At 45.6% G+C, this 68,645-nt stretch overlaps 3 protein-coding genes across 4 annotated transcripts; 1 reads left to right on the top strand and 2 right to left on the bottom strand.

The window, feature by feature from the left end:
• Positions 1-12,499: 12,499 nt before the first annotated feature.
• On the bottom strand, positions 12,500-13,345 carry tmem74 (transmembrane protein 74; the record flags this gene model as incomplete). The annotated part of the gene is made up of 1 exon (XM_084444512.1): positions 12,500-13,345. The coding sequence occupies one exon, from the start codon at positions 13,343-13,345 to the stop codon at positions 12,500-12,502; it is 846 nt and encodes a 281-aa protein (XP_084300638.1).
• Positions 13,346-25,346: 12,001 nt separating this feature from the next.
• LOC311314448 (uncharacterized protein) lies at positions 25,347-30,525 on the bottom strand. Of its 2 annotated transcripts, XM_084444802.1 has the most exons (13): positions 30,412-30,525; positions 30,254-30,286; positions 30,091-30,156; positions 29,941-30,000; positions 29,457-29,594; positions 29,239-29,380; positions 28,845-29,005; positions 28,416-28,670; positions 28,224-28,274; positions 27,803-27,984; positions 27,614-27,678; positions 26,582-26,679; positions 25,348-26,320 (listed from the first exon to the last, which is right to left on the bottom strand). In XM_084444802.1, exons 6-13 carry the CDS (start codon positions 29,349-29,351, stop codon positions 26,202-26,204), a joined length of 1,044 nt encoding a protein of 347 aa, XP_084300928.1. In that variant the 5' UTR covers positions 29,352-29,380; positions 29,457-29,594; positions 29,941-30,000; positions 30,091-30,156; positions 30,254-30,286; positions 30,412-30,525; the 3' UTR covers positions 25,348-26,201. The 2 variants fall into 2 exon arrangements, with proteins under 2 accessions (XP_084300929.1, XP_084300928.1); XM_084444803.1 differs by having other exon boundaries at positions 25,347-26,320; positions 28,224-28,271; positions 29,239-29,594.
• A 3,856-nt stretch (positions 30,526-34,381) lies between these two features.
• On the top strand, positions 34,382-38,541 carry trhra (thyrotropin-releasing hormone receptor a; the record flags this gene model as incomplete). Its single annotated transcript, XM_084445001.1, has 2 exons — positions 34,382-35,161; positions 38,104-38,541. The coding sequence occupies 2 exons, from the start codon at positions 34,382-34,384 to the stop codon at positions 38,539-38,541; spliced, it is 1,218 nt and encodes a 405-aa protein (XP_084301127.1).
• Between the last annotated feature and the right edge of the window lie 30,104 nt (positions 38,542-68,645).

Raw genomic sequence — 68,645 nt, 5'->3', positions numbered from 1 at the left:
CACATTGAGAATGCAAGCATACACAATGAGAGAGAGAGAGAGAGAGAGAGAGAGAGAGAGAGAGAGAGAGAGAGAGAGAGAGAGGGAGGTAGAAAGAAAGATAAATAATTCTAGAAAGACTTTATTAACCAGTCAAAACTGCAAATACAAGCCATTTAAAATACATTACAGCGCATACATTTATTCAGTCTATCACATTCATTCATGTCACTGACACAGAAATGCATCTGTCAGCATGTGCAGTGACATTAGGGTACCGCTACTTAGAGGTGTCCAAAACATACTGGCGCTGTATCAGCTGGGGTTGGCCGAACGGCTACTCTTTAGCTCTGTTCTCTGATGTATCTCAGCTAACTAGCTAGCTGAGATATGACAGGACTGACAGCAGTGCAGCAATCTAGCTACTGTAGCTATGAGTATAACTAGCTAATTCAAAGCATCACGCTAACACTTCTTTTGTGTGTGTCCGTAATGGTGGTGCTCAAGCAGAGAGGGAGAGACAACATTGGGTTTTGTATCTGTCTACCTCCCCATGTTGACCATATGAGCCTGGTCTCACGGCTTCTATATCACCCATACAGGCCAGAATAGTGTCCACACTCCAAAGCATCACTTGTATTAATCAAAATAAATAAAATAGGAAGCTCCCATATAGCATGTCCTCCATGTAGGCACGCACGTGTGAGAGAGAGAGAGAGAGAGAGAGAGAGATGCTGGAGAAAAGGTGCCACCGTATAACTTCCAACATTCTGTTGAACCAAATCGATCAGTTCTGGGTGGATTCACACGGCGCGTGCCATTGTTCCCCAACCAGCCATCATAGTGTGGAGACCAGTGATAAAGAGGACATGGGACATAGACACGCCCACCCAGACGACCTTGCAGCCGCAGTCAACCTCTGGTGGCCAGACTCTGGTGTCACACACTGTTATCACCATGTTCATCAACCTTTGAGTGACATTTTTGTAGTGAGCATCCTTAACTCACATCGGGGCTCTCCTCCTCCCTCCTCCTCTCTCTTCCCCCCTCCTCTCCACCTCCTCTCCTCCTCCGCTCTCCCCTCCCATCCCTCACCCCGCCTTACTCCTCTCCTCTCCATGCCCCCCCCCCCTCCTCTCGCCTTCCCCTTTCAGCCCCTGAAGAGGTTTACATTCCAGCTCAACACAAATCTCCAGCAGGCCCCCGGGCCACACAAATGCTTCTAATTTCGCCCGCTAACCTCCCTGCGTCTCTGTTCCGGGGCGGCTGCCAGGGCTGGGGGAAGGAAGGCCCTGACGGCTGCCAGCAACCTTGGCTGGTTGGGGAACAATGGCACGCGCTGTGTGATTCAGACCCAGACCGCCTCCCAGCACTAAGCCCCTGAACCCCCTTTGTTACTCACATCCCCGCACCAGCCTTTGATTGGTTGGGTCAGCTCTGGCCCAGGCTGGGAGAAACGCGGTTGGTTCCCCCGTCGAAGGGAAGGGAGAGTTGAGGAGGGTGTGATGGAGGGATGAGGAGGGTGTGATGGAAGGATGAGGAGGGTGTGATGGAAGGATGAAGAGGGTTTGGTGGAGGGATGAGGAGGGTTTGATGGAAGGATAAGGAGGGATGAGGAGGGATGAGGAGGGTGTGTTGGAAGGTTGAGGAGGGTGTGATGGAAGGATGAGGAGGGATGAGGAGGGTGTGATGGAGGACTGAGGAGGAATGAGGAGGGTTTGGTGGAAAGATAAGGAGGGATGAGGAGGGTGTGATGGAGGGATGAGGAGAATTGAGGAAGGTGAGCTGGAGGGATGAGGAGGGTGTGATGGAAGGATAAGGAGGGATGAGAACGTGTGATGGAGGGATGAGGAGGATGTGATGGAGGGATGAGGAGGATGAGATGGAGGGATGAGGAGAGAGTGAAGGAGGGATGAGAAGGGATGAGGAGGGATGGTAAGGGATGAGGATGGTGTGATGGAGGGATGAGGTCAGGATAGGCCAGGCGTAAGAGGCAGTAGGAGAGGAGAGAGCAGAGCGCACAGACATGACCCCAAGTGCGTCAGCTCTCCAGGACGTGTTTCCATGACTCCAGACAGACATACCTCCAGACGACGAGTTCCCGCTCTCACAGGTGAGGAGCAGAGCACTCCTGGGTCACGCTGACCTTTTTACACGAGATCCGAGGATCCACTTTTCCCAGCGTTGCGATGCTAGATGAATTATGGATAAGGCAGGGGCCCGGATCAGTCTGGGAGAGAGGATCGGAGCGGAGCAGGGAGGAATGTGGAGGAGGCCACTGGCTGCAGGCTACACAGCTCACTGGTAAAGTGATTACTGTCATGGTTTTGTCCCTCGTTCAAACGTCTGCTGCACTTTTATTCACTGTTCAATATTGGCAGTATACGTTTGAATAAAACACAACATTCTGTCATAAAACACATTCTGCTTCCTGCAGTCAGCACGACAGAGCAGGGGACATTTTTACGCACTACGAGTTTATTGGATGGGATGAGTTGAGGAGCCGGAGGGAGGAAGATGAATAGCTTCTTCTTTATCTTGGCAGATCAAATCCCAATAAAGCCCAGAAAGAAATTAAAAGCTGGCCGGCGCGAGCGCTAAACGGAGTTCTTGATTGATGCGGGAAGGTAGACCGGGTCTACAGCTCTGCGTGCGACTGTTTCACAGGCTGATATCTGATGCTGGCTGGAGTCTTTATGGACAGGCCGAGTATTGACTCAGGACGGCTGGTTTCCTCAAGCAGAGGCTCCCTACCTGGAGCTGTCGGCCTGGCCGGAGGATTTATGGTGCGCTGCTCTGATAGGGTTTCAGCGTATTAACTACAGGACATTTAACTTCAACACTCCACTCAGCAATAAAACAGCAAGACCTTTCGAGAGAGAGAAAAAAAGGGTTCAGATAAACCATGAGACCCATATCCCAGGTACCTTCACTTGGTGGCTGATCAGGGTTGGAGATGAGAGGTGGAGCAGCCAGAGACAGAGACAGACGGGTAAGAGAGACAGAGAGAGGGGCTGGAGCTTGGGCATTGGAGGGGAGGCCTGAGAGATGGGAGGCCCGAGACCAGAGACCAGACTAGACCTGGGTAAGAGGGTAGGGTTGGTTACAGGCCTTCAGAGATGGACCTGGGTCAGGGTAGGGTTGGTCAGAGGCCTTCAGAGATGGACCTGGGTCAGGGTAGGGTTGGTCAGAGGCCTTCAGAGATGGACCTGGGTCAGGGTAGGGTTGGTCAGAGGCCTTCAGAGATGGACCTGGGTCAGGGTAGGGTTGGTCAGAGGCCTTCAGAGATGGACCTGGGTCAGGGTAGGGTTGGTCAGAGGCCTTCAGAGATGGACCTGGGTCAGGGTTGGGGACAGGCCTACAGAGGTGGAGCTGGACCTAGGTCAGGGTTGGGGACAGGCCTACAGAGGTGGAGCTGGACCTAGGTCAGGGTTGGGGACAGGCCTACAGAGGTGGAGCTGGACCTAGGTCAGGGTTGGGGATAGGCCTACAGAGGTGGAGCTGGATCTAGGTCAGGGTTGGGGACAGGCCTACAGAGGTGGAGCTGGACCTAGGTCAGGGTTGGGGACAGGCCTACAGAGGTGGAGCTGGGTCCCCTTCCACACCCACCTGACCACAGACAGAAGAGAAACCTCTGGAGAAGTAACACTACCTGGTGCACAGGTATGGATATGAGAGACCGTATGTGATTAAGAAATTCTGATCAACCCACACGTGTGTGTGTGTCTGGTGTGTGTGTAAGTGTGTGTGTGTATGTCTATCTGTGTGTGTGTGTCTATTTGTGTGTGTGTGTGTATGTGTGTGTGGGGGGGGGTCGATCTATGTGTGTGTGTGTGTGTGTGTGTCTATCTATGTGTGTGTGTGTGTGTCCATATGTGTGTGTGTGTGTGTGTGTGTGTGGGGGGGGGGGTCTATCTATGTGTGTGTGTGTGTGTGTGTGTGTGTGTGGGTGCCCGTCAGGCAGACATCAGGCAAAGGCAGCACATCCCCAGGAGGGAGGGTATCACCGTTGCCTGGTTGGCTGACAGCTTCAGGCCCTTATTGAAAAATCAATGTCCATTTGTGGGTGCAGCTCACCGGGCTGCCTGCCAGGTCAGCTGAAGTCACCTCAAGCAGCCCGGCTGGGTTACCTGATGCCCGCTGCTCCGTGCACTCAAAGTCACTTTGCCGCTCCGGACCTCACTCACGCTGGAACCCGAGGCGCTAAGGAGACCGTGTGCCCTGTTGTTGTTGTTGTTGTTGTTGTCCGCGGCAACGGCCTCTTGACATGATCTGTTTGCGGTGATCGCACATATGTACACGCGCACGCACGTGTCACACGTATGTACAGACACACGCACAAAGATACACACACACACACAGAAACACACACAAGACCCCACACACTTGTTCTCACCTCATTCCTCTCACCCCTTCAATCATCATCAGTAGATTACTGACAGATGCACAGACAGACAGACCAACAGACAGACAGACAGACAGACAGACAGACAGACAGACAGACAGACAGACAGGTCAACAGACAGGTAGGGAGACAGGTAGACAGGCTGTGATCCTTCAACCACAGTATCGCAGCCTGATCCAAAGTGGAAGAGACGCGGCCCAGCAGTAAACCCTCCAATCAGAGCGCTGACGGACAGGCCGCCCACAGCGGTGATTACCCTGGTGCAGCCAGCCAATCCTAGAGCTGGACGCTGTGTACTCTAAGCACAGAGAATAAAGGAAGATTTAGATGAAGTGTTTGGAAGAGCATCCGTGATGTACCTTTCCCTGATGAATGATGTCATTGGGTGGAGGCGGGAGGATGGGGTGGGGCGGGGGGGGGGGATGGAGTGAGGAGGCGAGGAGGGGAGGGAGAGAAGAGGAGAGGAGAGGAGAGGAGAGGAGAGGAGAGGAGAGGAGAGGAGAGGAGAGGAGAGGAGAGGAGAGGAGAGGAGAGGAGAGGAGAGGAGAGGAGAGGGAGGGAGGAGAGGAGTGTGTGCTCTGCCTTTAAAGCGTTGATTCACTGGACTTGTCTTGGCATCCGCTAGTGGGATGACTCGGTACCTCAGCCTGTCTGGACACCTTGTCTGCCCACAGACCCAAGGAGAGAGAGGAAGAGAGAGAGGGAGGGAGGAAGGGAGGGAGGAAGGAAGGAAGGAAGGAAGGAAGGAAGGAAGGAAGGAAGGAAGGAAGGAAGGAAGGAAGGAAGGAAGGAAGGAGGGTGGGTGGGCTAGCCTTTACATTCTCAAGTGACCTAATGTTTTGTAAACCTCTCCCCTCTCCTCCCCTCTCCTCCCCTACCTTCCTCCTCCTCCCCCCTGCTGTCTGGCCGCCCCCCTCCTCCCCCCTGCTGTCCTGCCTCCCCCCTCCTCCCCCCTGCTGTCCTGCCTCCCCCTCACAGTCGTGGTGGTGTGTAATGCTATTTGGTTGATTAAAAGAAAACATTAAAGCTCCACCTTATTGAGTTTGACGGCACGTACGTATCCGGACCTCACTGGCCACTCTCTTTTATTGGCCTGGATAAAGGAGATCACGTCATCCCTCCACCCCCACCAGCCCCAGACAAACCTTGGCAGGAGGACGTCCTGGCAGGACACAGATTTGTTTAGACCCCCTCGTACAACCCCCCCCCCACACACACACACACACACACATCTCCTGTCACCCCCCTCGACCGCCAAGCGACAGGTAACCTTGGGCACTGTAGACAAGTAGAGAGGGATGGAGGACTGAGAGAGCGAGTGATGGGTGATGGGAGAGGAAGAGAGAGAGAGAGAGAGAGATGGGGAGGAGAGAGACAGAGAGAAAAAGAAATGGGAGAAAAATAGTGAGGATGAGACAGATAGAGATAGAGAGAGAGAGAGAGAGAGAGACAGAGAGAGAGAGACAGAGAGAGATAGACAGAGAGAGAAATAATGAATGCAGGTTCTTCTTATATCTATAAACAGACCAATTAGTCATTAATCTGATGAGGCAGGGTTAGAGGTCGTCGCCTCCGTGTCCCGCCTCTCCCCCATGATTCCGATCAGAAAGGACAGACAGAGACGGCGGGAGTGGCCTGGAACATCAAACACCTGCCAATCACCTGGCTGGCTCCCAGTCAGGGGGGAAGCTCACGTTTGTGGAAGCAACGTATCAGAATCTGGACCAGGCAAAGCCTCAGACAGATTGCTGCAGCCATACTGTAGAACAGAGCCTCTCAAGCCGACGTCATCCAGAACCTGATAAGCAGAGAGAGGAACAGGAATATGATGTCTCTGAATTGGACCTTTAATTGACTGTTATAGTATTACAATATGCTGAGCCTCTGCGCTGACTATTGGTTATTGATTAGAAGCAGAGCTGATCAATAGTGAGGTCTTAATAGCATTACAGTAAAGTGTTTCACTTCTTCTCTCTGTGGTCTGGTCTGCTCCATCTGGTACAATCTGGTCTGTTCTACGTAGTCTGTTCTAGGTGGTTGAAACTGGTCTGGTCTGTTCTACCTAAGTGGTCTGTTCTACCTGGTCTGTACCTGGTCTGTTCTACCTGGTCTGTACCTGGTCTGTTCTACCTGGTCTGTACCTGGTCTGTTCTACCTGGTCTGCACCTGGTCTGTTCTACCTGGTCTGTACCTGGTCTGTACCTGGTCTGTTCTACCTGGTCTGTACCTGGTCTGTTCTACCTGGTCTGCACCTGGTCTGTTCTACTTGATCTGTTCAGACGGGTCAGTTTTGGTCTGTTCTACCTTGTCTGTTCTGGTTTGTTACCTTTAACAATGAAAAAGAGTAAATGTGCGCACATCCGATCCTGTTTTTAGGCCAGGTGCTGGATCAATATGTGGAATAACTTGAAGGTTGAAAAGATCTGCACACTGGATTAATGCTCCCAGTATTCTTTTATTGGCTACAAACAACGTTTCAACCGCTCATGTCTTCATCAGGCAACTTTACAAATTAAAATAGGCTGACAGGTATTTATATACTCAGTTGATTGGCTAAGAGCCAGTGACATCAAAACTGACATCATAGCCTGGCAGAACTGGTTCTTGTAGTTTTTCCTTTTGTAGGCAACTCATCTCTGGGCCTACAACAAGGAGGCAGACAATAATATATATTCAAGACAATACTACAAATACAGTCTTTGCAGAGACAGCTGCTACCTTGTTACCTTTAACAGACAGTCAAAAACACTATTTTTGTCCTCCATTTCAGACAGACAAAAGTGATACTGTACACAGCTGCAACTACTGTACATGGCATGCTTGCATGCATTTGTGTGTGTGTGTGTGTGTGTGTGTACACACTAGAGTACAGTATCTTTATCTTTATTTGTATCATGGAGAAGCCCATTCCCAGCTTCCCTGGGAGCATATCCATGATGTCAGGCCTTAGACATGCTGGATCGCCCTGGGCAGAACACATCTGTACCCCTCTAAGATCCCCCATGTTGACTCCTCTCACAGCTTAGGTCTCTCCCTCTCTCCATCTCTCCCTCGCTCTCTCTCTCTCCTCCTCCCTCTCTCTCTCTTGAGATTGAGGGAGAGAGGGAGCGAAGGAGGAGAGAGAGTGAGGGAGAGAGATGAAAAGAAGAAGGGGGATCAAGAGAGGGATAGAGGTAGATCTGGATGAAGGTTAGAACGATGAGAGCGCCATGTCTCGGCGTAACCCGAGCTGGCACCATCGCCGGGCCGCGTCTCGGTGTAACCGGAGCCCGGGCCAGAGACGAGTGCGTGCTAGTGTTTCCCGCAAGCAGCCGTAGAGCTGGAGGAGGGGCGGAGAGAGGGGAGGGTGTATTATTGTGTTATAAGACATCAGATCGGCCCAGGCTGATCCGCAGCACAGGTATATCAGTTGCACAACACTCCGTCCAGCACAGGGAGGTGAAGAGAACGGCCAGGGAGAGATGGGGGGGAGGGAGGGAGGGAGGGATCGAGAAACGGAGGTGCCTGAGTGTTTTATAGTCTTGTCATCTTCCAGACCTCTCCACTCTATGGACCTCTGGCCATACTGGATGAATTATTCAGGTTTTGGTAGGCCTCCTGAGAGGAAAGGGGGAGGGTGAGGGGAGAGAACAGAAGAGGGGAGAGGAGGAGGGGGGGGTAGATCAGGGGAGAGGAGATGAGGGGAGAGGTGAGGAGGGGAAGGGAAGAGGTGAGGAGGGGAGGAGAGGGGAGGAGGGGAGGAGAGAGGTGAGGAGAGGGGAGGAGAGGGGAGAGGAGAGAGGAGGAGGGGAGGAGAGGGGAGAGGTGAGCAGAGGAGGAGAGGAGAGCTATGACGGTAAATGCTCCGTGGGACAAACAAGAGGTCTTTAAAAAGGCACTTAACTCACACTGTCATCCGTTTGACCTCAGCTACGATCAATACTGAGATGGACCCAGATGTGGAACATTGTTATGCGCTAGAGGGATGGGTGGAAGGAAGGATGGATGTAGGGAGGGATGGATGTAGGGAAAGAGGGATGTAGGGATGGATGGATGAAGGGAGGAAGGGTGGGATGGGGGATTGGGTTGGACAGCAAAGCTCAAGGGGTCTATGTATTTATATGTACTTATGGCTGAATGGAGAGACTCTATTAAAGACCTAACTGTTAAAAAGTAAGCCGGACACACCAACATATAGTTTGTTATTTTGAGAGAAGAATGTTGAGGATGTCTAACTTCCATACAGAGGGCTTTGGAGTGGGATTCTTGCAGTCCAATGCTGCCATCTAGGGGCCGTCTGCAGAACTGTCAGTGTGGAGGCGTGGGACTCCATCCGCACAGCTGACGGGGTCTCCATGATTAGGTTACGTTTAGGCATGAAAATCGAATGGTTAGGGTAAGGATTCGTGATACGGATAGAAGTGTTAAACGGAAAAAGTCACAGAAGAGTAAAAACGGAACAAGTCACGTTGGGTGTTGGAATAAAACAGTCACCTTGTGCTTTCACTGGGAGGACGTTGTAGCCTAAGTTGTGAAGTGAAAGTGAGAAATATGGAAGTCGCAACGACTACTCCCGCTGTTGTGGCGAACATGGGTTGCCACCTCTAAAAGTGAGCTGTAATGAGCTGTAGCTCTATTAAAATAGTTGGATTTACCCCCATGCGATCGGGCTGCGAGTAGGACAAGGACAACGTGGTAGGCTTACGTGACTGCGAGGAGGTCGGGTGTGGGTCGGGTCTAGATCTGTCTGGTTGTGAGTCTGGGTCTGGAATCATCGATCTCCCCCAGTTCTCCTCTCCACTGCTTTGCTTTCCTTTCCTCTCCTCCAGTCCAGCCCCCCGCCCCCTCCTCCAGTCCTCCTCACCTCCTCTTCTCCTCTCCCTAGCCCACATCAGCACCAGCCAAGCAGAACGGACCAGAACCGTAAATCCATTTGACGTGGATGCATGCTGCATGTGCACTTCTGTTTCTGTAGAAGATAGCTTTCTTTGTAACGATGTACTAATTCACACAGCATAATAAATAGCAGAAGAGAATATAATATTCTCTAGAACAGGTGAAGGAGAGGGGGGAGAAGGGAGGGGAGGGGGACAGATAGAGGAGGGAGGAGCAGGGGCGATGCGCACATTTTACATGAGCTTAAGAATTAATGTCACATCAATTAGAATTAATGTCACATCAATTAGAATTAATGTCACATCAAAATGAAACCATGCAGATCTCTCGAGGGTTTTACAGTGGAGACCTGTGTTCCTCAGACAGGTTTATGACAGTCTCTGACACACACACACGCACACACAAACACACACACACACACACACACACACACACACACACACACACTGGGACACAGACACACACAATCATAATTGACAGCATATTAGTGGGTGATATGCTTGGGAGATGGACACTGACGGCAGCCCAGACCCTCTCCTGACCTCCCTGGCGGCGTGTCTTCTCAGAGTGGAGATACGGCATCAATCAGCTGCACCCTGCACCAGGATAAAGAGCTCAGGCATGGGGCCTGCACGGGAGAACATACTGGGGCTGGTTATGCAAACAGCTGCATAACCCAGATCACACCCCAGAAATATACACTCAGCCGGCAGAGAGAGAGAGAGAGAGGGAGGGGGCTGGAGGAGAGAGGGGGGATGGAGGGAGATGCTTGGCTCTGTATCGAGAGGAGAGAGAGAGAGAGAGAGAGAGAGGAGGAGAGGATGAGGACAGAGTAGAGAGAAGTAGGAGGGGAGGGAATGGGTGCCATGCTGAATCAGAGTCTATTTGAAGTGCACAAAGTTATAATTGCCTCTCTTTGACATGTACTGTATGGTGTATGTGTGTGTGTGTGTGTGAGAGAGAGATGAGGGAGAGAGGGGTAAAGAGGAAAGAAAGAGAGAGAGAAAGGTGAGGGGGGGGGTTATGGTGGTGGTACTGTTCCCGGGGTGCTTAATTAGTTCTCTTGCCCATTCCCATGCTCCCTTGCTGTATCCTGGCCTCTGACATCACCAGCAGCGCAGAAGAGGCACAAGGCGAAACGGAAGGAACACGAGAAAGTGGTTACTTAGCCCCACAGCCAAGTCATACTGCAATTTTTAAGTGCCCAATTTACACAAAATAGACTACTCATTTCTGACAGTAGTTCAGTAGTGCCATAACTTCCTTCCAGCTGTCAAACTTCCTTCCTGCTAACTTCTGTCCTGCTTGTCAGTACCCGATCTGTCCCGGCTGACCAGTCTGCTCTGCACATGCATGCCAGGTTATATGTTAAAGAAATTGCTAGACAGCTAGCTAGATAGTTTCCTGGCGTGCTAGCTAGCACAGTTGATGATTGTCAGTATGTGATCAGTACGGGCTGGGGGCTGCCTTCAATCAATCTTCATCAGTAACTTTGCCAATAAAAAAGACAGACCAAGCCAATTGTATATTATTGTATATTTATTGTATTGTATATTATTTGCCATGTCTATATTATACTACAATATACTACATTATGCCTGGCCTTCTTCCACAATGTTTTCACAAGTAATAGAGGTCCAGAAATTATGTGGAGAATGGATCAGGCAGCGGTAGAGATATCTGGCACGGCTGTCTTGTTTCCTTCCTTCCTACTTTCTAACTTCCTGCCATCTAGCTTCCTTCCTGTCTTCCTTCTTTTCTGCTGTCTTCCTTCCTTCCAGCTGTCTAACTTCCTTAGTTCGGAGAGTCTAGCAGTTTCCAGAATGATAAATGGGCTGCACTTATATAGCACTTTTATCCAAAGCGCTTTACAATGGCCTCTCATTCACCCACTCACACATACATTCACACACCAATGATGGCAGCTACCGTGCAAGGTGCCAGCGGGGGCAATTTGGGGAGCAATTTGGGGCTCAGTGTCTTGCCCAAGGACACTTCGACATGTAAGGCAGAGCTGGGAATCGAACTGCCGACCCAACGATCATTGTCCAGGCCGCTCTACCTCCTGAGTCACAGCCGCCCTCGAAGTAGGGCAACTCTTTCAGGAGGGATGAGGTGAGCTGGAGCCCCAACAGGCGAGAGAGCAGGGGAGGTGGCAGGAGGGACAGCGACCCACAGACAGGCAGCAGGGAGAGACCAGCCCCTCTGGGTGGAGGCTGGAAACATGGCAGTGGATGGAGAGGGCCTCTATTTCTTTAAAACCTCTCAAGTGTAACGTTCACATTGTATTGTTTTTATTATTGTTTTGTTATTCATGTTTATTTTTCACTTGCTATAGTAATGGAAACATGTTTCCCATGCCCATAAAGCCCCATTGAATTGAATTGAAAGAGAGAGAGAGAGAGAGAGAGAGAGAGAGAAGGAGAGATAGAAACAGAGAGGTGCAAGGAGCAAACATGGGATGAATGGAGCAGAGGAGGAGGGCTTGTGCCTGTCACACCTGTCACCAGATCCAGCAGCACTTCCACCAGCTCTAATCAAGATACTCAACATCTCTCTGGTTGACCTCAGCACTGCTGCATCCAGGCGCTCTCTGGTTGTTAGGGTTAGGGTCTCTCCACACCAGGTCCAATACTGGCTTCTATCTCTCACCTCTGCTCCCCTGCATAGCTCCTCTGACACTCTGGGATGTCTGACACTCTCTGGAATGTGTGAGTGCAGCACATTGCTGTAGGACACTGCTTATTAAATATGAATGTGCAGCAGGATGAAAGAGATATATCTCTCACAGATATCATCAAGCCCTCAGTAAGCAGTCACACAACGTTCAACACGTTCATTTTGATATCGGATGTATTCGCTGCCATGCTTATTCACGCTGCAACATTTGAATTGGTTTATTTGCCTGCACTAAGACCTTGTTGAGGAATTGGTTTGTGGGGTAAATACCATGACAGAACAGAACATTGTTTCATGAAATAGGTGTTACTGGGTGTAGAACAGGCGCTCAGTTTCGATGTAACCATTGTATAGGTTTGAGAGGAGGATAGTCTACAGTATGGAGCATGATATTGCTACTGGAACAGGTTTGTTTCCAGGGGGTTGGTCTCAGTTAAAGTCCAGGGTGAGTTAGAGAGGCAGGGGGTCTACTTTCAGTTATTAAAGTCCAGGGTGGGGTAGAGTTAGGGGGTCTGACGTCAGTTAAAGTCCAGGGCGGGTTCGAGTTAGGAGGTCCGACGGTCAGTTCACGGTCTCCTCCTCCAGCTCCTCCAGGGAGAGGTGGGCGGGGGAGTGGCTGGGACTGGACCGGGTCCTCAGGTGGGTGGAGCCGTACAGCTTGGCGGAGCGTTTGGAGCAGGCGAAGGCCCTCCTCCTGTACATCTCCCCCTTCCACAGGGAGACCATGAGCAGTGAGGAGAGCACCACGCCCCCCAGCGTCAGCAGGCACAGGCCGGCAATTACGCAGCGGTCCAGGTGGGCGCCCACGCGCGCGCTCGCCGCCTCTAGGCGCTCCATCTCCCTGGCCGACACGCCGTCCGGGTCGGCGGGCACCTGACGCGGCACCGCGTAGGAGACGATCACCAGGGAGATCCCCGTCACAAGGAAGGTGACGGCGCCGATGAAGCCGTAGTCGACGGAGGCCCCCGGACCCTCCGAGAAGAGGTCCTCGTCGGACAGGAGGGAGAGTTCCGGCAGTGCTTCAGACGGGACGCTGCCGACGGAGCCGTTGCACGGGGGTTTGTGAACGTGGGCGCCCTTCCAACTGCCGGCGGGGCTGACCAGGCGCAGGTTGACGTTCTCGTCCACGTACGCGAACGAGGTCTCCAGCTCCTCGTCGCAGCACACCCTGACATGCTCCTCCGCCGCCGCTGTCGCCGCTGCGTGGCTTCCTTGTCCGACCGGGGCTGCACCCCTTCCGGGAGCCGTCCGTGGCGCCGAACCGATCGGCTGCTCACAGCCGCACCCCCGTTCCCTCGGGAGCGCTCCCCCAGGCGGGCAGCCATGCAGCGGTGGGCTGACGTCCCCGTCAGGAGCATCCGGGGGACAGGGCTGTCTTCCTTCCTTATCTATGTGGAGCAGCTCCATCTGGTTCTGTCCACTGCCTCACCTTAACTCTGTTCTCATGGTGACTCCAGTCCACAGCGTCCCTGAAAAACATCAATCATAAGGTTAGAAGTCACCACACCACAAAGATAAAAAATATCATTACATTATGAATGTATGACAGTGTACATCTGGGTTATTTGGATCTGCACAGGTAGTTGTGAATATAGTCTGTGATGCGCACCCCAGTGTGAAGTAGCCTATCGGCAAAGTTAATCAGTTTGCGAGAAATCATATAGCTGCGCGGATGAAAGGCGATTAAAGTGGCCGTGATTATAGCATTTACATCCCATTAGGAAATCAATCCGCGTAAACCCCCAGATTATAGCCATAATTCTTCTCTAAACATGGTCAGATGCATCAGAGACCTTAGACAATGTAGTCCTCCTCATGACAACGATTTAACATTCACCTACGGCACACATTGCCCCATTTAAGAGCGGCAGTGCTCATCATACCCTATCTACCATTCTGTCTAAAATTAACACCATTACGCACAAGTCGCCTAGGTGCTACCGCTGTTGAATTAGCTAAATAAACGCATTTATATTATTTACATGTAGTATCGCCTGTAGTGATTAGGTTGGAAGCACCGGTATCATCAATTTAATATGCTTAGCTATTAACTATTATATTCCAACGAATAGTTTAAGAACACTTACTTCTTGCACATCCATTATTTCAAATTGTCTTCATAGTCAGGAGCACTTTTATTCAGAAATAATAGTATAGCGTTGTCGAGTGTCATTAAAACGCCTTTTCTGCAAATATACACGTTAGCATCCTCGACTGCCGCTTCGGCTGCGTGAATAAGAGCTTTCTGCTAGTCCCTCCCACGCGCTTTGCTGCCTCGCTATGGTGCTGAAAATGAGGTCCCGGTAACCGTGAACGGATTCCGCTCACACCAGCGTGCAGTCACATCAGCAAGAGGAGAGGGGGATTTAAAATCCAATAGGACTCGGGGATTGGAAATCCATGTCGATGTAAACGCTCCAAATGCATTTCTGCCCTGAAGATATTCAACAGATTACGTTTTGGGACACGGTTTAACCAAATATTCATTGTAATATTGTGGATCTATATGCATGATGTGTATTCTGGCTAAAATGCTATGATGTTTGTGTATATTTCCATCTGTTGGGGATCAAATCACTGTAAATCCAAACATGCAGGAATCCAATATCTCCCCCCAGCTGTTCTCCATGCCTGGGAAGATTACTGTTCACTATGTCAGACGGGCTTGAATTAATCCACGTTTATCTGTTGCGAAACCTCGTGGCCCACGAGGTTCATAGTGCCCCCACGAGTCGTGGTGGGTCATCAGATCTGACCTGCTCTAAATCTTAGGAGATTGTCTCCCATTCACATAGCCTACTTACCGTCAGGAATCCATCCATAGTCCACTCTATAACCAGCTATCCAGGAGAATCGTGGTTCCCCTGGGGTTGCATCTCATGGTGATGTTATCTTAAATTCTGTAATATTCACTTAAATAGTCTATTAGTATTTTCCCTGAAAACAGTGAGCAAGCAGATCTAGACATCAGCCATTGTTGCAGAGTCACCCACTTCCAGTCAGGGGGAAGGCTTTGGCTGCAGGCCCAATGAGATCCCATTTAACAGATTTGCCTGAGGGAGGAGTGAGAGCAGAGGATGGAGAGAGAGAGAGGAGTGTAGAGGAGAGGAAATTGAGGGGAAAAGGGAGAGTGGAGAGGAGGGGAAGGGAGAGATGAGAGGGAGAAAACAAGAAAAGAGAAAAGAAGGAAAGAGCAGGGGAGGGGCAGGAAGAGAATAATCTACCCAGCATAACCTGCTGGAAGAAAACTGCAGTCCTGGGCTAAAATACAAAAATGACCTTTATGAGAATTGCTAGGCTGCAGTCTTGTCTATAGGCCTACAGTAGAGCTGACGCATGACTGGATAGCCTGGCTGTCTGCGCCTACAGTAGCAGTCTGTCAGCCAGCCTCTGTCCTATAGGTCAGCCCTCTCTCCATGCTGGCCCAGACAGCAGCCCCACAGAACCAGAGCCAAGCAGGGCTGGAGGGTTGGGATCCTGGCTGGGTAATGGCTGCCATGGGCGTCTCCCCAGAGAGTAGAGGCACTGCATGACATCAGGACCATGGAGATGACAGGGTGCCCTCGCTCCAAGGACAGCATGCGTTGGGTGGGGAAGAGAGAGACAGGGAGTAAGGAGAGTACAGAGAGGGAAAGGCACAGAGAGAGAGAGGGTATAAAAGAGATAACGAGATGAAGAGAGATGGAGAGATGTACTTGAATCTTTTAACATTTAGGTGACTACTGTTTATATAACATCACTGCAATGCTAGTAGTAGTAGTAGTAGTAGTAGTAGTAGTAGTAGTAGTAGTAGTAGTAGAAGAAGTAGTTAGCAGTTGTAGCATTAGTAATATGAATGAGTAAACAGTAGTATTAGTAGTAGTAGTACTGTGTTATTAACAACTAACCAGCAGAAGCCAGAAGCCAGAGGGCATATGACAGGATGCCTGGCCAGTGCTGTACATTATTTATGAACGAAAGCTGACTGGCTCTGCTAATACTAGTCTGATAGACATGCAGGCAAGCCAACCAACGCTGACACACAGGCAAGAGGGAGGAGAGGAGGAGAGGGAGGAGGAGCAGACATGCCTAGGAGGACGAAGAGGGAGTAGCGGAGGGGTAAGGATCATAGTAAGAGGGAGAATGGGAGAAAGTGATGGGGAGAATGGGAGAAGACTCAGACAGCAGACTGAGCGGTTGAGAAAGGTTTGGGGAGAGGGTGTGTATATGTGTGTGTGTGTGTGTGTGTGATATGTGTTTGTTGTGGGGGGGGGGGGTTATGAAATATTAAACACTCTGGCCTGAAGGGCGATTGATGACAGTCTCCCTAGCTACAACAGTGTCTCAATGTGTCCCCCTTAAGACTCCAATATCTATCAGGTTGCTTTAATCTTTCTGAGGTCTTTTTGATGTGTGTGTGTGTGTGTGTGTGTGAGAGAGAGAGAGAGAGAGAGAGAGAGAGATTTTTCCCCCCAGTTTCCAGAGGATCAGTTAGATCGTTTGGTGCAGTAATAAGAACTGATAAGAACTTTTTAGCCTCCATCATTAACTACTAACATTTCGATTAAACTTCTTACCAGAGATAATTAACACATTTGTCCATCAGTAATCCTTGTGATGGCGGCGGGAGATAGCATCAAATGATATCCCAGACTATGGTTGGCTTTGCATACTAATGCCTCTCCCATCTCTCTGTTGAATCAGAGGATTTCGGTGCTTTGAATAGTGGCTCTATCAACTTTGAAATGTTCTTGAACTACACAACCACACACACTTCAAACTCAGAAGTTGGTGGATGCTTCAAATATAATAATAATATATATATAATAAAATATAATTTAAGCAGCTGATTGCCTGCTAGGGGTTCACATCCTGGCTGCTGGCCTGAGGCTCTTCAGAGGGGACAGTGTTAATGAAGGCATCAGGCTCTACCACATGCCCGGGCTGCCTCTCTCCGTGGAGGACATACACACCACAGACGGGCTGGGAGCTGGTCATTAGTCAAATGAGAGCCCTTTGACTCCCCGCGAAATATGTTATTCATTATCAGAGCCCGGACCTGTCACACAGCTTGAGTGGTCTGCTGGCATCGTAACCATGGTGAAAGTAAGACCAGCTCTGAGCTCTCAGTAGGAAAGTTTAGCTTGAAATTTCAATTAGGGAAAAGGAATGTTCTCAAAGAGGGGTCAGGGTAGTAATTCAAAATATTACCATAAAATACAATGACTTCCCTGTCGGGTCTTTTGTTAAGGCTTTTCAGCCTTATGTATTCATAAACGCATAGCTTCTCACCTCAGCTCCCCTCTCACTACACCTGCTGTTGTCAGACGCGCACCACTTTCACATGTCAGCTCCAGACGAGCCATGATACATCACAGCCCGTACGTTTTGTAACCCCAGCAAGACTGCTCGCTCAGCAAAACACACCCAGGAGAATGAACCCACAGAAATTCTCCAGAGTGGGGAACACATTCAGCTACTGAAATGATACTACTGCTGATGCTATGGCAGTAAGACAGGTGGAAGAAAACCTTTCTTCAGAAGCCGTCTGGAATATGAAGGGAATAGGAAGCCAACTCCACTTCTACCATTTCAGAACTCTTCTGCTGTCTGGGTGACGCAGATGGGCCAGCCTGATATGGGCCAGCCTGATATCAAACAGAACGTCAACTTGAACGTTCCAACCGTTGAGATCTTCAGTCAACTTCTGTGGAGAGGGTGGATTTGAATGTCTGGCTAGCAGCTGGCTAGAATCCTGTACAGCCTGGGACTGCAGGAGCATAGCAATGATGCTGCTGACGAGGCCGGGGGATCCGGGAGACTGGCTGTGTGATGGGGTACCGGCTGGCTGTGTGATGGGGTACCGACTGGCTGTGTGATGGGGTACCGGCTGGCTGTGTGATGGGGTACCGACTCTGTATAAACATGCCGGTGGAAATCCAGCATGATAATTCTCTCTGGAACCAGCTCTGTTCTGAACTCTCTTATGGAATGTTTACACAATGTTTAACATCCATAGAGGCAGAGGAATGGTGAATATGATTCTAGTTTTACGCCCCAACAACTCATAATGTGGTAGGGGCCACCCTCCTGTGTTTCTGTTTCCTCTGTCTTCCGTCCCCACAGTTGAGGTCAGTATGCCATTTTGTCCACAAGGTGGCAGTAAAGATTAATTCTCAAATAGAACTCCTGCTTCCTATCCACAGGCTCACGCTGACTTCTACCACACTTAATTACATCTGCTGAATCTGTCCTATCCTCTCCAGGGGCCACTTTCCACTAACCATGTTCAAGGTGGTTTAGGCCCTGCACTGGACGCCCCTCTCTCCATTCTGTCCTGAACACTAACCTTGCTTGATCGTCTCGTTGAGAGAGGACAGAAAATAACTTTTACACCTCACTTTTTCAGCCCTTGGGTGAACTGTTTCTTTTGTTTCCATCTGGAAAATGTAGAGGTAGGATCTTTGTCCATCCACCATTGTTCTCTGTAAAGCGCATTGTGTTGCCTCTGTGTATGAAGTGCACTATACAAATAAAGTTTGATTTGAACCCAGGCCCTTCTCCATGCACCTCTCACTGTCCTGCCCGGACGTGGGGGTAAGGAGGGGGTCGATGCAGCTGCATGACAATCCCGTAACTGATGAAACCCTGGAGCAGAATTTCACAGCTGTCACACCGTGGTAATGCATAAGGAGGCTGTGAAATGTAATATCGGGTTGAGCACGCTGGCATCAGCCACCTTTAATTAACCTTTGGAAATGTAATCATGGCTGTGGAGAAAGCCCCCCCTCCTCCGACAGACAGGTAACAGTGACTGGACACAGTCTTTTCCTCAAAGGGCAGGACCGTGTTATTGATGCTGCTCGTGGAACCACTATGGGATGGGGAACTCAATGGAAATAATGTCTGTGGCATACTGTATTCAATTAATCAATCAACAATTCTAATTGCTTTCATTGTTGATTGATTAATTGTGGGTTAGTGAGGTCCCATAGTGGTACCCCTAGCAGCATCAATAACATGGCTATGTCTCCTCACACCAATCCTATCTCACCCCCACAGACTGGCACACAATCCAGGAACATTATTTCCTCACAGTAGCCTGTGGATACACTACATTCTCCTCCCAACCACTCTTCTGTTCCTGCCTAAGCTCTGGGAACAGCTAACAACAGCTTGGTGAAACAACAGCCGCATCAGGCAGGGAAAGTACATACACACCTAAACAGCAGACACAGAACCAGGACTGAAACAAGTGTCCACGCGTCCGACACCAATTCAGTTGGTTGATGGAGATAAATCATCTGGATGACAGCAGATTCTCACCATCCTCTCAGGGAGCACAGACAGTGCTCAGAGTCTGGAGTCTCCTCTCCTCTTGGGCCGACTGGAGCCCCATCCAGCTGTCTGCTCATCTGAACCCTGCTGACAGAACCCTGCTGCTCACAGAACACTGTGCCCATGGAACCCTGCTCAAAAACATCTCGTATCAATGGGACTTCCTCGATAGATAAAGGTTAAATATATATATATATATATATATATATATATATATATTAAAAAGACAGAACCCAGCTCATCAGATACTTGCTCAGAACCAGAGGAGAAAGGACAACAGTTCAGCAACAACAGGAGAAAATGTGCAGAGTAAACATGTTGTCCCCCACCCATGATGCATGTTCCTTTGTGGTAACAGGTGCACACTAGACGGTGGATTTTCACTCCCGTACCAGGCCATTCACACCAAAAAAATCCCGTCCCGTCCCATGACAGAGTAAAAAAATGAATTCTGTCTCGTCCCGATCCCGGGAAAATGACAGGAATGTACGGAAGAGCATTAGGGCCAACAACTGAGTTTATTATTTTTTTAAGCTTCTGAGTTTAAAGTCAGAATTTCTGACTTTAAAGTCAGAATTTCTGAGAAAAAAGTCTGAAATAACTTCTGAGATTAAAGTCAGAATTTCTGAGATTAAAGTCAGAATTTCTGAGAAAAAAAGTCAGAATTTCTGACTTTAAAGTCAGAATTTCTAAGAAAAAAAGTCAGAAATAACTTCTGAGATTAAAGTCAGAATTTCTGAGAAAAAAGTCAGAATTTCTGACTTTAAACTCAGAAGCTTTAAAAAAAAAAAAAAAAAAAAACTCAGCTGTTGGCCCTAATGCTCTTCCGTAGGAATGACTCCCACTCCCATCCCGTTTTTTTTCCCTCTTTTTGTGCGTTGGCTTTAAGCCAGCGCACCTAGAAGAGCCAATGTCGGGTTGTAAGTATGTCCTGGCGTTGTTGACCTGCAGTTCTGTCGCTACCCAGAACATCAAAACAAAAGACTATGACACCATTGGTTATCAAGAGCTCTGGTGGCCTAGTGGTTAAGGAGCTAGTCTGCCTTGCTAAAACTGCGAGTTCAAGACCCACAAAAACTCATGGGTTCAAAACTAGTGTTGTGGGCAGTTTTTTGTCACTGGATGTTATAGAAGCTATGTAAAAATGTGTTACCTGTTGGTTGTTTGTCAATTATTGAATTTATGTGCAGTAATTGAACATTTGAAATACTCCTGTTTTGAAATTATACCTACAATATGTGTCTCACTAATTACCCATTATATATAGACCCTTTTACTGTTGGTAAACAATTAAGTGTGCGCATTTTGGCAACAAAAGAATGAACTACGGATGCCACCAGGTCCAGATCAATCAAATACATCTATTGACCGGTGTCATTATAGTGATGCGTGCGCAATATCGAAACAGGATGATGACGTTGCACAGATTATGTTATAGACAGTCTGCGCATTTTGCCAACAAAAGAATGAACTACGGATACCACCAGGTCCATCAGTCAAATGCATTCATTCTATTGACCTGGTGGTGCTATGTCAGTTATTGAATTCATGTGGTAGAGCCATCGCCCATAAATAAACGAGTATGGGTCATATTTGTTTAGACCCTTTTACAGCCTACGTCAGCCCAAATATGTGCACGTAATCGTGAAAGGGCTCTGGTGGCCTAGTGGTTAAGGAGCTAGTCTGCCATGCTGAAACTGTGAGTTTAAGACCCACAAAACATGTGGGTTCAACAACTGGTGTTGAGATCAACTCCAGCTGCTAAGATCAACCTGTACTAACACATTCTGAGAATACAATAAGAGTAAGGGCAGGGTGGATATTGTTGCAGTATGTCTCATGAACAAGCTTACTCAGCATGCCCACAGTGATTGGCTGATAGGCAATGAGTCATTTCAACACAGAAATAATACGGTAGCCTAGACCTGTCATATTCAAATAAGATTCTAAAATAAAAAAAATAAAATAAAAATGAAAATAGGCTATGTGTCACTGATTAAAAATGAAACCAAGAAGAATATAGTCAGTTCAGCTGATTGCCGCCTCTAATTGTACATGTCTGCATCTCGTAAAATTAGTGGATATGCAAACATATAAGCAGCCTTTCAATGGATTAAAGTTATAATAGCCTATGGCTGATAATGACTGTGACTATACCGGAACAAAATCCAAACTGGATGCAAGAATAGCTATTTGCCCAATTAGTGAATGAACATTTAGAACATTTAGAGTTGGGATAACTTCCATGACCAAACAAAGCATGGGAATATGCATGCAAATAAATGATGTACGCAACACCAATGGCTGTGGGAAACACTGGAATTATTTGCAATGGGCATGATTGCAGAATTCAAGCAACAAAGCAGTTGCCACAGGTAGACATTCATTTCGGACTGTTCCCCATGGATTTACCGTCTAGCAAAAGAGCAACTGTTGTGAAGATCTCCAGACATTCCAGAGGCAGGGTTGGGAAGGTTACTTTTAAAAAGTAATCCCTTACAGTTACAAGTTACTTGTGAAAAATTGTAGTCAGTAACGTAATCCGATTACCACAATTTAGAAGTAAAGTAAGGGATTACTTTCAGTTACTTTTGGATTACTTTAAATAAAATGTACTGTGTATTTCACCAGATATAAAATGTACTGTGTATTTCACCAGAAATCCTACATTATTTATTCTTTTTCTGTGTTCTAGAGCTGACAACAACGTGTCTTGCCTTGGGTAGTTAATTGCAGTCTGCAAAACACGACACTCGTTGCTAATGTAGCTAACGTTAGGTGTAAACGTCGGAGCCAGCTCTAAACTTCAGCTCTAATGCATTCTAAGCAGCTGTGATTGGCGCTATTCAGCTATACAGCTTGCTAGTGGACACACAGCCTTATATAGTATGGATAAAGCACCCACTGACCAGTTTTCCGAAGCAGTTAGTTATAGCTCTTGAATAATGGTGCGTTCGTTTATAACTGGGATGGCAAATTGCGACTTGTTACTAGGAATGATTCAATAAAACGCTGCATGAACTCGCACTTCCTCGTCGCAAATTCGGATGTTTCTCAGCCTCCAGTTGCCGGCTGATGTCAATATCATATCATATCATCATCGTATCATTCGCTATAGCTCGAATGCAAACAGGTCGGAGGTAGGTATTTGCCACTTGCGACTTGCCACCTCCGACCACAACAGCTATTTTGTAAAACTGATGAGGAGGCGAGGGTGATTGTAATCACGCCTGTTCCCGTTACTATGCAAATGTAACTGTAATCTGGATTACATATTTTAAATTGTACTGTAACGGATTACAGTTACTGTTTTTTTGTAATCTGATTACGTAACATGTAATCCGTTACTCCCCAACCCTGTCCAGAGGACATCGCAGATACCTCCTTCCGCCAACTACAGCACTGCTGGACAGCACTACAGCGCAAGAGCACATCCATCATCATCAGCCTGTCATCACCCGGTCATCACCCCACATTCAAACTCACCCTACAATCGACCAACAAACTAGTACCATTAGTTAGTATATAGATTTAGGATTGTGTTGTGTTTATTTTGTTTTATTATTAAATTGTTTATTATTGTTTCCCTTGCCCCTCTAGATATTCTTGTCCAAGTTAATTGATAAGGCCATAATAGGGCCACTAGGTGATGTTGGCCAGCCTGTTTAGTTTAGTTAAGTAGTTAAAGTATTCGTTTAGATATAATATAGGATTACAGTCCCCTTATTTTGTGGCCTTTTGCCCACTGAAATGTCAGTGGAGTGAATGTAGGTGAAATGTAGGTGAATGTAGGTGAAATTCACTTCCTAATCCGAAGCCCCCCCAAAAAAGTGGATAGTCACTGTTGCACTCTCTAAGTAGGCCTACATTTTGTTATTTACATAAAAAAAACTATGCTTGGTGTCTCAGTAAAAGTATTTGCAGATGTTCCAGGATGTTGCCGCTGGGGTGGGGGACAAGGAGTGGAAGCATTATATTTTCTTCATGAATATGAAAATATGAAAGGTCTTAAGAGTTTTTCATTTCATGTGGATTCAACTCCCAGAGCTCTAAGCTCTGTGTGATAAGTAGAAGGAGCCCAGAGCATTTTCTTTCAATTAAATCCAGAAGACCGCACAAATGACGAGTGCAAATGGCTACTGCACCTGACCTCAGCTAGTCTCACACACACACACACACACACACACACACACACACACACACACACACACACACACACACACACACACACACACACACACACACACACACACATTAGCCATTGCTACTGCACCTGACCTCGGCTAGTCTGGCTCCACAGCATGGACAGACATATTTTCTCACTCCAGTTAAAGTCATTTCTTTTGTCTCCAGTCATCAAGGTTCACACGCACGCACACACATTCTCTCTCTCTCGTTCACCCTCTCTCTCTCACGCACCCGCATGATTTCCTTCATCTCTCTCTCTCTCTCTCTCTCTCACACACACACACACACACACACACACACACACACACACACACACACACACACACACACACACACACACACACACACACACACTCGTCGAGCAGCCCCTCTGCCTGCCGCTGTGCAGACTCAGTCATTACCATAAAGAAAGTTCATTTTTCCAGTAGATTTAACACCGTGAGTCTATCATAGCCATGGAGGCACAATGCAGATAGAGGTAATTATTCTGCCATGCTGATATAATAATGTATATGTAAATGTACAGCTGTGGAAATGGTTGTTTCAATCAGAGATGCCCTGGGATGACTCCTGTATTGGGGTCAAATGTTCTAATATTCATAAAACACGTTTGTGTTATCAACAGAGGGAGGATAAAGCTCCACACTGAAATTAGAGATCTTCTTAAACTAGTTCAGCGACTCTCTCACAGAACGATCAAACTCTTACTATTTACAGCAAATATAGGCTACTGCAGGCTATGTATATACCAAAATGATGAGTACAGTTAAATGAAACCATCGCTCTTAAGTCAAGTGCGAGCATTCATAACGCATATTTAATTTGCCTGATCTTTGTGCGATAGCTCTGTTCCTATAGTCGCATAGTACTCAAGGATAGCCTGCTCAGTGGCGAGAGCTTGTTCAGTCCTCATTTAGCCTACGCACTGCGAGCTCAGTGATAACGGAGTTGCGCTCGGCGGTGCAACACCTCTCCTCCTCTCCTCCCTCGGACTTCAACCAAAGCAAAACGGAGTGGAAACCATCAACGGGAGAAACTTTTTAAACATTTTACCTCCGACTCAAATAAAATTTTAGCTGATTTTTTTCTTCATTTTTATTATTGAAATGCCACTGACTAAAGGAAACACCCCAGCAAACATGCGGACGTTGAAACAACGTTAATATGACGTAATTTTTCGACGCCGAAAAACGGTCCCTGGACGGTGCAGAACGTAGGTTGAAATGACGTCATTTCCAGGACGTCATCTCGACGTCGGAACTTCGACGTCCAATTCTAGTCCAAATGTGGTCGTTCCTACGTCAAGGTGACGTCAAAATGACCTCTGCTTCTAGTCCAAATGTGGTCGTTTCTACGTCAAGGTGACGTCAAAATGACCTCTGCTTCTAGTCCAAATGTGGTCATTTGTACGTCTATTCTACATCCAGGTGACATCATGACCTCTGCTTCTAGTCCAAATGTGGTCGTTTCTACGTCTATTCTACGTCAAGGTGACGTCAACATGACCTCTGCTTGTAGTCCAAATATCGTCATTTGTACGTCTTTTCTACGTCCTTTAAAAAACTTAAGACGTCAATTAACATTGCAATGTAAAATGATCAGTAAAAGGAGCCACTGTCTGAAAACAAGTAGTTTTGCACAGAGCTCTGTGCAAAATTCTACTTGTTTTCAGACAGTGGCTCCTTTTACTGATTATTTAACATTGCAATGTTAATTAATTGTAAACACATTTGAATGCTACTAAGCAAAATGAACTAACATACACCTCTGAAGAACTGGGATTACAGTTATGCACATTAACAAATACAATTACATCCACACATTAAAGCACCAGTTTCTTAACTTATATTTATTTACCAAAAATATTAGCAACCAGAACTGTACAGAACATTTAGAATAGTAAAAAAAAATATTTTCCTTTCTAATATAAAGTGCACCACAAATAAACGTGCTCCTGCTCAATCATATAAATGAGAAAAGAGAAGCTTTTTCAAGAGAACACAGATGCTCCTAAATAAATAAAAAATGTAGGAGCACTGAAAATGTATCGATTCAACAAAAAAAGCCAGATTGAAAGGAAAACGGAGCGAGTGTGCATGTGAGAGTGTGAGTGCATGAGTGTGTGCATGCGAACACAGAGTGCGAACACAGAGAGAGAGTGCGAACACACACACACACACACACACACAGAGAGAGAGTGCGAACACACACACGAGAGAGAGAGAGAGAGAGCGAACACACACACACGAGAGAGAGAGAGAGAACACAGAGAGAGAGTGCGAACACACACACGAGAGAGAGAGAGAGCGCGAACACACACACACACGAGAGAGAGAGAGAGAGAGAGAGAGAGCGAACACAAGTGCGAACACACACACACACAGAGAGAGAGCGAACACACACACACGAGAGAGAGAGAGCGAACACAGAGTGCGAACACACACACACACACACACAGAGTGCGAACACACACACACACGAGAGAGAGAGAGAGAGAGAATGTGATAGTACGAACACACACACACACGAGAGAGAGAGAGAGAGAGAGAGAGAGCGAACACAAGTGCGAACACACACACACACAGAGAGAGAGCGAACACACACACACGAGAGAGAGAGAGCGAACACAGAGTGCGAACACACACACACACACACACAGAGTGCGAACACACACACACACGAGAGAGAGAGAGAGAGAGAATGTGATAGTATGAGTGTGCATGTGAACATGGAAAGATGATCAAGAGGGTGTCATGGTTCAGTCCTCAGTGCCTGGTCCTTGGCCCCCCTTCCTTTGTTTAGCGTGTTTGAGGTGTTCCCCAACATACTGCTTTATCTCCTCCTCTTTGGCTGTTGGCTGTGCCTGCAGGACTGCGTCTGCATATAGAATAAGAAATCAAATGTGAAAAGGCATGATGCATTGTACATCCACAGCTAGTACCTCCACAACTAGTAGTAATGTAATTTCTACACCTAACCAGCACAATATTTAAAATGTTATCTCCAACTACAGGTAGACAGTTGGCATTATTTTGTCGTCAACAGGGGAGTAAATGTTTTGCCAATGGAACAGGTTAGGGGTGCTAGTTCTCTTATTCTAATTTGCTCCTACTATACATGAAATATGAGCCGGCTTACCTTTTGTTGCTCGAAACAGTGCAGTGTCGATAAAGGGCCGCTTCTTCCCCCCCGACCCTCTTAAGTTGAATTTCGTCATCAGCCAGTTGCTCATGAGCCTGAAGAAAAACAAAATTACATACATTAAAGATTAGGATGTATGATTTTTTGTAAACATGGCATGGAATTATCAGTACACGCTTTCATCTCATCTAGGTTAGACTACTGTACTTCACTATTCCCCTGTCTCACTAAATCATCCATAGACCAACTTCAACGTGTCCAAAATGCTGCTGCAAGACTAATCACCAGGTCAAAAAAAATCACTCTTATCACTATATTGGCTCCCCATATCCGCCAGGATCCAGTTCAAGGTCCTGGTGGTCACATTTAGAGCCCTCCACCACCAAGCCCCGCCCTACATCACCGAACTGCTGCGCCCCTACACTCCCTCCAGATCTCTTAGGTCCTCTAACCAGGAGCTTCTGGGGGTCCCCGGGACCAAGCTCAAGACAAAAGGGGACAGAGCTTTTGGGGCCTCGGCCCCCAAACTCTGGAACGCTCTCCCTCAACACGAGAGACCTGCAGTCCGAGGCCCAGTTTAAAAAACATCTAAAAACCCACCTGTTCACTCAGGTCGGGCCCTAGTAAATCCATGTGATCATTGGTGTCTACGCTGCTATTTGTCAGACTGTCCCTGTTTTTTGCACTTGAATGTATTTATTCTTTGTGTTTGTAAGTTGAATGTTGCTCCCATACTGTATGTTTTTTGTCTTTTTCTACACTGTATTTTGCACTTTACTGCACTGTATTTTGCATGTGTTTTTTCTGCTCATGTACACTGTTACTATGTCTTTTTGTATTTGTAAGATTATTTTATCCGTTGCTCTGAAATACTGTACAGCACTCTGCATTCGCGCTGGGAGGGCGCTTTATAAATAAACTTTACTTACTTACTATCTTTTATACACGTCCTCCAGGCTAACACTTTAGCTCAAAACAAATATCAAACGTCACACACAGGCTATTTCTTATTATATGTTGAAACATTACCTGTTCAGAACTTTGTGGACGCATTCCTTCGTGTCCTTCCCCCCAATGCGAACGAGTCGCAGCACCTGTTGGAATAATTAAGTCCATGTAAACTTCAATATACTGCAGAAGACCATAAAAACCGTGTGCAGGTGCATATTATACTGCTTTATATGTGGTTAATTACTCTCTTGTAAAGGCTCTACCTACCAGGGTTTTGAAGGCTTCTTCATCACCAAGGCGTAGCTCCTCTCTGTCGAACTCCTCCAGGCTGTCCATCGTGTGAACATGATGGGTGGAAGTCTGATGGGTGGAAGTCTCAGGTTCTGCTCTCGCAATTCTGCGCACCTCCTGCCGGATTTCTGCCAATATCGCTAAGGACTTCTGGTATACTGAAAAAAATGACAAACATGTATATTAACACAAATAAATATTCACATTAATAGATATAACCCTACAATGATACAAAGCACTGCTGTTTGAAGTGCAGTTTGTGTCCTGATAGGAGATGGGACAACAACTGAGGGAATATTTAAGGAGAGAAAAGGCAGGTGAGAGGCTTCCAAATTATAAGTGTCCCCCAGTGTTCTTGGCCAGTGACCTGTCCCCCTTGAAATAGCTCAGAACTTACCTCCTGTTGGCATAGGGAACCGGCCCCTCTGTGACTCCCCAGTCTCCACTGCTGGTATAAGAAGAAAGGTATTTTGTATTCAAACTACCCAAGACACAGATGACCATGCATTAGCTGAGAAATACAAAGTCTGGCATAACTGTAACCAATACTATTTGTCTAATTATAAAGGCATTGATTACTTGAACTCACCATGCCTGACTGTATCCCTGGATTTTTCACGTCTGGACGTCTGGCTGTGGGACGTTTGGCTGTGGGACGTCTGGCTGTGGGACGTCTGGCTGTGGGACGTCTGGCTGTGGGACGTCTGGCTGTGGGACGTCTGGCTGTGGGACGTCTGGCTGTGGGACCTGCTGGGAACTCTGGACCGAACACTAGAGTGCGTGGAGTCACTGGAGTCTTGGCTGGGACTGTAGCCAGCCCTTTGCGACTTACAATACTCCAATGCTGTTATAAGAAGAAAGGCATGCTTTATAAATTATAATTTATATTTTGTATTACAATTTCCACAAGAAACAGATGACCATGCGTTTGATGATAAATACCAGTGTGGCAAATTCTAACAAAATTGCACCAATTCTACTTTGTCTAATTATAAAGGCATTGATTACTTGAACTCACCACGGCTGGCTGTGTCCCTGCAGTCACTTCTGGACCTCAGACTGTGGGAGCTGTGATCGCGTCTGGACCGACTGTCGGACCCAGGATCCATGGTTCGGACAGAGTGTCTGGAGCTGGAGGATTGGCTGACACTGTGCCTGGACCTGTTGCTGGATCTAGACCTAGATGATTAGGGTTCAATATTTATTGGACATAATATATAACACAATGTCACACTGAGAAAAGAGCAACCCTTTTGGTTGGTTTTGGATGTTGACAATCACAACCAGTAACAAATATAGTTCAATGCCCCAGCTGTGGCTTAGGCCAAGCTCAAAGCTGTAGGAAATCACTATGCCAGTGTTGGCTGGAGAACAGCTAGAAGTCAGTACTGATGCTGTGCCCAACACTGTACCTGGAGCGATGAACGTCTTGCCTGGCCGATTTGGAAGGTTCTCTGCTGTAGCGTGGTCGGTGTGAGACTGGTGTGCCTCTGCAGTGCTTCCGAGGTGTGGGGGGTGTCGACATTGATCTATAATGTACTGCCTTCTTTTAGCCTGAGAAATACAAAAACACATTTTAGATTCAAAACATATGCCTTTGAAAACACAAGTGTGTTGCATATATACTCACCTGAACCTTCACTGCGCTGTGATCCTATTTCCAGGTCCGAGCGGGCAGACCTTGCAGCTCGATCAGACTCCATGTAATTGTCAACCATGCCATCCGGCTGGAATTCTTGTTCCTGGTAATCCGGCAGGACTGGGGAGTCTAAACAGAACATGAACACGATTAATACGTTTCAAAGTGTATAAATCTGTTGTGTGTGTGGGATGTCACCTCAGGGATAACCGTCTCTTAATGTACTGTGCCTGTATAATGCATTTTGTATTGTCTATATGACTGTGTTTTGAATTGTTATTTATTGGGGACTACGGATGGAATTTAGCAGCAAGCTAACTCCGGTATATTTACATGTTGAAGTACTTGTACACCTGTCCATGAATGTACACTGTCCCGTCACAATAAACTGAATTGAAACTGTTCCAAAATAATTCACAGGCATTATGACAGACACCATGATTTCAACTTTGTGCAACGGGAGATGTTTACTCACGTGGAGGACTGCTCTGAGAACTCTCTGCAGGCTCCACTGGGGGAGACGTGGCTGGTTTTTCTGAGTAAGAAACATAAGATCAGCTTGTTAATGTTTTCATGTTGCGTGTACCCAATACATTAATGTATCTTTTATAACAGCAATACTCACTAGCTGGAGGTTTTTGGCTGGACTGAATCTTCGATGGTGGGGCAGGGAATGGAGGCAGGTTCTTAACTATATAGATGCAACAAAGTAAAACATATCAAATACAAAGAAAATAGTTTGTAATTTCTTTTTCATATAGGACTTTAAATTGAATATATGAAGTTACCCTTCTTCCCCATGAAGTCCTCCTCATCAGATTCTGTTACAAAACAAGATATAAAACATGAATGGTCAACATGTGAGGCCCGTCTGTTAACACATTTCATCCTACTATAAATGCAGGTTCCCAACACAGGTCTCATTAACAAATTATGAGAAACATACCGAATGTCGCTACAAAATCATCCTGTTTTTTCTTTGTAGTTTTCCTCTTTCGTCTTCCTCCCTCTACCTCCTCATCCGGTTCTGCGTTGGTGGTGTAGTTGTACTCTCGACACTCAAGTATGTTATCTAAAAGTTATGGGTCAAAGGCAGATAAGAATGGTCCGTTACCCAGGAGGGACATTAAATTCAAATATGATCCAAGAATCCAAATAAGCTTAATATTTTAAGCTTAGAAATGTTACTATAATCCTTCCTGTGTAACGGACCATTCTTATCCGTCTTTGACCCTTATACAATTCAACTGTAAACATTGATTCTAAAATGCTGACTTGATTCTTGACAAAATTATAAAAAAAATAATGAATAAAACTTGCCTGAAGTTTTCTTTATCTTTTTCAACTTGTACTTCTGCCAGTCCTCCTCGGGTATCATTCGTGCCTTAATGGCCTTATCAAGGTGACCCTTCTTCATCTTCTTTGGCCATCTAACGACGTTGTTTGCTTCGTCTATCCAACAATGAGGAATTGTCTCCTCATACTCCTCTCCATTCTCCTCCACCCACACAGCCTTGCAATACATGACCTGAAAAGACGGCACACAAAAAATTATATTAACCATATATATCACCAAGCGTCCTGTTAGTAAAGGGCTAAGATAAGAATTACATATTTGTACGCCTCGGGTAGTGTGTTGGTTCAAATTACATGAGGCATTAAAGGGCCAGACCACCCTTAATACAAGTATATTTTTTTAAAATTCAAAATTTTCTGAGTTTGAAAAAACACAAAGTATGTCTCTAGCCCATTCCTGTGATTTATGATGATTTAAAAACACTCCCAAGAGACTTTTTTGCTTGGAAAATGCAGGTGATCGATGCTCTAGGAAGGCGCAGCTGAAAGAATAGATTCTAACCTTTAATATTCCAAACCATGTCGTTCAATACCATGGCGAAGTGGTAGGAGGACATAACCGTCTTCCTGCGGGAGGCAAGCCACCTTGCGGATCAGATCCTTTTCACGCAGTAGTTGTTTTTCCATCCTGCCCTGCCCATTCGTGCACACGATGTTTAGGAGATCTGAGCGACATGGTTTGTCAAATAATAGTGACGTGTGGCGCTGGTCCAAAATCTCACAGGCTAAAGTCCCATCTGCATTCTTCTGTCTAACAAAAGCAAATCTATTGTCCTTCAAAAGAAAACAACTGTCCTTCTCTTTAACAGAAACAATTGCTTTAGGATGCTTTTTGATAGTGTTCAATTGTGATTGTTCAATTTCGGCCAAACGCCTGGTGACTTGTTCGAGAGGACTTCTCCCACTCCTCACGTGTTTCTTGATTTGCTGCAGGTAGTTTTCAAAAGGAAAACTGGAGATGTCATTTAACGAACAGTGGAAGTGGCTGACATCTTCATGGAGATGTATTAGTCCATGCACATTGTATACAGAAAAGCTGTCGCCATAAAGGGCAGGACAGCACTCGACAAAGTGTTTAATTAGCTGTTGAGCATATTCTAGGAAACCATTCCTAGTCTCCTCCTCTGCCTCTAGCATTATCGACATGGCTATCGTCAAGGACAAGAAATGGTGGTATGTTTCCTTGGACAACACCTTTTTTAGTACCACTGGTCCTGTGTATAGCAAAAATTAGGAACCTTTTAGCTTAGGAAAGGCGTAATCCCCTTTTCCAACCCGTAGTAACTGTACTGCCCCCCACATTTGTCTATAGTGGAATTTTGGTTTGGTGTTTTACGAAGTGTTCTAAAATCTTTAGGCAATAGGTGACCTTGCTTTCTCAATATGGACATTAATTCATTCCCTGCTCTATTTGTCACTTTGTTTTTTGAGGCCCACTCAAGGTTTTTGAGGCCCACTTTCTCAAGTCATCTTCAAAGCTGATAGCTACTTCAACATCATCAACATCATCTACTTCCATTTCTGAGTCACTAGACAATTCCTTTTCCGAGTCACTATATTCTATGACTGTGTCAGAACTATCCAGGGTCCCAGGTTTACTGTTTGGAGTCACAGGGACATTGTCAATATGAGTCCCAGGCATATCGTCACTATCAGAATGATTTTCATGTAGAAACTCATCCAAGTCTCGCTGGCGTTTTCGCCAGACTCTCATGTATGCAGCCATCTGAAAACACAGACGGGAGTCTACATAAGTTTAGTTTAACAGTATATTTGAAAGGACAGGAAAATCTGATGTGCTAAGTCTTGTACCTTGTTTGGTTGGCTTCAGTCTTCACAGACGGCGGCGGCCCTTCAGCTGGCGCTGCGGCGGTCCTTCACAGACGGCGGCTATATATCTAAGCTGAGAGAGAGAGAGAGAGAGAGTTGCTGATATCCATGAGGTTGTGCTCCATTCTTTGAAATCTCTGGAAGAACCTCAACTGTCAGAATATTCTCCCAATAAACGAGTGACCACAGCACGGCATGCCTAAAATTTGACTTGACAGTCTGAACAACGGCGCTAAACACGCACTAGATATTTGAATACACCCTGAAATTAAGGAAAATCAAAGACAAAACTGAGCACAATCTAAATGGACATGTCTCGTATAATATAACAATTGATGGCTTATCCATCAACCAAGATTAGCTAGCCATCACAAAAGCTGTATTAGCAGGATAGAAGCACAATATAGCTAGACAATCCAAGGTCAATCTTTGCCATCCTACATAAATATCAAACGCTCGTATGTTCGGTTTAGGCTGTCTGATAGCTCAATGCTAGCTTGCTAAGTCTCCCGCGCTAGCCCGCCCGCGCTAGCCCGCGCTAGCCCGCGCTAGCCCGCGCTAGCCCGCGCTAGCCCGCACTAGCCCGCACTAGCCCGCGCCCTAATCTAGCTAGAGCCTAACAGTGTATTGTGTCTCACCTCACTCAATATAAACTCAATATTTGCCATCCAACATACTGTTTCCACCCAGCTCGCTAGCGCTAGCTAAAGCTGGAGCTCGTGCTAGTTAGCTGTTGAACTAGCTAGCTAGTAGAAACAGCTCGAGCGAGCCTCGTGCTCTCCTCAGACATCTCACAAAAGCTCAAGAAGTTTAGACAACGGAAATAAATCCAAGTAGCCAAGCCAACATTACAATTTACGACAAAACGCGAAAGTTAACCAACCATCATGGCGACAGAGTAATTTACAAAAGCACTCTTGAACAAACACTTACTGGAGGCTGTCCTGAGGGAAAACACAGATGCGTGGACTTTCCGTGGTTTTAGCTCAAATCAACCGGAAAAGGATCACGTTACTCCTTCTTCTTCTTCTTCTGCACAGCTTGAATGTGAATTCAATACCGCCACCTACTGTAGGTCGACCAATTCTAACCTGTCAGTAGCCTAAATACAGTGTAATCTTTGTTTTATGTTCATTACTCACAGGTTGGAAAATTAGGGCTTTATTTGTAGGCATATTTTAATCATTATTTTTATTAGGCTTAGACTGTAAATCTTAATACAGAGAAAGAATGTGCCTACATATAATTATCAATGAACAGCCCTCCATCTTCCGTTTCACAGTGTATCATCATTATGATTATTATTATGATTAGTAGTAGCCTAATAGTAGTAAGAAGTGTTTTTGTGTTATGTTTTTCATAACAAGAAATATATACGTCCATATAACGTCACCAGAAATGACCAAGCCAGACGTCAAAATATTGAACGGGATTTCAACGTCAATAGGACGTCGGTCTATGACGTCGTTTTTTTCGTCAGGTTGAAAACAGGTTGAATTCAGGTCACTGACGGACGGACGGGAAAACAACCCTATTTCAACCGGAAATCGACGTCGAATGTTTAGTGGGACGGGGCTGTTATTTTGGGTAAAGTAGGCTAAGTTTTTAGAAAAACGAGCATTTCGTTTTGGAACGGATTCCTGACTTTTGTGAGACTTGACTTGGAATGCTTGTCAAGGTCTCACAACAATAACTTCCTCAGTGAAGTGGACATAGCCTATCTCTCAGCCATGGAAAATGTTACGTCAACTCAAGATAACCAGACCCTTGACGTGTGGACTGATTACAGTATGGAATACAAAGTGGCCAGCATAGTGCTGGTGACCCTTATATGTGGGATCGGGATAGTCGGCAACGTTATGGTGATACTGGTGGTCCTTACCACCAAACACATGCGGACGCCCACCAACTGTTATCTGGTCAGCCTGGCCGTCGCTGACCTAATGGTCCTAACGGCGGCGGGACTACCGAATATCACGGAGAGTCTCTACAGTGAATGGGTGTACGGCTATGTCGGCTGTCTCGGTATAACTTACTTTCAGTACCTAGGCATTAACGCGTCCTCGTGCTCCATCACCGCCTTCACCATAGAGCGCTACATCGCCATATGCCACCCGATAAAAGCACAGTTTCTGTGCACGCTCTCCAGGGCGAAGAGAATCATCATGGTGGTTTGGACCTTCACATCTCTCTACAGCGTCATGTGGTTTTACCTGTCCGACATTCAAGAGCACATTTATGACAACAACGTTACCCTGCACACGTGCGGCTACAAAGTGTCCAGGAATCTCTACCTGCCTATTTATTTTACAGACTTCACCGTGTTCTACGTGCTGCCTCTCATACTGGCCACTGTTCTTTACGGACTGATCGCCAGGATCTTGTTTCTGAACCCGCTGCCGGCGGACCCCAAGGAGGAGAAGAAGTGGAAGAAAGAGTCGTGTAAAGGAACCCGGATGATGAGCACCAGGAACTCCTCCTGTAGCACCACCGCTGCATCCCGCAGACAGGTATGTTTCCTGGACTGAGTTTGACTGTCATGCGGGAGAGGGGGGTGAGAGAGAGAGAGAGAGAGAGAGAGAGAGAGAGAGAGAGAGAGAGAGAGAGAGAGAGAGAGAGAGAGAGAGAGAGAGAGAGAGAGAGAGAGAGAGAGAGAGAGAGGGTGGGGGGAAGAAGTGGGTAGCAAGTATTATGCATCATTAGCTGAGCTTTGGGAGCATTTGCGACTCAGGAGGATATCCAGAGCACACACCCAGAGCTCTATCCCGAGCACACCAAGAGCTCAGCCAATATACACACAGCTCACTGAGACCACTGGGCAGGTGTTTACGATCAGATTACTGGAGAGGAGTCCTGCTGGAATGAGGTTGGGGATGGGGAAGGTGTGGTTGCCTGAGGGGCAGCCAGGCTTACGTCAGCTGGGATGGTCTCAGGGATCAGCCCTCTTCTTCTTTCCTCCAGATAAAGCACATGATGGATGTGTGCCGGGTGCTCCGGAAGCCTTGCTAATATAGGTGGGTAACACACTCAGCTCAGCTGTCATCATGGGCAGATAGGGCCAACCTCTGACACACACATTGCTGAGTCTCGTAGCTTTAGAGCTTACAGTAATCCATACCACTTACATGGGACAATCCATACCACTTACCTAAGACCTAATAAATGTTTGATTACAGAAAAAAATAGAATGTAATCAGGGACCATGTCTAGATCTTTCCCTCCACCAATCCCACAGAGACGCATCACTGAAGAGAGAACCCACAACATCAATATGGACATTTTGTGGACAAAACTTTATTGCATTTGTAGTGCAATACAAACGTGATCACCTTCATGATTATTTTAATTAAATAACTCCAGGTTCTGGTGGGTTGCCCCCCCCCGTGCATATTAATAACAAGACAAGCCCACCCAACCAGTTCAGCTTATTCTCTATTCCTTCGGTTTTCTGCACATCAGACTGACTGACTGTATGACTGATAACAGTAGCATCCTGCAACAGTACGCATTCTGCATTCCAGGAAGTAACACAGAGAGGAGGTATTTTCATGCCTGGTGGGAGGAGAGGTTGAGATTCTATGGTGTGAGATAAAAGAGAAGCTTGCACTGTCCAGAATAAGCAGGTATGCTACAGAGGCTTAAGGTCAATGTATGCTTCATAAGAAGTGTCGTACGGCATGTCTCACACAACAATGTGGCAATCAGACACGTTCTGCATTTCATGCTTAACACTCTAGGCTGAAATACTCAACCTAGCCGACACTTACGTCATCTCTATGGTAACTATGCACAAGCATACTGTAGTTTTTATTTTATATTTTCTTTTAACAGTTTGTACAATTGCCTTTTCACAAGCTTTTATACAGCCAACCAATCAGACTATGCAATCTATGACGATGTCTGCAACCTCAATAAATATAAAGAAATCGATGCTCTCGATGCAAGGTAATTTAATAAACGGGCAACGTTTTTGGCCTTGCGGCCTTTGTCAAAGTCTTGACAAAGACAAGTCTTGAGTATTGGCGTCTGCAACCTTTGAAAATTCAGGAGATGCAAAACATGTCTCCCACACCAAAAATCTGATTTAAAGGTGTGAGATGTGTCATACGACACTTGTGTCACGTGTCAGACTACGAAGCACAAATTGACCTTTAATGGTATTCTATTAAATTATTCTCAACAGTGTGCATGGTTCTCTTCTTTTTTAATGTGGCCAGTGTTACAATGTCAAGTGTTTTATACAAATCTTCGTTGGACACATTTGAAAACAAGGTACAGTTGTGAACATGTAAACAACGTCTTTCCCATTTTTAACCACCCATACAACACCCACCTCTTTCCAACAATCCATCCCTCCACCCTCAACAAATACAACTACAAGATAAACAAAATTAAAAGATAATAATAAGAAATTAGAAAAATAAAATAAAATAAATAAACACAAAAAAAAACACAAAACAAGATAAATTACAATGAAAAGCTTCTAGTTCTTACTCAGATTCTGGCAAAGTCATGATGTTAACATAAGAATAGGGTTCCATATACAGTATGGTGAAATGTACAGTATCTGTATCTGTCAAACCTCTTATAGAGTATTTAAAAATTTCTAAGTGTAAAAAAGACAACAAGTCCTTCAGCCAGGTAGAGCCCAGAGGTAGAGCCCAGAGGGCTAGGACTCTTCCAGTGTAGTAAGATGTGTCTGCGTGCTACAAGAGATGCAAAAGCAACACTTGTCACAAGTGTCGCCTGTGCCTGGGACCAGCTTGCTTTAGTGAAATGAATCCTATGTAAGACTGAGCTGGATCAGAGAAAAACGAGCACATGAAGCACATGACATAGGTTCTCCTCTTTTTATACATACATCTGTCTGAGTACAGCACGCCGGAGGTTGACCCCTTCAGGAGGACTATGAGCACCTTGGTGCAGACTGCCCTCTCTGACCTTGGCATGTTGTGACGCCAGGTGACCAAAATGCTGTTGTGTTGCCAGTTGACCAAGATGAATGTGGTGGTGGTGGTTCTGTTCACTTGAGTTGGTGGATAGAATGTTTATAGATAGTTAGAAATCAGTCCACCAGGGTGAATTCAGTCTGCTTAAGGGTTATGGTTTGAGCTTTTGGGTCAGCCCACACTTCCAAATAAGGCCGTAGATTGGTCAGGGTTACTGATTGAATCTCAGAATGCACACATGGTTTGAACCACTCTACGGGAGAAGACACCCTCAACTCCAAGATGCTTTTTTTTTCTAAAGCTCTGGTGTCAAGTCCGACACCAAACCTTTACTTTAGAAGAGCCAAACAGTGGCTTACAAAGACGAGGTTTTCACAGAGGTCCAGATCTTCTTGTAGGAGAGGTGTGATTCACTACTCTTTTGATGTATGTGTTGCCAAGTACCTAAATATGCTGTTGCTGTGTTGCTAGGTGATTAAAAAGGCTGTTTATGTGTTGCCAAGGTTACCAAGATGCTGGCGGTGGTGGTGGTTCTGTTCGCCCTGCTGTGGATGCCCTACCGGACCCTGGTGGTGATCAACTCCTTCTTGGGGGACCGGGCATACCTGAACCTCTGGTTCCTGCTCTTCTGCCGCCTCTGCATTTACCTCAACAGCGCTGTCAACCCCGTCATCTACAACGCCATGTCCCAGAAGTTCCGCGCCGCCTTCCAGAAGCTGTGGCACTGTGGTGCCCCGCAGCGTGTGGAGAAGCCGGCGTCCTACAGCGTGGCCCTGACCTACAGCGTGATCAAGGAGACATCCAACGGGGAGAGCCCGGACCACTTCACCACAGAAATGGACGAACTGGCCACGCCCACTGAGCCGTTTCTGCCCAGCAACAAGAGGCTGTTGTTCGAGGACCTCGCATCATCTGGAAGGGTTGACCTCAGCTCTGCCTGACTGAAAACAAAATAGTCACAAAGCTAGGGCTGATCTGAGAGGACGCTTCAAAATAGACAGGTTCATTTGTACATTTGAAGTGTTGAAGTGCCAGCACACTTGTTTATTGCCTATTATGTCTATAGCCTATTTGAGGGGATCTACTCAAATAGAGTGGAGAAGAACATCACAATTTTCAACAACAACAACAACAAAAAACATACAAAACAGAAATGGCAAAAAATAAGTAGAAACTACCTTTATGTCCTTGAGCATGACAATGATTGTCCTCCCTCTATTAATCACGTGTCTCTGCACAAACAAAGCACAAATCTGAAGTGTAGTTGAAACATTGCGGCGTCCACACGCACACACACGCACACACGGTGTAGCAGGCTTTAGATACACAGGGCATTGTAATGCTTTCATGTAGGCCTGGCCGGGTGGTGTGTGTAGTACTCCATCAACATTGGCCATGCGAGACCTTTCCCCTGCGCCGGGGTTATACAACTGCTGTAGACCTGCGGGCAGCATGTTCCGTACCGCTGCCAAATAGTCCCAGCATGATACCCACCGCAGGGGTGGCAGACAGAGCCAGCACAGGCCACAGCCGCTGAACACACAGTAGAGACCGCTTTACCGTAGGTAATGCAAGAAGGCGACAGACGGCCCCGAATACCAGGAGGACTGTTTATTTGGCTAGGTGCGTGCCGTTGAACTGGTTCCAGTGTGCGAACCGGACACCGGCTCCCTTGAGAAGAGGAGTTCAACTGTCTTTTAGCTGCATGACTCTCTTCTGCCACCCCCCCCCCCACCCCACCCCACCCCGGCACCAAACTTTGTGGGCAGAATGATTGTATGATCTTCAAAGACAGAATTCAAAGACTGCAGCGGACTGCATTTCCGAGGTATTTGAGAGCTATTGTGATGCAAATATCACGCTACGTTTCCTGGGGCCGCGTGAGTCCATCTGAGAGAGATGTACTGTAGCGGTGTGACTCATCAAAGGTTAGCCACAAAAGAGAAAGAGGAGAGAGATATCACAGCAGGATCACTCTCCTCTTTCATCTCGCAGAGAGTAGCTGAAGGTTCACCAGGCGTTCTCAGCGAGGATTTAACCTTCCGCGCTCCAGGCTATTTGTTGACGAGACCCCCGGGAGGGTGGTCTTTGGGAGGAGCCGGGGGGCTGAAACAGGATGACGCTGCTCTCTGTGTCTGTTCCATCCGCTATATGTGGCTGGTGATGTTTTAACGATGGTGACATTCCCCTCAGTCCAGCCAGCAGAACAGAGAGTTGGTCAGGGACAGTATTATGCTATAGGTTATCTGAGGACGAGTCATGTTGGGTTACATCCTGTAAGATGAGAAATGGTATAATAATTATGTCAGTTTAACCAGCTAGGAGCTTCACTACGGGGCACTCAGGAGGAACCAGGATTGATTGGATGTAATTTCCTGTATTCATGCAAGAAACGAAAAAAAATTATCTTAAAAAAATAAATAAAATAATCAATGCCACTTCGTCTACACTGTATCAATGCTTGTGAATGACTGTGCTGTGCAATGTGAAATGTATGTGCTGTGCTGTATGTTTTGTTGAATAGAGTTTACTGATGGTCCATTTCTCTGATTAGAACAACAATCTATTTTTCCATCTCACATTTTCAACTGACCATTGTACGCTTTTATGAAAGCTATTCATCCCTGGTATAATCTGGCCTCTCAGGACTCAGATATTGATTAATTACCCTCCCTGGTCCACGTGGCCCCTGTTGATTTGGGTTAAAGGAGGACATTTATTTCTGCGGGAAAAAATAAAGACCTCTTTAAAAAAAAATACAGCATGAACCCTGTCAGTGGAACAGGATGTTGTAGAATGTGAAATCAGAAATGATGTTATGTGTTGTACCATCATCTAAAAAGCAATGCTTTGTAAACATATCTGCATGTGGGCAGACGCATATGCTTTACACAGACCGATGTCCTTTTTGATGTTGTATTTTGTAGTGTAACTTGCCTAATAAATTGAACTGTGATTCAATGTGTGTAGTAAGTGCATAAGAGCACAAAGGAAGTGTTTGTGTGTTTGTTTGAAGGTGATAGTGCCAGTTAAGGTATAGGGTCAGCCACTTGATTCCTAGGCTGCTGGATGTGTGCCCAACTGTTGCATGAGATTAAATTGAGTTCTGTCAATAATACTCACAGATTCTTTTTTTTGTACCATTTATAGATAAATGTTTTTGTCTTGGTGTAGTGCTCTGCCAAACGCCAAAGTGCAGCATAATTTACAACAATAAAAGGCAAGGAGCCTATAGGTAACAATCCCCCCTTGCAGACAGAAGCAACAGCAACAACCCAACCCAATGCGACCAGCACAATACAGTACAAGGAGGAGAATGGGGTGGCAGTGGGCTGCAAAACAAAAGCATAGCAGCATAACATGCACAGTAAGTATGAATCAGTTTGTGCCTGTGTCCCATGAGTCAATGAATGTGCTGAAGTAGCTGTCATATTAGGTAGCAGCCTATGATGATGTATAGCACACCTGAAGTTGAATGCGCTTGCTGTCTGATTAATTTAGTTTAACAATTGAACTTGGCTACACCCACTTTGCTCCATTGTTTTGAGAAATCACCAGAAGCATATTAGTCATGTTATGAACAGCTCAGCGCTGCTGGCTTTAATGGCTTCAGTGAATCATCTAAGTCCAAACAAAGATGGCAGCTAATCATAGAAAGTTTTATGGTTCATTGTCTGGCTTGCATAACTTGTTCCTGCATCAGAGGGTTCTTCAGATCCAGACAAAGACACAGATACAGACACAGATACAGACACATATAGAGATACAGATAGATAGAGATACAGACACAGATAGAGATACAGATGGATAGAGATACAGACACAGATACAGACACAGATAGAGATACAGATAGATAGAGATACAGACACAGATAGAGATACAGATAGATAGAGATACAGACACAGATACAGACACAGATAGAGATACAGACACAGATACAGATACAGATACACACACACACACACACACACACACACACACACACACACACACACACACACACACACACACACACACACACACACACACACAGTCCCCTAGAGCTGTGGGAGATGAGGGTGCATGCATTAATACATTCGTCATGTCTGTGTGTTTGAGAAGTGTGAAGAGCCTTAATGACATTCACTTAGCCAGGGACATTACACACACGCAAGCACACACACACACTCACATGCACACACACACACACACACACACGCACGTGCACCTGTTATTCTGCTTTAAAGAGTCTGCATAACAAAAATTTGCCTGAGGCAGAATTTAATGTTTACTCTAAACTACAATAGTTGTCATTTGTTCTCTCATACTGTTTGCAGTAGACTACTATTTTATACTGTACAGGCTTACAGCAAAGCCATTACTGAGTCATCGCTGAGTCTGATTTAGAATTCATATATGCAAACTTTTATGTCACATGAAAATATATAGATATATTTTATATATAGGCATAGAGAGAGATGCTGAGCAGGACTAAAGTGACCCGGAAGAGAAAGAGGAAGAGGAAGGGGAAGAGGAAGAGGAGGAAGATAATGGATAATGAGCTCATGACCCTTTTTAGGCTCACGCTTAAAATACTTGCGTGCCTCTGTCTGCCCTACAGCCCTGGGAAAGGAAACAGCATGAACAAATATGCTACTCAAAGCACACAGTAGCGTAGCACACACACATACACACGTACACACAGAGCAACACACAAAGAGCAACACACACAAAGCAAGAAAACAAGAGAAGCTGTGATTGTGAGTGAAACTGACATACTGTACTATATTCAGCTTAGAGATTGATACTCTTTCCCTGGGGGCTTTCTGAATGTTCTTGTCTGTTCACCAGTGAATCTGATTTATATAGTCTATAAGATAAGATAGGATAAGATAAGATAAGATAAGATAAGATAAGATAAGATAAGATAAGATGACGCCCAACCCCCCCCGGGAGATGACTAAAGTTCATCTTATCTATAGTGGTGCAGTCTGGAGTCTCATAGACAGCAAACTGGGTTCATTCTGGAAATCAAGACTGGGTTCATACTGGAAATCAATGCGTTCCCCACCGCCTGCCTATCCCCTTGGAGTTACTGGAGATAACAAGCATTGTGTCTGTTGGTTTCCTCCTGTACATCCATCCCCAGCACCTCCAGTAATATCACATGATAAACTACAAATGGTGCTCAGACAGCTGCACAGACCTCTGCCCATGAATGCATTTCGTGGTTCTGTGCACGCACACGTGTGTGCAAGCAGGACATGTATGGTATTGCTGCATTTGTTAAGTTGAGAGCTTTATGCCAGTCCAAACGTTTATGCTACGTCTCTGTGACCTTCCCATGTCGACATAGGGCCATTTCAATTCTCCCCACTGACAATGAATAGGGGGGATTTTCTGATCCTGTGCCTAAGTCTCATCATAAAAAATGAATGGAGGTGAATGGCCAGCCATGTTCTTGCGACTTGTGGGTCCACCCCGTGATTCGGATCTACTCCACAATTGAATGGGGTCTAAGTTCTACCATGCTACACGCTTTCACCGAGTTTCATGAAAATCATTATGGTAATTTTTGTGCAATGCTGCTAACAAATAATCCAAGAAACGAAGAAATGAACAAATATACGCCACCAAAAACATTACCTCTCGCCCTGCACTGTCGCTGGGGCAGAGGTAATACAATATTATTAAATCATTAAGTCAAAAGTAATGAAAAGAGAGAAGCATTAAAAATACAAACTGTTTTCTTGTTGTTACATACTGAGTGTGATATATAAAGTTGCAGGACCACCAGTGTAAGCCTACCAGCCATAGTTCCTCAACTGGGCCACACTGATCTCCAACTAATTGGTAACAATGAGATACAGTAGTCTCCTGAGGGAGCAGGCTGTCAGATATATCCAGGCTTCCCATCAGTTTAGTAGACCATTATTAGCATGGTGTTAAAATGAGCTATTGAGCCAGTGGACAAACAGCTGTTCAATAGGGATAGGTGTAATTCATCGGGCTGAGAGCGCTCTTTCTATTCTCACCTCTAATCCTATCCTGCTATGCCAACAAGCTCTACAGCAGGTCTACCTCCATTAGTTAATGGATCCTCTCCCTCCTCCTCCATGACAGTCCCAGACTAGCCTGAAGCAGTCCCTTTGTGGAAGAATAGGGTAGGAATGACCTGTACTGAAACACCGTACAGTATGCTGGGTGATAATGTAACTCTTTGTTGGATGATAGTGTATCTGTATGCTGGGTGATAATGTATCTGTATGCTGGGTGATAATGTATCTGTATGCTGGGTGATAATGTATCTGTATGCTGGGTGATAATGTATCTGTATGCTGGGTGATAATGTAGCTGTGTACTGGGTGATAATGTAGCTGTGTACTGGGTGATAATGTAGCTGTATGCTGGGTCTTAATGTAACTATTTTCTGGATGATAATGCAAGTTAAGTTATGCAACATCTTACAGTGTGGGAGCGAAGATCAAGCAAGCAAAGCATTAGCACATTAAAATCCCAGCAGCTAAATTGTTTGTTATTGTGGAATCTGTTGGTGGCGAAGAGACCCATCAATCTCACCACCATGGTCTCACTACCTCACTACACCCAATAACTCTCTCTCTCTCCTACTCTCTCTCTCCTTCTCTCTCTCTCTCCCTCTCTCTGTCTCTCTCTCTCTCTCTCTCACACACACACACACACACACACACACACACACACACACACACACACACACACACACACACACACACACAGAGAGAGACATGCACTCACACACACCCATATGCACACACACCACACACATAGCATGGAGGCACACACATACATACAGTATGGGGGAGGGGTGGCAAACAAACTAAACAAGCTGGTGAGGAGGGCGAGCTCTGTCATGGGGAAACACCTGGACAGTCTGGAGACTGTGGTGGAGAGAAGGTTGAGGGACAAACTGAAGTGCATCCTGGACAACCCTCCCATCCCCTCTATGACAAGCTGTGGCAGATGGGGAATAATTTCAGCCACGGGCTCATCGCTCCCAGGTGCAAAGCAAAGCGCTTCAGGAGTTCCTTTGTGCCAGCAGCCATCAGATTCTCAGACTCCATATTAACAATACCTGAGCTCGGATGTAGGCTGACCCTAGCGAAGAGGTCCCTTCGGGCCCAGAAGGTGGTGAAGTTGTCTATGAAAGGGACCATCATGTGGCAACAGTAACCCTTCAGCCAGATGTGGAGGCTGCGGATTCGGCTGTACTTGGTGTCGCCATAACGGGGAGAGGAGAAGAGACCAGAGATGACAGAGGCCTTGCCAGTCCCTAACACAGTGTTAATCAGGGGTTTGAAGTATTCCTTCAGCTGTTCTGATTGCTCAAGCTTGATGTAATTTGCCCCAACGTGGATAACGACTGATGAGACCAGTGGATGATTGTTGACCAGTAATGTGACCTTAGAAGTAATGTCCAAGACCTTGGCCCCTGAGAAGCAGCCTTTGAGACTGCAACATGGCGCAACATTTAGGAGCCCACAACAAGGAGGGGGAGGAGGGCTTGACATGCATGGGGGGCATTGCTTTGGGCTTCACAGCGTTGGTGGTGGGGCCTGCTCACAACCGGAGGGACAGGGGGAGTGGACGGCGGGTGATGGGTGGGTGGCGGCTGGTTCTCCCGACGAGGACCAGATGGAGGTCCAGGCTCTCTGTCCTGAATAGGGGGCCACTCATAGCTCGAGGAGGCAGGAGAGGATCTCGTTGTGCGAGGAGGGGACAGTGTGGGATGAAGGGTGAACTGTGCGGATGCCGGGATGCAGAGTAAATTTGCAGCTGCTCACGCTTCTGGGCCTCCCAAAGGAGTCCACGGCGGAGATTGGGTTTGATTGCTAGCACTGCACATGGGAACGAGACTTACTGGCAAAGGCCCATAGACTAGACTAGGCCCATAGACTGCAGTGCAACAACCTCCGGTAAGCATGTTGAGAAGCAGAGGTCATACTGTAGATGAGATCAGCCTGTCCCGCATAGGCGTGTTAGCTTTCCTAGGCTAACTAGCCACTGTGGCTAGCTTAGCTATAGCTACCTGACTTTCGAGAATCAAAATTCGGAACTGAAACGTCTGATTGCTGAAAAATGTTGCTATGTCGAATTGAAACAATGGAAACCACCAGTAACTAAAAGCGATTACCGAGATGTGGCGTAAAACTTGATCAAAATGACAAAGTTTGGGAGAGCTACTAACGGAGCAAAACACTCAGACTATTTCCACGTTGAAGTCTTATAATTAAAATTGATCTCATTAATCTTATCTTATAATTAATCTTATTTAAATCAATTTATTTTTTTACTCTTGATCTATTCTGTACTTTATATCGATGATCGATATTCTTGCTGCTGTAATGCCCACATTTTCCCCCTGGGGATTAGTTTATTTTACCGTATCTTATACTGTATGAACACACACACACACACACACAAACACACACACACACACACACACACACACCCTGACTAAAGCAGGGGAGCCAAACTTCTACTGTTACCATCATGGGAGCAAATCTAATTTATGAGAGAGAAAAAGAACAGAGTGTGAAAGAGGCTGTGTAATCACAGTCTGCTGCCCTCCAGGTGAGAGGGGCTGATCAGGACCGTAACCTTTACACACTTCGTCAGGGCTGATCAGGACTGTAATCTTTATCAATCAATCAATCAATCAATCAATCAATCAATCAATCAATCAATCAATCAATCAATCAATCAATCAATCAATCAATCAATCAATCAATCAAAGCTTTATTTGTACAGCACATTTCATACCCAGAGGCAACACAATGCGCTTTACAGAGAACAATGGAGGTGGGAATACGTCCAACCCCTACATATTCCAGAGGAAAGCAAAAACCAGTATCACCTAGGGGCCAGAAAAGTGAGCTGTAAAAATTCTTCCCCCTACCCCTCTCAACAAGGCGATCGAGCAAGCTCCTGGAGTGTGTTTGTCTAACGGCTAAGAACATTTATAAAGCAATACATTACATTAAATTACATTTTCAGAGTAAGAGAGGCTAAAAACATCATAGGAGAGACATGCCAAACACTGGTGTATGTCAGTGTGTGCATAAAAGTGCCTGGGCCCAGATAGAGGCAGGGGTTGGGGTAGGGAGAGGGTAGGAAAAGGATACGGACCCAGGTTAGGGTGAGGGGAAGGGGATCTGAGCCCAGGACTGGTGTATGTCTGTGTGTGTGTGTGAGTGTGCCTGGGTCCAGGTAGAGGCAGGAGTCGGGGGTAGGGTGGGGGTAGGAAAAGGACAGACCCGGGTTAGGAGGGACTGGAGAATAATTCGCTCAGTCTGGAGACAGTTGTGGTTTGGTCCGGATCCTGACCAGAGTCCGAACTTTGAGGATGCATGCTTTACACACTGTGTCAGGGCTGATCAAGACTGTAACCTTTATATACTGTGTCAGTGCTGGTCAGTACTGTAACCTTTACACACTGTGTCAGGGCTGATCACAGTGGCAGTGAAACAGTGAATCGGTGCATTACACCTTCGCCTCACAGATCATAGGTTCGATTCCTGCGTGGGCTTTCTCTCAGGCCTTTCTGTGTGGAGTTTGCATGTTCTCCCCGTGTTCACTAGGGTTTCCCCCATAAAGAACCCAATACAAAAAACATGCAGAAAAAGAGATCGCTAATGCTGTCTGTCCCTGACGAAGATGGACAGAAGCACTTGGATTGCTCCCCGGGTCTGCTCCCGGCTGCCCTTGGAGGAAGGAGGACAGGATGGGTTAATAGCAGGAGAGGAAATTCATCGGTGGACGCTCATGTCACTCGTGTGTGTCTCAGCATCGCCGACTCACTACACAGTTGTGTGTTGCACTACATGACAAAGATGTTTGTAACCTTTACACACCGTGTCTGGTCTGGTCAGGGCTGTAACCTTTACACACCGTGTCTGGTCTGGTCAGGGCTGTAACCTTTACACACCGTGTCTGGTCTGGTCAGGGCTGTAACCTTTACACACCGTGTCTGGTCTGGTCAAGGCTGAAACCTTTACACACCGTGTCTGGGGTGGTCAGAACCGCAACCTTTACACACTGTCAGGGCTGATCAGAACCGTAACCTTTACACACTGTCAGGGCTGAGCTGGACTGTAACCTTTACACACCGTGTCTGGGCTGGTCAGGGCTGTAATCTTTACACACCGTGTCTGGGCTGGTCAGGGCTGTAACCTTTACACACTGTGTCAGGGCTGAACTGGAGGAGCCCAGGCTACTGGGGCACAACAACACAACACATTATTTGGGGTTTAAAAGCCAACTTGATAAACAACAAAACTGAAACCTTGTAAACATGCTCCCCTCCACCCTGACTGATGGCACACAGGGACTGTGGACACCAGGGACAGGGACAAAACACCGCACGAGCTGCAGACAAGCCATGTCCACACCAGCCTGTCATAGAAGAATGGAGTAGAATAGCTGCTGGGAGGAGGAGAACAAAGTAACCAAGCTGACTGACTGGAAGCACTCTGCATAGGATATAATATGTGCTTCAGTAAAATGCTGTGAGACTGAAGCCTGTGTGTGTACAGTATGTGTGTTTTGTGTTACTTCAGCTGAGGCTCCAGATTCTATCCCTCTCATGTGAAAAGTGTCACATGGATGGCTGTGGGCCACAAAGGTCATCCAGGCCTCTGCCTGCAAAAGAGGCACACAAACACACATGCAAGTGTGCAAACAGTACAGACACACACACACACACACACACAAACACACACTCTACCATACACACCCACAATCACGCATACACATTATGCATATATGCACGCACACAGACCCACCCCAACCCCTTTCTGATTGAGCATTTGATCTGCTCTGGAGAAAGAGGAAGTAAGTAAGGAAGAGTGGAGACAAGGAACGGTTTAAAGAGGCCAAGTACAGGTGTAGCAAGGCAGTGAAGGAGGCTAAACGACACTTCACAAAAACTACAACATCAGTTCTCAGAGGGGAACAGGTCCTCTGTCTGGAAAGACCTGAGACAGATCACCAACTACAAACCGAAATCCCCCCATTCCACTGACGACCCACGCCAGGCCAATGAATTGAACAAGTTCTATTGCAGGTTTGACAAACAATGCCCCCCCCACCCCCCTGCTGCCTTCCTCACCCACCAGACCCAACAACTGTTGACTCCTTCCACTTCCTGGGCACCACTTCCGGGGCGGCTGTGGCTTAGTGGTAGAGCGGGGTCGTCCAATGATCGTAGGGTCGGCGGTTTGAATCCCACCTCCTCCTGTCCACATCGAAGTGTCCTTGGGCAAGACACTGAACCCCAAATTGCTCCAAATGAGCAGGCTAGCACCTTGAATAACAGCTGCCGCCATTGGTGTGTGAATGGGTGAATGAGAGGCCATTGTAAAGCGCTTTGGATAAAAGCTTTATATAAAAGTGCTATATACTGTAAGTGCAGTCCATTTACCATTTACTATCTCCCGGGACCTCGAATGATAACTAAATACCAGCTCCGTCGTGAAGAAGGCACAGCAGAGGATATACTTCCTGAGGCAGCTGTAGAAATTCAGACTACCAAAGAAAATTATGGTACTCTTCTGCACCTCCGGTACTCAGCCGCTACAGCCAAGGACAGGGCCAGACTGCAGCGCGTCATCCGATCCGCCGAGAAGGTGATGGGCAGCAACCTGCCCTCCCTCCTGGTCCTGCACAACTCCAGGACCCTGAAACCGGCCAGGAAGATTGTGGCTGACCCCTCCCACCCCGCCCACAATCTCTTCGTGCTGCTCCCCTCAGGCAGGAGCGGAGTGGCGAGCTCATCAGCCTCTTCAACAAAGACAAGACAAGCCCCCCCACCCCACGCCTCACCACGGACCCCGCCACCGTTGAGAGACACTGTCAATAGGCACTTACATATGACCTGAATGTACTCACATATCATGCCGCACATACATACTGTATGCACATACACACACTCATATTCACATTATACTCATACTCACTATAAACTGACTGCACTACCTTTTGTTTATTGTACTATATCTTAGCTTATCCTTTTTTGCACAAGCATTTTGTACTCAGTCTTTGCACTGTGCTGTCTTTGCACTGTCCTGTCTCATCCCCGCACCCTGTCCAATGTTGTCTCCATGTTATGCACCACGACCGAAAGCAAATTCCTAGTACGTTGAAAAACTTCAAGGCAATAAACAAAATCTGATTCTGATTCTGATAAACACATCAATGCAAAAACCTGTCATCTTATAGAAGTTCCTGATGTCCAAGACCTGATGTTCAGGTCCTGATGTCCACAGGTGAACAGCTGAGGGGTCCAGGACAGTCAGTATTACACCAGTTCTAAATGCACCCTTGAAAACATAATCCATACTCCAAGAACAGAACCATGATCAGATATCTGTGAGAATAATACACCAGCATGTATGATTCAGAACAGGTCCAGACAGCATGCAGCTGTTACATACCGTGCTGTCACACATACTGTAAATCATAGTGGAGAAACTATTTATCTGTAGCAACATGAGGGGAAGCACATCACTGGTGTGACGGCATCAGATCCAGCTAAGTGTTTTTTTTATTTTTTAATATCAATAAGATTATCTTAAAATTGTCAGACAGAACGCAACTGGTATGGTATGTACACGACCACAGTCACAAATCAATGAGTGAGTGAGTGAGTGAGTGAACTGGGGACCGGGAAGGGAGAGGAAGAACAGCACTATGCTTTATCAAGCCTGGTTAGCATCTGTCACGGGCCAGCAAGCATTACTCACAGCCCATTGCCCTTTTACAGTATATAAACAAGATTATCAAATGATTTTCACAAAGCAAATGTTAGTTGAGAGGGAGATGCCAAAGTGACTGATAACGTCAACCGTGAATGACCAAACAGTCAGCCGGTCAATCATCCAGTCAATCAGCCCAGTCCAGGGAGCAGTGCGCTTAGGCTGCACTGCAGACGTCCAGTATACTGAGGGAGATGTACCAGGTGTGGTTATGTAGCACGCACACACACACAGGAGCAAATAAGCGTCTCTACGCAGTTAGGTGCCTGTTCTCATCCATTTGTCTGATTTAAGAGGAAATGCTTTATAGATTACACTCTTCCAGCCGCAAATGGATGATATGAAGACATGCTGTCAAAATGTTCACTCCCTTGTCTCCTCTAATCACTCAGCACACTGTAGCCCACAGTAGCTTGGCCTCTGCTCAATAACTGGTTTATGCAAAGCCACAGCATAAGTATGTCCACAGTAATCTAATTCCTATACAGAATAGCCAATTACATTGCCAGAGGCTTATCGAACCATCGCTTCTGTAATATCTTCTTTTCTGGCATTAGCAGGAAGTGATTAATGACCCTCAGACTGGTCCATAAGGATTCAGGACACACTGCATGAATCTCCCTCCCACTCTCTCCACCACCACAGGGATGAATACAACCCTACATGGATAGTCAGTAGTGGAGCACAACAAAGCATGCAGTTACGCACGCACATGCACACGCTGACACACACACACACACACACACACACACACACACACACACACACACACACACACACACACACACACACACACACACACACACACACACAAATGAATCAGTAAGTACTTCTGTGGGAGAGTCAACAAATACTCTTACTTAACAGCAGAAATAGTTGGCCTTACTTAACAGCAGAAATAGTTGGCCTAAGTCATCAAGAGCACTAAATTAAACAAAGATACATAACTAAACAATGTCATGCCAACACAGCCACACCAGCCAAACCATGCCGTATACAAAAGACACTGAAAGTAATACATTTCTATGCACTTTGATTGCACTCCTGCAACACACTTCTTTCAAAACACTACACACAAAACCTACACCTGACCAGGCCACACGCACGCACGCAGACACACACACATTTAACATACTTAAACACTTGAACACCAACACTTGGAACAACAATCAGTCTGAGTCTGAAGCATTCTCGACAAGTCCTGACCTTCAAGTCAGGTACAGTGACGGAGAGAAATTGCTTTCAGCTGCTGGGTGAGGAGAAGGAGCCTAATGCAAAAATACAGGCTGTTTGTCACTGCGAAGCGTGGAGGTGCCTGTGATGCTTGTGTGTGTGTCTGTGGCGGAGAAGAAAAGAATCTCCCTGAGGTCCAAGCAGCCGGAGGTCATGAAAATAAAGTGGAGGAAGCATGCCGAAGCTTCGACCGCAAGCGGACTACGGAGAATCGTAAGACTCTGAATGAGGCCAAACAGCTTCTCTCGATACCTACGATAAGATCAAGGGGGAGGAGCTGATGGAGAGGGTGCGGAGGGTGGAGGCAGCGCATGGTGAACAGTATCATGGAGGGTCATAAATGAGACCAGTGGGTGCAAAGAAAGGGCAGGTTGCAGGCCGCAGCCCTGGTTCACTCACTTCCGGAATTTCCTAGGCACACAGCTGACAGTGGATGGAGCTGAGGAGGAGAGCTTACAAATCTCAATATTGATGATGGCCCCTTCACAGTCAGGAAGTTTGCCAAAGTGAAATCCATGCTGCAGCAGGGTAAAAGTGCTGGTCCTGACAGCATTCTCCCCCTTCTTTAAGAACTGCGATCTTGATGACATCACCCTGGAGTTTTACAAGCGTGCGCTGTTGAAAAACAACAACTTCTGATATGTGGTCTCTCTGGAGATCTCTTGAAACCACTACCGACAACATATGGCATCAGTCTAACATGTATCCTTGCAAAGATGTACAATCACATGATGCTAACCTGGATACGGTGCAACCCTCACTTGAGAGAAAACCAAAATGCTTTTTGAGACAGGAGGACCACCGTGGCCCAGGTCTTGGCCTTACGGAGAATCACAGAGAAGGTGAAAAAGAACAAACTGACTGCGCTACTGTCTTTTATCAGTTTCAAAAGCACATAATATCAATTCTTCAGTCTGAGGACGACCTAGAGAGAGAGTCTTAGCACCAAAGACATATTACTGAACGGGCCTACCGGGCCCAGGCTTAGGGGCCCAAGAGCTCAGCGGGCCCTTTGCAGGGTTGTTGCAGGGACACCAATAGACGTTTAGGGTGAGATTCCTTACACAAACATAAAAAAACGATATTTTAAACACTTTACAGGGTTCCACATCTTTTTTTATTTTTTAAAAAGAGAAGCCTGTGTGGGCTACATATTTTCTATAGCCTACTCTTTAATCTAATGGGTGGGAATTTAGGTTTCCTTTCCATACTTTAGATACAGGCTATAGAAACTACTTAAAAGATGACGCTATTAAAGTTTGTGAACTCAAGACAGATCACACAGGTGCAGGTCACAAGGTCAATTGGTTCAATCTGTTTGATCTTGACAAAGAACCGTACATGTAAAATGGAGCACCGTCACATATCAAGCGGTGCAGCAAAACGAAAAATCCTAAAAGAAAAAGAGTCAAGGCGGTCAGATGTTTACAACAGGTTCTGCGCATTTCCAGTTTTTTAAAGAAAACGATGAGAACCACAGTGTTGCGCTGGAGGCTGCTGGCGAGCGCACTGCTGATGAGGAACAATGCTTATGCTAATGCCGCACCACCGGGGTTATTTTTGGCGCTGGCAGGTGAAGAGGAGCAGGCTGGTGCTCAAGAAGAGGCCTCCAAATGGCCTCCGCCGCCTGCAAGCATTGAAGATCAGTTACAGCCTCCTGAAAGAGAGGAGAGCGAGGCTTGGTTTGAAACCTGAGGCTATTTTTGACTCTGGCTGTCACTATTTGTGAAGGAGAGCGGCCATTCTCTTTACTGTCCAGAATTAAAAATGAATTGAGGACTAAGAGGACACAGAGCCGGCTCAAGGCTCTTTCTCTCATGGCGATTGAGAGCGAACTGACCAAATCCCTGGACGGAGCCAGAAGAAAACACACTGCATAAGGTAAGAATATGTTAGGATTAATTTAGTGTCAAGATATCCTGCGGTTGCTATATGACACTGTAGTGCAATCATTTGTGTTTTGGCTGAGGCTGAGCAGTATATTATGTTAATAGCTGTTGAGTGAGGCCTTCCTATGCTGTAAATCCTGGGCTGTTGAAATACAGGTGAATTTATTTCTAGTTGTTGTGCTGTTGGTTTTGAGTGTCCCTGTGCTGTAAATCCTGTTGAGATGCAGGTGAATGTAGGGGGGTGGGGGGGGGGGGGGGAGGCTCTACACATCCAGGCCCACGCGTCCATTTTTTCATGATCCGTCTATGCTTAGCACTACAAATGATCCTCAGATAAGCTCACCTCTTTTGTGACCATAGCGACAGTGAGAGCGAGAGTTCTCAGGAGAGAACAGGAACAAGGAAAGAGGAAGACCAGGCAGATAGAGACATATTTCCGATGACATCAGGATGTCCATCATGGCCTGAGTTGCTATACGGTAGCATCCATAATATGGACATTAGACTGGTGAACAGGTATGTCTTCAAATTTCTACACTAGACTGTACCTATGTAATTGTTGCAGATCATTCTGCATCACAGTGCAATATCATGTAGTCCTAAAATATTAGGTATACAGTACACTCCTCAGTGAACCCCAAAAAAAGTATAGCTGCTGCAACTGGGACAAATGACAAATAAATGAGGGTCTCTGCCCAGACTAATTATTTAAAACTTCTTTAATTAAAATATCATTAAAATCATGTGTCTGAAATCCAAACAGTGCAATGCCTGAGTAGGCATTAGCATGCTTATTCTGCAAAACTTTAAACTTTAGACGGTTGCTGTAGTGCCACCATCAGGATTAACATAGGACTGGACCTATGGGCATAGGTCTTTTGATGATTTTACATGCATGAGAAGTCAGACTTTCTAAGGAGAAGAATAATATTGGGAAACACAAGTGGGATTGGCAGCTGAGGCTGCCCGGCTCCTAAAAATAGGTATAGTACAGTGAAGTACATGTACATAATACAGTTTTGATGTTTCTGCATATAGTATGACGGTGCAGTACATAAAAAGGAACTTAACCAATGACATCATGTTGTATATTCTACAGAACTGCCAGACGACGTCCTGAGGGTAAAAGGCAATGTCTGTTGAGCCAACAGGAACTGACCATAGTCATATAGTGTTGGCAAACAATGCCATCCGTGAACTACAGTATGAAAGCAAATCATCACAGATCACACAACATTCTATAATATCAACTCTGTCAGTATATCGACACTCTACCGCATCTTGCGTCAACACCAACTTACGATGAAGCAGCTGTACAGTGTTGTAAAGACCTTTGCCATGACTATGTGCAAGTGTCACTGTGCTATACTGTAATACAGTAATGGCAGTAGATTGTGTCCTATTGGCACTTCATAGATAGATTCAGACAAAGCAGTATGTGACCGAGGCGGGTGCCGTCATTCTTGGGATGTGAGGGAATGGGGTGGTTGTCTGTCAGGGCACCTGCCTTGCCTATAGTTTTGACTGAATGTGTTGGACCGAACCCTCCCCCTCCATGTGTGAAAAATGTCCCATTGTAGTCTGTTTTGAGATATGGTAAATGGACTGGACTTATATAGCGCTTTTCCACCTTAGCGGCACTCAAAGCGCTTTACAATGGCCTCTCATTCACCCATTCATTCACACACCAATGGCGGTAGCTGCCATGCAAGGTGCTAACCTCCTCATTGGGAGCAATTTGGGGTTAGGTGTCTTGCTCAAGGACACTTAGACATGTGGACAGTCGGAGCTGGGATTCGAACCACCGACCTTTCGATCACTGAACGACCCGCTCTACCAACTGAGCTACAGCCGCCCCGAGATAGACCATATTCACAGTACCGTCTTTGTATTTTTACAGTCCTGGACTTTGATGCAGCTGCACAGCGTCATGAGTTCATTTTCACTGATGAAGCTGCGGGATTAAATCCAGCTACAGTATAACCAGGCCAAAACGACAAAGAGTTGTGAATATCCCTTGGCAGCGCAGGGGAAATATCATCATGTGTGCTGCAATCAGTCTGCACACATGATCATATTTGTGGATGCAGTAATAATGCAGTTTTACAGGATGGACCAGGGTAGCCCAGGTATTGATAATGTTACTTTCCACCGGGCTGCTCTGTTCCTCTTAGCCTTCAAAAAGATCTAAAGCTAATGGAATTGCTCTCTCTGCCTGCTTTAAAAGCACTCATAAGCTTATTGTTAAATGTCAATCCAGGGTTGGATACAGCACACAAGGTGACATTTTCCCCGTTGCCTAGCCAGGGATGACATTGCTTGTGATGTGAATGAGTTGATGTGGCCAGGTCCCATAAACTATCCACCCCATCCCTTACAATACTATTGTTGTCTACCATTGCACAGTAATTTTACTGCAATTATGTTGCCATACGTTTAGAGAAAGATACTGTATTGATTACTGTACTGTAATTCTACTTTGCTTTGTGTTTTCTAGCATAATATAAGCTATATATGTTTTCTGAAGCCTTTCTATTTGTGTGTTCATTGAAATGTGAGTAGATTGTATTGTACTGTACTGTACTGTACTGCACAATCTTTCACAGAAGCCTGTATAAGAAAATTAAAACGGTATACATAGAAGACAGCAGTATTTTGTTGCTGCTTTGAAGGAGTAATTCCAATGGTGTATAAATGTGCAAAGATCCAATTTTGGATAGGCTTTGATTGCTTGGAAAGTTTAATTTTCACATAGAAGTGTGATGTTTATCTCCAAGTGTTGTGTCGTATTTGGCTTGAGTTTTGACACAATGAGCCAAATTCCCTAACAAGTGTTAAAGCAATCATAACACCCAAGAGTACATAAAATATGTTATGTGAGAGAAGCCAGAGTAGGAAAGTTGTCATTTCAGGTTTTCATTCTCTAAATCATCTGAGACGGTAGAAACAACTGCTGCCTGAAGACCTCTCGTGCTACAGTGAAGCTCTTCCATGCATCTTCATCTCTGTAGCACTGGAGACCCAGCCTGACAGCAGGACCATCCGCGGTCACCATGGAGACCCAGCCTGACAGCAGGACCATCCGCGGTCACCATGGAGACCCAGCCTGACAGCAGGAGCACCAGCTCTGTGGCCTAGTGGTAGAGTGTCTGCCCAGAGACTGGGAGGTTGTGGGTTCGATCCCCGGCCGAGTCATACCAGACTATAAAAATGGGACCCATTGCCTCCCTGCTTGGCACTCAGCATCAAGGGTTGGAATTGGGGGGCTACATCACCAAAATGATTCCCGAGCGCGGCACCGCTGCTGCTCACCGCTCCCCCAGGGGATGGGTCAAATGCGGAGAACAAATTTCACACACTCAGGTGTGTGACAATCAGTAGAACTTAGTCTTAGTCTTAGGACCATCCGCGGTCACCATGGAGACACAACCCGACAGCAGGACCATCCATGGTCACCATGGAGACACAACCCGACAGCAGGACCATCCATGGTCACCAGGGAGACCCAGCCTGACAGCAGGACCATCCGCCGTCACCATGGAGACACAACCCAACAGCAGGACCATCCGCGGTCACCATGGAGACACAACCCGACAGCAGGACCATCCACGGTCACCATGGAGACACAACCCGACAGCAGGACCATCCGCGGTCACCATGCGGTGGGTTTTTGGGCGCAGGGTGGAAACACGTCGGCATCTCCCGTCACTGAGATACAGAGTATGATATCATGCTGGATAATCGGGCTGCCCCACATACACATAGACTCAATGACACATGTCTGGTATGTGGTTTCACTTGATTGGGGAATGATTATTATTAATAACAATAATCACAATAATAATAATGATAATAATAACAATAATAGTAATACTACTACTACTACTGAAACTACTACTACTACTACTACTACTACTACTGCTACTACTACTACTACTAATAATAATAATCATAATAATAATAATAACACTTTATGTGTATAACTTTCATACAAAATAAATGCAGCTCATAAAATAGACATAAAATAAACAAAAAGCAGGAACATAAGACGGAAGATAAAACACAACAAAGATAAAGATAAGAAATCAAGTAAAATACAATGTAAAAATGACACGCCTGCCCTGATAGTTGAGTACCTTAGAAAGATACAGAACTACGGTTCGCAGGGTGTAATCAAAGTCGGTGACCTTGCCCGTGAGACCTTGCGCTGAGCCACTGAACCGTTGATGTACCTCAGACTGCATCTATTGGCTTTAACCCCTATCTGTCATTGGATATGGTAGCACTATGATTAAAAATAAAAATGCAGTAGCATGCAAGTGCAAAATTAGCTAGTTAAAAGCTAGTGAAGTGAAGTGAAGACATTTTTATTTTTTTTTAGCTTTATTTTAAAAGTATTTAGCAAGCTGGCTTCCCTGATATCTATAGGTATGCGTTCCATACTGTAGCTTTGAGCCCTAATTGACAAAGGCTGCACTCCTGATCTGCACTCCTGTTCCCAACTGTTACTGGGAACTTCTAGTAAACCAGTAGTAGATGATCACAGTATTCTTGAAGGCACGTAGTTGGCAAGGGAGCAATGTAGCTTGGTCCTCACCCATTAAGGCTCTCTGCCAGTGTTACTAATCATGTAATTTATTGCACATACATTTTCTGGGGGCAGAGAGCTTTCTGAAGCATAATCATACTGCCAGGGATGAAATGCTTACAATGGTCAGGACAGTATACCTTAAACGCTACGTAAACCCATACTTGAATCTGCCCGACTGAACTTCCTCTCAGAGGCCAAAAGGACAAAATTGAAACGTTCGGATCATAATACATTCATGCTGGGATTAAATGAGGCAAAAAAAGGATTTGACTCATTAATTTTTCATGTTTTCTAATGTTTGTTCCAGTATGAGTCATTAGTTCATCGAGACCTGGAGTGAACTATCACACTGTGAAGGCCTGTCAGAACACAGAGAGAGATCGATCTCCCAGTTTACATCGCCAGAAGAAAGCTCACTGAACATTCACCCATAATCCTTTTCTGTCGGCTCCGCTGGCATCCACAACTCAGCAGCTCACTGCCCCCAGGAGAGAACTACACTCATAACAGTCTCAGACAGGGCCGGCTCTAGGCTATGTGGGGCCCTGAGCTAGATTTGTAGGGGCCCGGAGGGTTAAAGGGGGTGTTGCAAGGACAAAAAGAAAATGCTCTGCCTTTTTCGGAGGTAGTGAGTTCATAACAATATTACAATTTCTGAATAATTCAGATGTTATCAGTTGGGGGGGTACAGAATTTGGCGCAACATCCCCTATCAGGCAGAATAGGTATTGAATGGGTTACCTAGCCTAGAGAACAATAACTTTTTATAGAGCATTTGTATGAAAACGTAATGGACTGTAGATATTTCTTATCTTATCTAGCAGACGCAGACTTGGAGAGAAAGGAAATGAGACTGCCTTTATGATGTATGACATTTCTGGCAAGTTGTTTTGCTCTCTCTTTTGCTCTCGTGTGTGTGTGTGTGTGTGTGTGTGTGTGTGTTTGTGTGTGTGTGTGTGTGTGTGTGTGTGTGTGTGTGCATGTACTGTATATGTGTTTGGGGCTGAGTTAAAAGTAACCAAAAGCACACTGTTGACTGAAACATTATCTGACTCCTATTGGGACTATAGTCCATGTTATTGGCAGGGTCTCTGTTAGTTGATCATCAGACTGGCTGACGGCCATGAGAAGACTCTGGACCTCCACTGACTAGCTCTGAGTCTGTGTGTGTGTGTGTGTGTGTGTGTGTGTGTGTGTGTGTGTGTGTGTGAGCAGACTGATAACCCATCTCAGTGTGGTGTGTGAGAATGGCTATACTATAGACCTTTCCTATTCAGGTGACTTTCTCCTGTCTCACATCCCCCTCCTCTTTCTTTCTTTTATCTCTGGCCCCTCCTCTCCCTCCTATATCTTGTCCACTGCCCTACAGGTCAACCATTTTACACACTTATCTAACAGCCAATCAGAGGGTCAAAGATCAGGGCTACGACACCCTAGAGACACACACTCACCTGGATGCATGGTCACTAATGATACACTGGACTGACCACAGGCATGTGTGTGTGTGTCAGTGTCCTATAAATTGTCGGGAAAATAAATGTAAACTGAATCATAAACAGTAATTATTCCTACCCAGTGTAATCTCGCCCATTGTATGTGGAACTGTAAAACCTTCATAATAATAATAATGAATATGGTTTACATAAAATACTGCAACTGCTGCTTTGATGTTTTGTAATACACAGTAATCCCTATCAGGGGTAGAAAGCCATGGAGCTACAGAGCAGGGGGCAGTAAGCCTAAGCGCCTGAGGCAAAGCACAAAGAACATAAAGACTGATGATTGTTATGCCAGAAAACGAAGTAACGGTTTGTGTTTGCCACACATATAAGGCTAAGACTGTTCACAAACAAGATTAATAGTTCATTGTTTATAATGTTCTCGTTCAGTGTTGTAACTGAACTAAACATCAAGTTAAACCGTATCCAATGAAGATGGAGGCGTAGTAAGGTTAATCATTTACTGTTCCTTTTCTCCACAGGATATTAATGTGGTAAAAACTGTGAATAAACAATACAAAATTGCACTCAGTCATTCTTGCATGAATTACAGTCCAAAGGTACATGTAGCTAGGAATAGCTAACAGTTCAATGCCAAATATAAAACACATTTCTAAATACCCCATAAGAAATAATGACTAATATTTAAACCCCACAATCTTCCCAAACACATTCCAAACTTACAGCATTACTTCAACTGTTGACGGCGAAATGAATGAACAAGAAGAAGACTAGAGCATGTCAACCATGGATGTATTAATAGAACTGGATACAGCCACTCCATTCACTGACCGCTATCAACAATGAAGCCCTATTGAACCGCGCCATCTTGGCAAATTTGTAGTCATTTGACTATTTCCGGTGACTTTTGTACTTGCGCAGTTGTGCTTTTCTGGCCTTCCGGTGACTTTTGTACTTGCGCAATTGAGATTTTCTGCCCGACGCACGTCCACGAAAAAGTTCACCTTTATGTGAAATGTAGACGCATGTTCCCGGCTCTCTCGGCTCTCCCCGCTTTGATTTAGCAATGAAAACCGGCTTGCATATTAACCTGTTTTTGTCAAATATATCCATTGGAGAAATTATTTTTTCATCCAGGCATCTTAGTTTTAACAGGTTAAATATAACTGAACATGTTTTGTTTGCTAGTAGATGGTATTCATTCCGTTCGCGATAACGTTATTGCAGCCAGGCTAAATTCCTCCAGGGAATTTAAGAGCTTCACTCCCCGCCAGCAGGAGCTTTGGCCGCTGCTACCGCATCTCGGATAACCCGCTGAGTTCGTGGCTGCTATTTCACATTCGCCCTTGATCAATCGAATCTTATCTCCGTATAAATACACATTAAGCCTATATCGCCTTATTCACCACAAAATATGTTTCAATCTGAGGTTATTTTCATAGATAGATTTTGCCTAATTTTTTATAATTTACTGCCATGCAGGCCGTCTGCGCTGTCCCCAGCACCACCTTAACAGAGGAAGTTTGAAATGTCTAAATATTCCCAAGCATGTATTTCCATTCGTAAATCACATTAGCTGACCTGCCCGGACAACTGCATCTCATCCGATAAACATAGCCTATGAACAATACATCCATGATGGCAAGCCAGAAACGCAGACACAAGTTCAAGTACCACAAATAAAGGTAGCCTATTAATTCTAACATCAACGGGGTCCCGGCTAAAGTCTTTTAATACCATCCATCGTCATCCGCTTATCCGGGGTCGGGTCGCGGAGGCAGCAGTTCCAGCAGGGAGCCCCAGACATCCCTTTCCCTAGCAGCATCAACCAGTTCTGCCTGGGGAATCTTTAGCCGTTCATAGGCCAGTGTGGATGTTTAATCAAATGTGTTAATGAAAATGACCACAAAAAAGGAGAGTAGTCAAAGCACACCGCTCAAAAAGGGCTTAATACATACAACAAACTGATCAGGCTAATCATTTTTTAATGAAAATGACCACAAGACAACCTCTTGTGCATAGTTGAAATGGTAGTGGGATACGGTGATAAACTGGAGTGATCATTTGACAGCAATTATTAGCCTTTTCCAGGAATGGACAGAAATGGGATATTTTTAGAATAACAGTAATTTATTCACATACAATGGAAAGGAGTTGATGTGTAGGCATAAAGATGAAATGATACACTGAGTTTGGGTGTTTTCAGTCAACGTTGGCGTTGACCGCTTCTAGCTATCGAATGGCCGACTGGTGTAAGATGGATAGCCTAACGTTAGAGAGATAAATGTAGGCTATGGTTATGTTAATAAAGCTAACAATGATGTTGTAACATGCATGCAGCACTGCCGATCTGAACGATTGATTCATTATTGCCATGGATCGGTATTGGGATTGATCAAGGGCGAGTGTAAAATAGCAGCCACGAACTCAGACGGTTATCCGAGATGCGGTAGCAGCGGCCAAAGCTCCTGCTGGCGGGGAGTGAAGCTTTTCAACTCGCCGGTCACTGGCTCCCTGGAGGAATTTAGCCTGGCTGCAATAACGTTATCGCGAACGGAATGAATACCATCTACTAGCAAACAAAACATGTTCAGTTATATTTAACCTGTTAAAACTAAGATGCCTGGATGAAAAAATAATTTCTCCAATGGATATATTTGACAAAAACAGTTTAATATGCAAGCCGGTTTTCATTGCTAAATCAAAGCGGGGAGAGCCGAGAGAGCCGAGAACATGCGTCTACATTTCACATAAAGGTGAACTTTTTCGTGGACGCGCGTCGGACAGAAAAGCTCAACTGCGCAAGTACAAAAGTCACCGGAAATAGCCAAATGACTACAAATCTAGCCAAGATGGCGCGGTTCAATAGGCCTTCACTTTAGATTTCGAATCCTGGGGGCTTGATGTCCGTTTCTGGCCTTGGATGGATGGAAAGACTAAACCGGAAGTAAAACAAACTAAAGATCGCCAAACCGGAAGTGATATAATCGCCTTGAAAATCACATAAGATTAACTAAAACATGAATTGAAATTATATATAAATTTCGCCTTTTGAAGGTAAGTAAGATATTCCATATGAACCATTCAGAATCACTAGGAATTTGGATTTTAACTTTCTCAAAAAATAAACAAATGGGTTGCCGGGCAACACATTGTTAGAATCTGATTTACAGTATGTGAAGGCTGTTGTATCATGAAAAATGTAAAATATTTCATGAATGGGACGACATGCATGTGTTATTTGAGTAAACAAGAGACCAGGCTAATTGGTTGGCTGCAACACACACACACACACACACACACACACACACACACACACACACACACACACACACACACACACACACAGGATTCACACACACTAGAACACACACACAGACACACACACACACACACACACACGGGATTCACACACACTAGAACACAGACACACACACACACACACACACACACACACACATGGGATTCACACACTAGAACACACTTGAACAAACACACACACACACATGCACACACACGCCACAAAGCTCATTACAACACACACACCTTGTCACTCATACTGTACTAAATCCTGTGTGCACTAAAGCACTAGCCTTCTCCCTCGCTGAGCTCTAGAACCAAAGTTTGTGTCTTTGTTTACCTGAATATAGATCCTTAAATAAAACAACCCCCACCCCCTTTATACATCCAGAATACCTGTAAAAAATTCATCTAGCTCATTCCAAATGCGCGGACCCCTATGTACAATACTCAGGCTAGTTCTTTAGAGTCTTCTTTCTTTCCCTGATATAAGATGTTTGTTTCTTGTATAGTGCACATGTAGGGGCCAGCGGACCGGAACAAGTTCTGAGAGTCTTTGATTTAATTTGTGAACCACTTCAAACATAAGACAGGCATTATGATGTCAATTTAGCTCAGGAAGTCTGAGAAGACCATAGCGTTGGAATAGGGGGCGTGAGGGGGCACCAAACCAAGACCAGGACATAGCTCGTATAATCTTCTTTTGCAGGCTTTCAAGTTTTTTAAGATGGCTGGGAAAGGTGTTGCCCCATATAGCATTACAGTAGTTGAGATGAGGTTCAAACAAGGTTTTATAAAGAGTAAGAAGAGTAGATACTGGAAGAAAATGTCTAATTGATGATCGGAGAGGATGTTTCTATTAGTGCTAAACATAATATAATTTGTTTTGTTAATATTAAGTTATAACTTATTGCAGCGGAACCAAGTGTCAACCTTTAACAATTCATTATTTAATAGGTCTTGGAGTTCCTGTAGATTTTTATGGGTTTGGAGCAGATTTGTGTCGTCTGCGAATATTACTTCATGCAAAGACGATGAACAGTTTTCAAAATCATTAATATATATGATGAAGAGCAAAGGCCCCACCATTGAGCCCTGGGGGACCCCGTATTTGATTTCTTTATGTTGGGAATTATGATTATTAATATTTACGAATTGTTGTCTGTTATGTAGATAACTTGAGAACCAATCTAGTGCTAAACCTCTAATACCATAATGATGTAACTTAGTGAGCAGGATATTGAAGTCAAGTGTGTCAAAGGCCTTAGATAGGTCCAAGAAGACACCAACTGCACATTCACCCTCTTCGATGGCATCATTTATTTTTTCTATCAGGTCTAATATCGCCATACACGTGGTACTCCCTTTTCTGAAGCCATACTGCGTTTTGGAAAGAGTATTCATTTTGTCCAGATAATTGCTTAATCTATTGTACACTACTCTCTCAAAAACCTTTGAGAGAGTAGGTAAAACAGATATTGGACGGTAGTTGCATGGGTTATTTTTGTCCTCAGATTTAAAGATTCTGGCTATTTTTGTCATTTTGGGGACAATACCGTGCAGTAATGATAGGTTAACAGTGTGCAAGAGGTTTAACAATCATGTGAGCTATGGCTTTTATCATTTTGCCACATATCCCATCCGCACCAACTGTGTGTGATCCTTTAAGTTTGGATATGATTTCTAGAAGTTCATTCGAGTCCGTAGGGTTCATGAAAAAGGAGTTGGAGTAATTCCCCATGAGGTAGCGAGTGCAGGAAACACCCTGAGGGGGGGGTTATCTTCATGGCCAGACCTTCACCAATGGAAAACAAATATGTGTTGAAGTTATCAGCAAGTTCAGATTCACTAATAGTTGCTGCATCAGGGAGCACAGTAGGTTTCTTATTTCTGTTTAGAACTTGGTTTAGGATGGACCAAGTCCTTTTAGAGTCACCCTGGGCTGATGTTATATGTTCTGAGTAATAGGTACGTTTACTTCTACGAATGATGTTCGTCAGTTTATTTCTGTACCTGTAATATTTATCTTTGTTTGTTATACTAGGGTTTTTAATATATAGTTTATATAATTTGTTTTTATGTTTGATAGAAGTAAAAATCCCCTTAGGGAGCCATGGGTTAAGATCATTATTGGTACCCTTGGCGGTCCTCTAGGGGATGGTGCGTTGAATTGACTCGAATTGAAAATATCAAAATCATGATAAAATCTCACTGATTGACCTAAAATTGAAAGGAGGTGTTTTATGGCTTTACATTATTGGGGACAACTGGGTAAACATAAAATGTACATTATAATAGGTTTTCAATGTCCTGTACACATTTTTTAGCATTTACAGTGGTGTCCTTCAGCTGTATAAAACATACAATAAATATATTTTATAAAACAGAGCATCATCATCATCATCATCATCATCATCATCATCAGAACATCAGTATAGGATGTGTTTGTGTTCCTATACTGATGTTCTGATTATGACGATGATGATGATGATGATGCTCTGTTTTACAAATAAACAATCAGAGTGGAAAGACGGATTCAAGATTCAAGAGATTTATTTTTCACTCGCATTTATTTTTGTACATGTACAATAGCAGTAAAATAGGGTTGCAACTTAGACAACTGTGAATAAACAATTAACGATTACCATTATACTGTCTAAGCAATTTGTAGAGGTGCTGAGCTGCAAAAGGTGTGCAAAATAAATACAAGTGTGTGTTGCGGGGGGGTGTTACGTGTTTCAATAAACACAGGATGTGTGTTGTGGGGGGTGTTACGTGTTTCAATAAACACAGGATGTGTGTTGTGGGGGGTGTTACGTGTTTCAATAAACACAGGATGTGTGTTGTGTGGGGGTATTAAGTGTTTGAATAAACACAGGATGTGTGTTGTGTGGGGGTATTAAGTGTTTAAATAAACACAGAATGTGTGTTGTGTGGGGTTGCAAAGTGTTTTAAACACAGGATGTGTGTTGTGTGGGGGTGTTAAGTGTTTGAATAAACACAGGATGTGTGTTGTGCGGGGGTGTTAAGTGTTTGAATAAACACAGGATGTGTGTTGTAGGGGGGGTGTTAAGTGTTTAAATAAACCCAGGATGTGTGTTGTGGGGGGGTGTTAAGTGTTTAAATAAACACAGGATGTGTGTTGTGTGCTTTTTCAGGTGTGGCCCGTATGGCCTGAGGGAAGAAGCTCAGCCTCTCAATCCTGGCTATGGTGGAGCGGAGACGCTTGCCAGAGGCCAGCCACTGAGACGGGTGTTGGTTGGGGTGGTGAATGTCCCTGGTGATCCAGTTTGCCATGGACCTGCGCCACTGGTGTGATTTCCTGCAGGCAGGGCAGCGCTGTCCTGGTGATGTGGTTGGCGCATCGGATCACCCTGTAAAACACTTTCTTGTCCTGTGATCAAGTGCCGTACCAGGCATTGATGCTCCCAGAGGGCACCAACCTTACTGTGGAGGTGTAGAAGGATTTCTGCAGTGCTGTAGAGATCTTGAACTTCCTCAGCTGTCTGAGGTGATACAATATTCATTAGTGTTATGCACCAACAGTCCAGAACAAATTCCTAGAATGTGTAAAAACGTACCTGGCGAAAATAAATCAGATTCAGATTCTGCCTTGCCTTTTTCACCAGGGTGGAGATGTGTGTGGACTGTCACACAAAGGTGTGAGGTTCTTTTAAAATACCAACAATAATGCGTTTCCACTATTGAAATAATGCAGCACCACAAGAGAAAGACTTTCCAAGAATTTGTTTACTAGTAAGATTTGGTACATGTACAAAAATAGCTAAAACATTTCAAGGTCCAAGGAGCACATAAAATCTGTTTAAAACCAATATGGGCAATGTCCAAATACCCCTAAGGGTGGGAAGCAGGTTGCACAGGTCTTCAGGGCCTTGCCCTCCACACAGCACAACCAGGCCCTCCTCCGGCGCCAGGGGGCCACTCTACTCAGCTTATAGAGTGTGTTGAATGCAGTATCTCGCCTCCATGCCACGCCTGTCTCTCCCAGGGGGCGTCCAGCCACGCATCTGCTGCAGTCACTGTGGAAGAGAGGAAGGGTCCTCAGCCTCTGAAAGCACACCACATGGTTCAGCTTATTAACTTTCCTTTACTTAGCTGAATGAGAGCGTTGAACCATGTTCCTCTGTCTCCGTACGTAGCACACCCGGCCCGTCCAAGGCTCCGACCAGCCGCTCTGTTGGTAGAGAAGCCTTTCTTCCTGCTCTCAAACACGCTGAGTCTCTCCCAGGGCCCTGCATGTGCTTCCTCCCTGCATCCCTGTCCTGAGAGGCTCAATCAAGCTTTTTCCAATCATGAGCACTGGGGGGGGGGGGGTAGGTGGTGGTGGTCCAGTTCACCACAGCTGATTCACATCTTGATTCACAGTCCAATTCGTTCACTTCACACTCTAGTTTCATGCACCAATACACAATAGGTCCAGGGCTATGGCCCAACAACCAAAACAAAGCTTAACACACACACAACAAAGTAAAAATCGCAATACTTGCATGCAAGTGTAGAGTAAAATGAATCAGAACAATAGTCAGACTGCCATACTGACATGGACCACGTCAGGTCCTCAGAGATATGAAGTCCATGTACCTGTAGCTGCAGATAGGCTGTCTCAATGTTGTTGTAGATCAGACCTGTATCACCACTGTGTCGTCTGCACATTTCACAATGATGTTGGAGCTGTGTGTGGCAGTTATAGAAGAGGTGTGACTCACCTGTGGAAGATGGAGGGATGGATGAGAAGTGTGACATAATTGGTGAAGGTAACCTAACCTACAGACTGTACAGAGAAATGTACTGCACTCAATGATGGCAAACCTCTCAGGGCACTGGCCTCAGCCTCCAACCCATTATGTTCCCTTAGATACTATAGAGGGCCGGGGAACAGTATGGCTCCCTGTTCTGCTGCTTTCACACTGCTGGCTTCCCCTGTGTTAATTACAGGCTTGTGTATAAGGACTTAGGAGCTTATGACAGAGAAATGACAATGAGTGCGTTTCTCCTTCTCTCCAAGGCCTTGTTACTGCACTTGGTTCAGGTTGATGGAAGGGTTCCAGGACTCCAGTTGACTGACCGGTTCTCCTCCCCAGCCCCTAGCTCTCCCTATGGAGCTGTCCATCACAGCGGTTGTCTGGTTCTGCCTGGGAGTCGACGGACAGCTCACTGGCTCGCTGCTGTAACATCCAACCCCCCCCCCCCCCACCCCTGTGTGATTATTAAAGTTCCTCTTATATTACCTTATCTTAAAGTTGCACTGAAACGGACGTTTGAGATCATCTAACTTCCGTAGTTTGACATATTTCCGATGCAAACAAGCTATGAGGGTGGGGCATTATGTTTAGAGGAATTTGATTGGAACATTGACAAGTGGACAGGTTTTAAGAACTTTAGACAGATTCGATAGAAGGATAGCGTTGATTGACAGGTGGATGTCGTGAGATTATTGGCCTAAAATCTAAGGTACCTGTTGTCGTCATTGCACGTGACCTACCGTTTTCCAGGAAATAAGAAATTATATACTTTGATATAAGATTACAACAAAAGTAGAATTTTGTAATTTTTTTGGCATACATCGTTGAATAGGTGAACACTGTGACCAATTATGTGAACCAAAATGGGACAGAATGCTTTTTTCATTTCAGTGCGACTTTAACTTGTCAGTTGGATACTAGGCTACAGTGGAGTTAGGCTAGCTAGTTAATGAGCTAAAATGCTGTGTGTAGTTGGCTAGTTACTGTACATGGTTATGTCTAGATGGCTAGTGCCTAGCACTGAGTACATGATATAGCT

This window comes from Borostomias antarcticus (assembly GCF_949987555.1).
Source record: "Borostomias antarcticus genome assembly, chromosome: 10".
Lineage (NCBI taxonomy): Eukaryota > Metazoa > Chordata > Actinopteri > Stomiiformes > Stomiidae > Borostomias > Borostomias antarcticus.
Note: the sequence above shows the minus strand (reverse complement) of the source record. Positions and strands in the feature narration are given on the sequence as shown.

What these genes read in the sequence shown, in the direction of transcription:
- LOC311314448 (XM_084444802.1), bottom strand. Translation starts at nt 29,351, where the DNA reads ATGTCGACACCCCCCACACCTCGGAAGCACTGCAGAGGCACACCAGTC. An exon ending in CAAGACGTTCATCGCTCCAG is followed by an intron (nt 29,006 to 29,238) that starts GTACAGTGTTGG and finishes CTAATCATCTAG; the next exon opens with GTCTAGATCCAGCAACAGGT. An exon ending in ACTGTTTCGAGCAACAAAAG is followed by an intron (nt 26,321 to 26,581) that starts GTAAGCCGGCTC and finishes TTCTATATGCAG; the next exon opens with ACGCAGTCCTGCAGGCACAG.